Source organism: Athene noctua, chromosome 2 (assembly GCF_965140245.1).
Source record: "Athene noctua chromosome 2, bAthNoc1.hap1.1, whole genome shotgun sequence".
NCBI lineage: Eukaryota > Metazoa > Chordata > Aves > Strigiformes > Strigidae > Athene > Athene noctua.
Window position 1 is genome coordinate 91,878,928 of NC_134038.1, and position 52,167 is coordinate 91,931,094.

The window sequence follows — 52,167 nt, forward strand, 5'->3', positions numbered from 1 at the left end:
TCCTGAGATAATAGACACCTCCATGGCCTGGAAGATTATTCACCATCTTGTTCTCATTCTATTTGCTCCCATACACATTCATTTCCTGTCTGAAAAACTAGGATTTTGGTGAGACTGCGTTTGCTACAATAATATGATCTGTCACTGTAGTTACTACCATTGAAAGACTGTTAAAATCTTGGCATCTATCATGTCAAGAATACCATTCGTTGCTCTCCTCCATTTGATCTAAGCTGAACCCTGCTGACATAGTGCCCAGGACACAGAGTGGCAGTTAAAGATTTTGCTGGAAACAGTTTGTTTTAAAATTGCCAAGGAAATACATGCAATTTTAATACCTGTTTCTATCGAACTGGACCAAATCACCTGCCACACATCTGGCAATCTCTCAGCAATTTTCTTCATATCAAGACTGAATTAAAAGAGAGGAAATAACTACCTCAAGGGATGGCAGCTGCAGGTGTTGAGTGCCCTGTCTTTCTTTTGCAATTAATTTGGCAGGGATGGTGCTCAAAACTTTGCAGCATTAAGTCTCAAATATTTGTTGCACACCCTGCCTCTGGTGATCAGTAAAATCAATTTATATTTCATGCTTTTGGCTAAATGTTAAATTTGCCATTTAAAAACTGTTTAATTCATTAAATTGCCATAAAATTGATTGATAGTTAATTATTTGGTTTTTTCCTTGTAAACATCAAATTCCTTTTCTCTCTTAAATGATAGCTGGAAAGAGAACTCACGCATGAGAAGCTGTCTGAATGGACTGATTCCAGAAATATGACTGAAACTCTTGTGGATCTGTCCCTACCTAAATTCACAGTGAAGGAGAGATATGACCTCAGTAGTATTCTGAACAGCCTAGGAATGCGCAGGGCCTTCAACAGCAGTGCTGATTTCAGTGGAATGGCTGAGAATGGTGATCTGTTAATCTCCAAAGTTTTGCACCAGTCTTTTGTTGCAGTTGATGAGAAAGGCACTGAGGCAGCTGCTGCTACTGTAATTACATCAGTAACAAGTGGACCTCATGACCATGCTCTGAAATTTAAGGTTGACCATCCTTTCCACTTCTTCATCAGACACAACAAATCCAAAACCATCCTCTTTTTTGGCAGATTCTGCTCTCCCTCAGAATGAGTTATTACTTTCTCCCAGGCAGGACCCAAGGTTCACTGTTCAATGGAAATGTATTAAAAGTTCAACCTTAAGCCATGTAGCCATATGTACTGAAAATGTATGTCCTTTTTCTTCGCCCCTGCCCCCGCCAAGTAAGACAGCACCCAGAGACCACTCTGTGCCTCAAAGACCATCCCTCTGCTGCTCCTTTCCATTGTCCTAATGAGACAGTCCTCCACAGAAAATAGTGCAGAATTCTGCTCCCTTGTATCAAACCTGCTCTTCTGGCTTTGTTGTTTGAGAGTAGGGTGGAGCCATAAAAGCTCTCTACACATAGGCCATCATCCAGCCCCATGCCAAGTGCTAACTTCAAGGGAAATGCAGTTCATTCTTTTGAATCTTGCAGAGAGGAAAAAAATCCCTGAAAGAAAAAACCAAATAAACATGTAGAAATCTATATGGTCTCTTTTTCTTGCTGGGAAACCTGCATTTGCGTTACAATGCAGCTTCCTTATGTTCATTTCAAACGTAAAGACTGTTGAAAATTAACAAATTTAATACAAACCCAGAATAATCTCAAAATGCCCCTCACCTTGTCCTGTCTTACCATTTGTATACAGACACATTACATTCATTCTCTCCTGACCTTGTAGCTTCATGAAAAAATGAGGCGGTGAGGGAAAATGGCTCAGCCCTTAACATTTAATCACTGATGTCTAATCACTTTGCATTTTTTTCTCATTATGCTAAACTCTGTAGGTTACAGTTGATGAGAGTTCCAATCAGCAAGAATGCTAAGAAAACTATGAGCACCATGCTTCTTGCTACCTCTTACTGGTATGCAAACTAAACCCTCCAGAAATCAAATCTGCTTCCTCTTTTTAACATAACTATAGCTGTTTCCTGGCTAATATCTGCACAGTTCCCTTGCTACCTGTATCATTGATCAATGTATGATTTATGTGATGATTTATGATGAATTTTGTAACTTAGGAGTGCATCTCAGGCAAGATAGTCATGGTATCGACAGAAACACCAGTGAGATTTTGACTGATGCTTCATAAATTTACTGCAATCTGCATTTAATCCAATAAATTAATTTGAAGTTGTGTTTGTGTTATTCAAGACATTGACTTACCTGGCTCTCTTAGAGCATCATGTAAGGTGCACAGCTGGAGCACATTTCCATTCTTGCCATTCCGAATCAACCATCACATCATCACGATTGACAACGCTGACACAATTAAGTGTCTTATTTCCACTAGGCTCCAAACAGCTCCAAACCCACTGTCATTCAGTCTGTTATCCTAGGCATTTACTAAACATACCAAATCAAATTAAACTCTGTGATGAGCAAGTTTTTGCTCACAGAGTCAAAGCATTTGAACTTTTCTTTTTAAGCATTCAGTTTCCCATTTTTGACCACTGCTTATTGCACTGTCACCCCCACCCTGGGACTTATTTCAGAAGGCTTTTTTTTTTTTCTGTCACAACACACTATAAATAGAAAGTGTGACTAGAGCCTATAGCCCAGAAGAGCAGCTCCCAAACACCCCTTTTGCCCATGTGCAATAGTGAACAAGCAATGCTGCACTGGCAACATCAGTTCCCTTCATTGGCTTGGGAGGGCAGAACTTGTGCTTTCCTGTGGCCATGAGTAATAGCATAAAGTTTTTAGCCATTGTGGTTCTCAGTAACCTCATGTCAGAGAACATTATCTAAGGAATAATATTTGAATGCAGGAGGGAGGTACTGTAATTACAACTCACTCTACCTCCACAAAAGGTATTCTATTTGGAAATATATCTCCACCCAACTAAGTATACCTGCATCTTCTTCCCTGTACAAAGTGCTGCTTCTAAAACCAGTGCCCTCCCTTGCCTGTAACCCTCAGCTCAGGGTTCAGATATCTGTCACCCAGAACCTATGCTGGTGAGCCTAGTTGTGTGATATTGACTCAGCTTTACTGAGAAGTTTGTTGTTTAGGTGTGGAAAAGCACACAAGTGAAGGCCATGTAAAATAAGAAAAGTAAAAACACAAACAGAAGTTATTGTCAGGATGGAATAGTCAGCATAGCAAGGCTTCAGGAGGAGAAACACTTGCATGAGGAGGTACAAAATCTCAATTTTTAAAAAATGAAGAATTGGAAGACAACTAGCAACTTTGAGGTGAAGCTTCTTCTAGGGAGCAATGAAGGCCAGCCCTCCTCCACTTGAGTGAAGTCTGGCCAGCAACGACTCATCAGAGTGATAAACATGTTAATTCCTAGCCTTGTAGCATGTTAATCCTATCTCTCTGCTGTGTGTATTCAACAATAAGTAATTACTGGGAACTCCTAAATTGTGTATACCCAGTTTGAAGAGTCATTTCATGTAAGAGTAGAGGTTGCCCAAAGAGGTGGGAAGGGTTCCATGCCAAACCAAATAAAAGGTCTTCTCATGCTAATCTTTGTGCATCCCCTCACTCATACCACACTGCAGGGCTCTGCAAAGCGGTACCTCTGAAGCTCTCCGAGGAACTACAGCACAGTGTCTGCCAGCTGGTGAGAGTGCAAAGGGTCAAACAGGCTGGTTTTGGTACCAAGATACTCCCAGTCTCAGATTTGCTTGGGAGATGATGCCGAAGAGCACACCTTCCAGTGTAAGACTTGGGATGCAGGTGAAAAGGGTGAAAAAGAAGAAAAGGAACCCATCCAGGGGGAAACACTCTTTAGAGCTCAGCTACTGCAAGCAACATTCGAAGCTGCTTCATTTGTGTCTCCCTGTACTATTTTCATGGTAACCAGTGTCTGGCTCTCAAGTCAGGTTAACCCTTACAGAATCACAGAATCACTGAGGCTAGGAGTAACCACTTGAGGTCATCTGGTCCAACCCCCTGCACAAGCAGGGTCAGCTAGTGCGGGTTGCATGGGACTGTGTACAGCTGGGTTTTTGTATACCTGCTTCCACCAGCGGACACTACACAACCTCTCCAGGCCACTGATGACAGTGTTTGAACAACCTCATAGTAAAGAAGTGTTTTCTTGTGTTTGGATTGAATTTTATGTGTTAAATCTGTGTCCATTGCCTCTTGTTCTCTCAGTGGGCACTACTGAGAAGAGTCTGGTTCCTTCTTCTTCATTACATCCCATAAGGTATTTATGTACATAGATAATATTGCCCTGAGCTTTCTTTTCTCCAGCCTGTAAATCCCAACTCTCTCAGCCTCTCCTCATATGAAGGATGCTCCACCCCCTCAGTCATATTTGTGGCCCTGTTCAGAGGGAAGATATGGAAAACTGTGTCTTCCTTATACTGAAGAGCCCAGAACTGGACACAGCACTTCAGCTGTGGTCTCATCAGGGCTGAGCAGAGAGGGACCTCCCTCAACTGCTGGCAACACTCAACCTCATATAGTTCACAATGCTGTTGGTCTTCTTTGCTGCAAGAGTGAACTGCTGGCTCATGCTCAGCTTGTTGTCCACCAGGACCCCAAGGTCCTTCTCTGTAGAGTCAGACAGTCAGTCCCCAGTGTGTACTGATGCCTAGGGTTATTCCTCCACAGATGTAGAAATTCACATTTCCCCTTGTTGAACTTTACAAGACTCCTCTCCTCCCAACTCTCCACTGTGTCCAGGTCCTTCTGAATGGCAGCACAACACGCTGGCGTATCAGCCACTCCTGCCTGTCTTCTATTGCTTGCAATATTGTTGAGGGTGCACTCCGATGCAGCATCCTGTCCACTAATGAAGATTCTAAACAGTACTGGCCCCAGTTTTGACCACTGGGGTATATCACTAGTGACTTGACTCCAACTGGACTTTGTGCTACTGATCACTGTGGGAGAGCTGAGCACGCACACGACCAATGTGATCAAGCGATGCCCATTTATTACAACTAAGAAAGCCCTTTTATAATGTTGTCCCGCACACGTGAGTAACATGCAGTACAAGTCCTCAAGATTGGACAGTTAACTTAGCCCGCGCTTTAAACCTTCTTATGATTGGATAAAAAGTGCCACATCAGCCTTGCCAGGCTTCCCGCCTTGTGTAACTTCCTCTTCGGTCCCAACCCCTTCCGGGGGCTGTTTGTCTCATTGAGTTTCTCCCCCCTCATTCAGGGTCACATCCTTATCGCATTCTTGCTCGGCTGAGGCTTTTATCAGTCTTGTTCTCACACAGGATTGCTCACATGTCCATTCTCTCGCAGAAAGCCCTCTAGAATCCCAACAAATCACAACCCTCTGGGCCTGGCTGGGTTCACTTTTTAAACTCGTACTTTGTCAGCTTTTCTATAAGGATGTTATGGGAGACAGTATCAAAAGTTGTACTAAAGTCAAGGTAAACAACATTCACTGTTCTCCCCTCATCCATCAAGCTAGTTAACTCACTGTAGAAGGCTATCAGGTTGGTAAAGCATGATTTCCCCTTTCATAAATCCATGCTGACTGCTCTTGATCAACTTCTTGTCTCTCATGTGTTTGGAAATGGTTCCCATGAGGATTTTCTCCATCATCTCCCCAGGGACTGAGGTCGGGCTTTTGAAGCCAGTTCTGACATTTGCCCTCTTCCAGTCTTCAGAGACTTTTGCCAGTCACCAAGGCCTTTCAAAGACAATTGAGAAGAGACTTGCAATGATATCAGCCAGCTTCCTCAGCACATATGGGTATAAGTCATCAGGCCCCATGGACTCCTGTATATTCTATTTCTTTAAATGCTCCTGAACCTGGTCTTCCTCTGCCAAGAGTAAGCCTTCCTCTTCCCAGAATTTTTGCTCTGGTCTCAGGTATTCCTAAAGGGTGGTCTTACCAGTAAATACTGAGATACAGAAGGCACTGAGTATCTTGACCTTTTCCATGTTCTGTCACCATTTCCCTTGCACTATTCAGAAGCAGACCCATGTTTTCCCTAGTCTTTTTACCTTGTGCTTGCCATCTCTTCTCCTGCTGCCCTTCACATCCCTTGCCAGGTTCAATACCAGGTTGACCCTGACTTTCTTAACCACACTCCTTCTGGGTCAGCTCCCCTGCTTCCACATCTTATACACCTCCTTTTTATGTCCAAGTTCAGTTAGGAACTCCTTGTCCATCCATGCAGGCCTCCTGTCACATTTGCTGGACTTACTCACTACTTGTCAGAATGGACTATTCATGAGCTTGAAGGCAGTGATTATTGAATATCAAACAGTTCTCCTGGACTCCTCTTCTCTCCAGGACCATATCCCATGGGATTCTTCCAAGCAGAACTCTGAAGATCTCCTGAAATTGAGCTGTAGTCCTGCCTTTCACCCTGCTCCTTCCTCTTAGGATCCTGATCTCCATCATCTCATGGTCACTGCAGCCAAGGCTTCTTCCGACTTTCACATTCATGATCAGTTGTTCCTTGTTTCTCAGTATCAGGTCCAGCAGAGCATCATTCCTTGTTGGCTCCTCAATCACTTGTGCCAGGAAGTAGTCATCAATGTACTCTAGAGATCCCCTAGTTTGCTTGAGCCCTAATGTATTGTTCTTACAGCAGATATCAAGGTGATCCCCCATAAGGACCAGACTTCTTTCAGCTGCTTGAAGAAGGCCTCATCTACTTCCTAATCAGGAAGTCTATAGCAAATACCTACTACAACAGCATCTCTGTTGGCCTGCCCACTATCTTGATCCATAAGCTCTCAACTGACTCCTGACCTATGCCAAGGCAGAGCCCTGTTACTTCCAGCTGCTCTCTCACACAAAGGGCAACTCCTTCTTGCCTTCCCAGCCTGTCTTTCCTGAAAAGCCTGTATCCCTCCACTGCAGCACTCCAGTCCTGTGACCTATTCCACCATATCTCTATGATCCCCGTGTGGTAACAGCCCTGTAACCCCACACAGACTTCTAACTGCTCCTCTTTGTTGCCCATGCTGCTTGCATTAGTGTAATAGCATTTCAGAGAGGCACCCAAGTGTGCTGATTCCCCTGTACAGGGTTGAGAGGTTTTCCCTTAAGGCTCTTCTGTAGGCACTTCATTCTTTACATGCTTATGTTGGAAGTGGCTCCACTGTGGCTGTTTTGTTGATTGCTACGTCCCTCCTGTTCCCATCACCCCAGGCCCTTGGCATGCCTACCATATTCAAAACCTCCTTTTTTTGTGGAGGAATCACTCTCTTCCCCCATCCATTTCTAGTTTAAAGCTCTGCTTAGCAGGTAGGCCAGCCTGTTGACAATGATACTTCTCCATGTTCAGTCAGGTGGATCCCTTCTCTGTCAAGCAGCTGGTGACCCTCAGAGAGATCCCATGGCCATAGAAACTGAATACCTGCTGCCAACAACAGCAGTGCAATGAATTGTTAACCCACAGAATCTGTCAAGTCCTCCTCAGGCCCGTGCACCTCACCAGCAGGATTGAGGAGATCACCACCTAGACCCCCATGCCCTTGACCACTTCCCCCAGAGCTCTGCAGTCACACTTTGTACTTCCTAGATCACCCCTGGAAATATCTTCTGTGCCCACATGGAAGACCAGCAGGGGGAGGGACAGATAAGCCTCAGTAGTCTCTCTACAGCACCCCAAATGTGTGCTCCTAGCAAGCAACAAATCTACATGGATAACAAATCAGGTCAACAGATGTGGGCCCCATCCCCTGCAGTTACTTCCACTCCTCACACATGAGATCTGGAAGGTGCATCTGCCAGTGCTGAAAGTTAAGAAAAAAATTAAGTCTTTTAGTTTCCATGGTTTCACAATTATTTCCCCCTGTTAGGCTGGGATGCCACACTTCGATATAGCAAGGGACTCAGTCCTGGGAATTTGAATTTCCAGTGCAGCATGCTTGCTTGCTGTTGTTCCAGAAGGCCTTGGGGCTCCTGGAGGTGACAGGCTGGCCAGCAACAGCCCTGGATGGGGGAAGAGGAGACAGATCTGGGGTGGAGAAGTTTCTACACCATGAACAGGTCATGGTGTTCCAATGCTCCCCTCAGCAAGGGTTCTCCCAAGCACTGTCCTTTCTCTCCTGTCTGCCACAAAGTGTGGCCTGATGCTTTTGAAAGACAGTTACATTTTATTCTTCCATACTGGGGAAAATGCTATTTAATCATCTTTCTAAAATACTGTAAAGTAGTCAACCAATAGGTGCTACATGACTGCATTTCCAAATAATTGCTTTCAAGAAGCCTTGAGTTTGTTCCGTATCATCAAAATTTGTAACTTCAGGTCCACAAACTCCTCCTTGAAAGGTCCCAGGACTTTGAAAACTATAGAAAGAAGTATCTACAGGAACCTGCTGAGATAAGCCTTGATACATACACGTTGTGAGCATGGATTGCTTGTCACTTAGTGATTTCATGCCTGTCAAAACACAGTAGATTAACACGTTTTCAGTTTATCCTACAATGAAAGATGGGGCTTTTTTTCTACCAGTGCAGATCTCAGCTTCATAAAATAATCCCTGGCACCTCTGTGGTAGACTGACCTCATGACAAGCAGAAATGGCAGACACAGCACACAATAATAAAGACAAGAAAGTTTACAGTGCTGGTGTAGTATTAGTATTCAAGACAAGGACATGTAAAAACCCCCTGCTTTAGAATGGAAATGCAAATGCATTTATATTTTTAAAGGTTTTCTTTTGTCATCAGTGACAGGCACAAGAAAAATACCTTTTAAAAAATGATCCCTTTTAAAGGTTTTTTATAGTCCAATCCTTTAGAGTTCTATTGCAACAGATGTGATACTTGGTCTCATGTTTTTCCTGGGGGACACGGCTGAATGGGATTCTGGGCAGAGTAAAAATCTGGGCTTAACCTAACACTGATTGTAAATTGCACTGCTTTTTACTCAACGTAACTGAAAGAGAACTGGTCTGCAAGAAATGCCCAAATGGCCCACTTAGAGTGGACCACTTACAGAGTACAGCTATGGGAGTCTGACAATCAAACGGAAAAATACAACCTCGCATCCATGCTGAACAAGATGAGGATTTAAGATGGTTTCAAAAAAGGTCAAAATTACTTCATGATTACGCCAGAGGAAAATGACTGGTTTTATCAAAAGACTTTTTATGACCATTTGTCAGAGGTCAATCCACTTGAGGTCAACAGGTCAGGCACTGTGATGCTGTGAAACCCTTGTTTCTACCACCCTGGTTGCAGCAATTCACTATTTCCTCTCACTATTTCCATCCAGCTCAGCAAAAGCAAGAGCACCTCTTCTTTGGCCAATTTGCTCCCCTTTGAAACTCCACTCTCCCTTACTAAACAGGATCTTGCAGCAGCTGGAATATACCACAAAGAGTGTCCACACAGTTTGAGTACCATTTCTTAATTTTCCTGTATCTTTGGCTAATCTTTGTAGCTTGTAGTACCCCTAACTGTTGTTTAGGGTTTTGTCTTCTCTTGTTCATTTAGCTAAAAAATAGACAACAGCAGTTTCAGATACATGGCAGAAACATTTCTTAAGCACGTAACTAAACATAATAGTGCCTAATACACTTCTGAAGCGAGAAAATAAGATGGATATTCCAGGTACAAAACCTGCATGCACTTAAAAACAAAACGTGTGAAAAAAAGAGAGGCACATATAACTCTTGAATCTTGTATGGCATATGTACCAGTCAGACTTGCAGTGAATGTAAGCACAAAAAATGTAATTCTAGTTCAAAATATGGACTTGTACTCTTTATACTGATTCTTTTTCTGTATAGGTTGACTGCATGTTGGTAACTGGTTTACTCTGCACATGTCACGCTAGCAGGCAGAGGCCATTCCTAACTAACCATAAATGTAGCAGACAAGACATATAATGATTGCAAAAGAAATTTAACAATGCAGTTTAATTTAAGTCACACAGGTAAGAGAAAACCAGCAGAACTGCTAATTACACTGGTTTAAAGTAAAACGTTTGTGTACAGGTAACTCTTTTGTATTACACCTTTGCTGATGTCCATTTTTATACATTCTGCTGTTTTGGCTCTCTACTCAAATACAAAAACACAGTTTCAGTAAAATAAATCATTACAAGCAGAGCTTCCAAGGTGTTTTTCAGCTTTTGGTGGATGATCCAAACTCCCTCAATCCATCACAGAGGAATAATAAGTTCAGCACAGTGTAGGGCCTGTAAGTATCTAAAGCACCCTCACCTCCTCAGCTAGGAGCAGCAGTCTTTTAGAACAATATCCATCAGTTCAAATGAGTCCAATGTTCGCTCTTATTTTAGGTGAATGTGTAAATACCTTCTGAGCTTTGTGATCTGATTTCTGAAACAGAAGAGCAAAAATGTAAAATATCACAAAATAAGGGCTTTATGTGACCTGAGAGACACAAGTATCCAAATCCTCCCCTCTCAAATTTAATCACAGGATGAGTGAGACTAACAGCCTATTTCAGTATTCCCTTTTAGCCATATCTTTGAGATTAATTTCTATTCATTTCCCCAGTTTGTAGAGTAAAAAGAAAAGGAAGCTGTGAAATTATTTCAACATGTCTCTTGCCAGCCCAGGGTGGCTGAATTATTTTCACATTTTTGCAGGCCAGATGCCAAGGTTGTGGAGGACACACTGGCCTTCACATTTCAGGACACACACCCAATAACAGTGGCCTTGAATTGAGGAGGTATGTCTCTCTAAGTTCTGAAAGCAGGTGATAGAGAGGAGAAGTAGGAATAAATGAGGGAACACGCACATTAATACAAGAAGAGGATGTAGAGAAGAAAAGGGAGGCGCAAACATTTCTACATTTCCAAAACTGTTCATTGCCTCACAGACTACCACAGAATCTGACTGAAGACAGATCTTAACCCTTCTCTCCCTCAGGATTTCAGGTAGTGTAAATATTCATCTGAAAATAACTAGCTTTATTTCATAAGTCTTAAAAATGCACATTAAATTCTTTGGAACTGAGTGGTTTAATGATGGCATAAAAGTAACCCAGGGGAAAGGAGTGCTCATTCTTTTTGTAAAAAGTGTAGCCCTTAGGAAAACCCTGTGTCAAGGCACAGTGGTCAGAATGCAAGCCCAGGTTGGGCAAAACCTACACAGTCTGGGAGGGCAGAAAGTTTCCTCCCCTGTAGGAAGGGTGCTTTAATCACCATGTACCAGTCAATTTAGGATCAGAGGGCTGAGAACAGGCTGCAGGAGAGAATGCACTCCTACTGATCCTGGAATTGAACATACAAACCAGCATGACTCTGTGGCAAGTGTTTTGAATTCTCAGCATGAGGTGTATTGGTTCAAGCCTCTGCTTTATAAATATCAAATAACTACTGGATCAGGCATCATTTCCTTCCCAGATGACTGACATGGTGGTAGACCAGTGAACCACACACATGTTCTCTCTCTCAAGCCTGAGAAATGACTGATTGCTGAATGCAGATTCAGTTCAGGTACTCTCTGGGAATAGGAGATGGAGATGTTGGTTTGAAATTCTTCAGGCAAAAATGTTCAGCTCAGCCCTGTTCCCTAGATACGGTCTCAGAGTATCAGCATCTCCAGGCACAGCAGTAAAATATACCTGATTTGTAGTTTCTAAAAATGCTTAGGTATGAGCTAGGCTGAAGGGCATCCAACTCTGAAGCACTCCTGAGAAGACTTTGAAGCAGTTGTGGAGCCCTGGAAAGCTTTGAAATCAAAACTCAAGAATCCCAGTGGCTCTGGGCATCTCTAACACTGCATGGCATCTGGCTTAAAGGATTGGAGCTTTTGATTTAAGCATGTAAATTACAGGTGAAGGTAGACTTAAATGTCCACTTGCTGTCGTTGATCTAGTGCTTAACCTGTCACTTCATGCCATCTTACACTGACTTTAGTACATGTTTTAGTAGTCCTTATACTGCTGAAGACAATGTAAATTTCTGAATTTATCCTAATACTTGTCAACGGTATTAGACTGATCTAAAATATGCTAATAGGAAGCACAGGTTTGTTCTGGATCCACATATGGAAAATCAATTTAATCCTGGGGTTCTTTTTTGTGTTTGCTTTGATTTTGTTTTGTAAAAGCATAGAAGAAGCAGCATGAATTCACCATTATTTTTCAGCAGGAAATAATAGCACAGGAAGTTTAAAGAAATAGGAAAAAGCTTAAAGCAGCACAATGAGAAATTATTCTGTTTCACCCCCTCAGAACTGAAGAATAATTCTATGAGACATAAATAAATGAGTTTTTGAAATAAGTTTGGTCTGTGAAAATATTTCCAGCTAAAATCATGCTGATCTATTGAAGAATAAAAAAAAACTGAGGACATTGAGGAGTGATGGAGAAGGGAGAAATAATGCAAGTCTTAAAAACAGATCTACTAGCTGACTGTATTTGGTCTCTGCAGTATTTTACTCATTACAGGGACACCCTCACACCGTATCTGCGAGGCTGCAGGCAATCTGCCACTAGCAGCCTTGTATTTTTTAAAAGAAGTGAAGAAGTAGTCATCACCTCTCTCTGACACTCATTTATCTCAGGCTGTATCAATGGAGTCTCTCTCAGTGTCAACCAACAGCTTTACTCTGGACCTTTACAAAAAGCTGAATGAAACTTCCAAGGGCCAAAACATTTTCTTTTCTCCTTGGAGTATTGCAACTGCTCTCGCCATGGTCTACCTGGGTGCAAAAGGTGACACTGCGATCCAGCTGGCTGAGGTAAGCTCTGAAATTAGCAGTATATCACTTTACAGATGGTTCCCACATAAATTGCATTATTCTTCTGTCTATGGAGAACACTCATGCTGCCGGCAGTCCTGCAGGTCCCTGTTCTTCCACTTTATTTCCAAGATCTCCCCGCTCTGCATTACCTCTAGATTTAGCTTACACTTACAGTTCCCAGAGCATTGCAAGTGGTCTGCCAGAGGAAAGTTATTGACATTAGAGAGTACTGCTGGTCTTTCTCAGAACTCCACCTTCCATTTTAATTGCACTTTGAACAGAATAAGTCACCTGATACAATGCTCAAATAGCAACGAAGAGACAACTTTATTAATAAAATTCATAGGGAGCTAACATATGCTAGAAAAAGGAAACCCCAGCTGGTTCTGGAATCAGTATATCTGCCTTCTCATACTGCATACCATAGTTAGTAAGCTCTCCTGAATGCTTGTTTGGCTGCACAGGAGCAGCACAAATACCTTTGCTTGTGACACAATTAGCCCATAAATAAGCTAATCTTCTCATGAACAACAGAGACACACTAGCACTGAAAATGTGATTTCACTTATGCCCACTTTTGCAGAACTTTGCAATCTTTGGACTCTTTGAGGTTATATGCATCTACTTAAAACACATCAAATGTAGTTTAACATTTCTGTCCCAGCAGTAAGACTCAGAAGTGCACTATGCTCTTTGTTGTGTTTGGTCATGATCTGAAAATAAATTCCATGCAGCTAAACATAAACTGACCATTTATCTAAATAAATTCATGTTTGAACTATAATACTGATCTATTATTAAGCAGTAAATGTGTTTATATAGTAATGGTACGGTTATAGAGACTAAATTGAGAGTAAGGTCCTCAATAACTTTAATAGACTCTCATTGAGCATGACTGGTGAATTACTGTAGAAAACTAACGTACTTTCCTAACCTTTGGACATATTTATCTTCAAAAAACAAGCCACTTTTATGAACATTTATCATCATCACAGGTTCTTCATTTTAACCAGACTGCAGGAGAAGAAGATTCATCTGAGATAACAAGGCCTTCTCTGGGGAGACCAAAGAAAAGAAAGATGGTATTTATTTCAAGAAAAGACTCAGAGAAAAAAAATCTCCAAGAAAGGGATAGTTCATCACAACTACTGCTTTAGTCTTCTAACATTTGCTTGTTCTCAATCTGTATCTACTGTCTCACTTCAGTAAAAACTACCTATAGAAAGAGAAAAATCAAACAAGCAGATGTTACCATAAAACTCATGAACTCAGGCCTTCAAAAGCAGAACTTAGACATTAGCAGCATTTTTATTAGCCCTAATACTGTGCTACTTGGTTTTAGCTGGTCTATGGCAATATCAACAAATCAGTTGTCCTAATGTGCTTAGGACAATTCTATCTCTTATCAGCTTCAGGGTTTTTTTTTTCTGTAGTGAAAAACAACTACTGCATTCCCACCTGACTCCCAGTCTTACCCAATAAACTGCCTTCCATCATTCTCATGCATGGGCACATCAGTCAAACAAAATTCTCCTTTAAGCTAGTATGTGCTGATTCACTCTTGTTGATCAGCTCCTCAGAGACTTGCCACCAGGAGGAACTGCCCAGATCTTTTTCATCAAATGAACTCCCTAAGCAGTGAAAAGCTTGTAAACTCAAACAAGCCATGTTTATTTAGCACAGAAGCTAAAAGAAAACTCAAAGAAACTAGACTAGACAAACTGGAAATAAAAGCAGCAAGGAGGTTATATCATTCTCTCCCTAGATCGTGGGGGATGAATCTTTACATCCACATTCATTTTAGCAACTCACTGACTTTCCAAGTCGTAGCAAAAATCTGCCTAATCTGGTCCTTCAGACATTTCCCTCCATTCAGTCTGTTTCCAACTCCTTGTAAAATCCAATGTATCCTATCCTGAGTCCCCCAGCTACCAAATTGTTTCCCATGTGTCTTCCCTAGCAGCCAAATGTCTCAGCATGAGTGAGAATAGACCAGAACAAGGAATGCCACCTGCCTAGCCCTAGGACAACTCACCATGAGTCAGTAGCACAGACTCTCAGTGTCTCACATGCAGGGCATGGTATATGCCATGGAGGAGGAGACTGCACCCAAGCAACTGGAGGGGAGCAGCTGATAGGTAGCAGCTGACAGGTAACAGCTTATTCCTCCATTAGTGAAGAAACAGCTGGCAAAGAACCTCACACTCCCTAAAACCATCAACACCTACCAGGACAAACTCCCTCCAAAATCCAAACAGCGACAACAAAATTCATATGAAAACAGAGAAAATCGCATCAGTTGGTAAGTCCATGCCCTGGTATTAGTGTCTGTAAGAACAGTGCACCTCCTCAAAAGCCACAAGGCTGCCTTGATGGACCCTTGTGACACTGAAAATTAGTCCTGGCCATGACTGAAATGAAGAAATTCAACTTCCTGGGTGCACCTTCAGCTGATGTCCTCAAAGGCCTACACAAGCACTGCAGAAACAGATTGTTGCCCTACAGACAAAAAACAATTTGTTCAGTTATACATAGTGTTGCAAACATGCAACATACACAGAAAAGAGCTCCATCTCCTGAAATTCCTTTTAATTAAAACAGCCTGGGCATTTTAAATAATCACAGCAGGTGCAACACTTCAGAGAGAAAACAAATATTGCATATTAATTTGTGTCTCTTTCTAAGGATCCTGGGCACAAGCAAGCTGAAAACATCCACTCTGGCTTCAAAACACTCCTGTCTGCTATTAACAAACCCAGCAGCACCTACTTGCTGAAGAGTGCCAACCGGCTGTATGAGGAAAAGACCTACCCATTACTGCCTGTGAGTTGATGTAGTAATGTTTTGCCAGAATTTGCTCTGGTCACCAAGCAATCCGTAGCTCAGGGACTTCCTGAACCAGAGGGCATGTCTACTTAATAGACCCTGATGAGCCATTATTTCATGAATTTGCAGACTTGACTTTGGAGTCCATCACAACCCTCAGCAGCAGGAGTTCCACAGCTGAACTAATCACTGTGGATTCACTTGCCCGTGTTTCTTGAGCCTGATAATTGTTGGCATCATTATTGTTTGTTTTTTTTTTTTTCCTCTAAAGGACACTTCTCCATATCTCTGGTCATCCTCATCCCCTGTCTCTGTATCTTCTATACTCTAGCACTTCTGAGACTGGAGATGCCAGAGCTGCATAGAGAACTCAATGGGCACACCAGAGCTTTATACAGTGGCATTCTCATATTCTCTCTTTTGTTCCTTACTCCTTTCTTTGTAACTCTTAAAACTGTATTTGCCTTTTTGGATGCTATTGGGCAGATTTTCTTCATGCAGCTGTCCATCACAGCTTCGACACTTCATTCCTGAACAGTAATAGTCACTCTTTGTAGTGTACTCTTCACTGGATTGTTTATAAATATTTAAAAATACATATTTTAGTGTAAATATTTAGACCTATATTTTATAGAATAAATATTTTAGCACAGATCCCACATATCCCTGTGGTAGTCCAGTAGTAATAACCCCCTACTGCAAACATTATTTCCTCCTACTCTTGGTTTCCAGTTGTTTAAGCAAACAAGATCTATCTGTGTAGCCCCATGGATGCTCAGCCTTTGGTGAGAAGTCTTATGATATGCCTTTTGATAATCCAAATAGACTGTAATGGCTCAACCTTCTTACTCACGTGCTTCCTAACACCTTCAAAAAATTCCAGCAGATTTGTGATTTAGGATTTCCTATTACAAAATGCTGTTGACACTCCTCCAATTCATCATGTTTACCTATACACCCCATATGGACTCATGAGTTTGTAATTACCTGTATCTTTGAAATCTTTTTTAAAAGCTGATGTTGTATTAATCATCTTACAATTTCTTGGAAGGTCGTTTTAAATGAGATTACTGTTCTTTGGAGTTTTGATCTCCTGAGTAATTAGTAATTTGTACTTCTGAATGCTTATTGTTCATTTTCTTCATAATCCCATGTACCTATGCTTTACAGAGAATCTAGAAAATTTTCTGCTGGGAATCTCCATGAACTGTTTCACTGCAGACAAGATTGCAAATGTTAATTCTGCTTTTCTGCCATGACTTTATTCTACCAGAACATTCCCTTTATACCTGATCCTCTATTGTCCTCACAAACTCTTAGCAGGTTCCTCACCTCTGAAACAAACTAAAAGCCTTGTTTCAACTTTATATGAGACAATTTCCTTTTGTACTGAACTCTATATCCTACAGCAGGAAAAAGGTTTTTAAAATTATATAAAATGTAATTTTAAGAAAATTTTAAACATTGTGAAGAATATTTGCTCCATGCGATATTTAAAAATTACAAATTTGTACTTTGGATTTCAAACAAAAATTTGAAGTATCAGTTTCCTTGAGACTGAAGTTTGATCCTTACTTAATATTTAGCACAGAATGTATCAGGTCTTATTTTAAAGGTTACCCCATTTCACACAAATTATATTTTCTTCAGTTATGTATTACCAGACTGTATAATCTCTTGAAGCAATTATTTCTAACATTTTATAACTCACAGTTAACTAAATAAGCATACATTTTACAATTCTATCTTTCAGAAATTCTTAAAGCTCATTACGAGCTATTACAATGCAAAGCCACAAGCTGTAAACTTTAAAACAGCTGCAGAACAAGCCAGAGCACTGATCAATTTGTGGGTTGAAAATGAAACTGAGAGTAAGTACCACCGTGATGGCTTTTTTCTTGTCCCACTTTCAAATTATTTGTATTTCCACATTTATTGCTCTTGCAGCCAAGGATCCATAAAAAGTGGAAACTCAGGGGAGTTGATGAGCAAAGTGCAGTTAAACAGCTTGAAGAATGCCTCTCTCCAAACCTAACTGCTGCTCTTTACAAGGTCTTTCCCTTCATTTTTCATGCTGTAGCCTCTTCTGAATTATTGCTGTTCAGATACTGAGTGGCTCCACTCTTATTAGCGAGGGTTTTACTTTGGCATTCTTCAGGTACTTGCAAGCAGCTCCACAGAACACGCAAGTTACTCCACTTTACTCGCTTTCCAATGCCATTTACCAGCAAAATGGCAATATTTAAAAAAAAAAAATTATACTTCAAAAGCCATTTTTACCATATGTACACCATGAAAAATGTACAGTAAGAAAACCTCCCAAATGCAAACACTTTTGTTATACAGGTAGGCACAGAGAAGGCACAATTAAAATTGAAGAGTTACACAGTCACACCGGAATAATAGTCCTATCTGTCTGATTTTGAAGGGAAAATACAGGATCTGCTGCCTGCAGGATGTCTCAATTCCCGCACTGTGTTGGTCTTAGTAAATGCCATTTATTTCAAAGGAAACTGGGAAAAGAAGTTTCTGGAGAAAAATACTTCTGAGATGCCCTTCAGACTGAGCGAGGTAAATTCCTTGTCTATATGCCTATTGTCATATGTTAATATGTCTATTACTGAACAGCTAGAAACCTCTAAATATTTCACCTGCATTCCATATGCCACTGCACAGGGTATAAAATCAGTGGTATAAACTCAGTGAGGACAGCAATTGTGAAAGTAAGTCAGTATTATCTTATTTACGCATATCCATGAGAATAGGATTTTCACTTTAATAGTTCTTTGATATCAAAACACTTGAACATCATGTTCTTAACAGCACATAGCTTAAGGACAAGAGGAAATTGCCCTAAGTACCAAGGTCCCATTTTCAAAAGGGACGGAGTTGCTTTTGAGAGCAGTACTTACACACTACGTCTCTTTTCTGCTTTTAAGACACAGTCTATACTCTGAGTTCAAGGAAACTGAACTGGTTGTTCTTTCCTCACGCACCCTGGGTGTTGCATAAAACCTCAGAGGGAATTTTCACGGGGATTTGTTATTTTAGCTGAGTGTGTGAGGATGATGTGTTTAGTATACACTGAGGGCATGTTACTGAGCTAACAGTATTTAAACGATCACGCACTGACGATTCACAGTAGCTGACTGCATGCATATTTTTGGACTGTGTCAAAGGCAAACAAAACTATTTGCCAATGGAAGCATGTATCTTGTTTGCACTTGTAATCTATACGTCAAACGCCTTTTGTATGCCAGGCAATGTGAAGCAATTGTGTCGATGATGTGACTGTGTATCCCAAACCTACTACGCTACATGGGCGGTTTTAGGATCTGTCATGGTACATAGTTGTGGTGGGTTGACCCTGGCTGGGCACCAGGTGTCGACCAAGCGTCTCTGTCACTCCCCCTTCTCAACAGGACAGGGGGAGAAAAACAGGGCAAAAAGCTCATCAGTCAAGATAAGGACAGGGAGATCATTTAGCAATTACCATCATGGGCAAAACAGACTCAAACTTAGGAAATTAATTTATTGCCAATTAATCAGAGTAGATTAATGAAAAATAAGACCAAATATACACCTTCCTCCCACCCCTCCCCAGTCTCAACTTCACTCCCAGCTCTTCCACTTATTCCCCAAAGCAGTGTAGGTGGATGGGGAATGGGAGTTGCAGTCAGTTCATCACACGTTGTCTCTGACACTCCTTCCTCCTCACGCTCTTCCCCTGCTCCAGTGTGGGGTCCCACCCATGGGATATAGTCCTTCATGTCCACTGAGGGTCCTTCCCAGGTGCTGCAGTTCTTCAAGAACTGCTCCATTGTGGGTCCCTTCCACGGGGTGCAGTCCTTCAGGAACAGACTGCTCCAGCGTGGGTCCCCCATGGGGTCACAGGTCCTGCCAGAAAACCTGCTCCAGTGTGGGCTCCTCTCCATGGGTCACAGGTGCTGCCAGGAGCCTGCTGCAGTGTGGGCTCACCATGGGTTGCAGCTTCCTTCAGGGAACATCCACATGTTCCAGCATGGTGTCCTCCACAGGCTGCAGGGTGGGTATCTAGCGCATCATGGCCTTCACCAGAGGCTACAGGGGAATCTCTGCTCCAGTGCCTAGAGCACCTCCTCTGTTTCCCTCCTCACTGACCTTGGTGCCTGCGGAGTTGTTTCTCTCACACTTTCTCACTCCTCTCTCCCAGCTGCTGTTGCACAGAGGTTTTTACCCCTTATTAAATGTGTTATCACAGAGATGCTACTAACATCATTGGCCAGCTGTCTTGGAGCCGGCTGGAACTGGCTCCGCCTGACATGGAGGCAGCTTCTGATATCTCCTCATACAAATCATCCCTGCAGTCCCCCTGCTACCAAAATCCTGCCATGTGAACCCAACACATTGGTGCACAGAGAGGGTTTAATTCACAGGGTACCTGACAGAAAAGTCTGCAAATAGAGAAACTTTTGCACTGAAATAAAACAATGCAAAAGGAGAGAGTGGATATAGTAGTAAAAGCTCTGTGAGCTTAATACAGCATAGGAGTTCAGAAAGCTATGGGGTAATCCAATTCCATTTGGTAATCTGGTCCTCTATAGTTTGGGGAAGAGGAAAAGCCAGCACAGGTCACAGAAAATATGGTTCAGAGGCAAAGTGAGACAATCAGTATTTCTTGGAAGGATAAAATAGGCAAAGGAGCTGATGGCATCCAGGGGAAGAAAGTCAACATTTTTTCCTCTCAATCAAGGCCCTTCCTCCAGAAATGTAACCTGTGGGAGGAAACATGAAATACTTACAGTAGTTACTTGATTATCAACGTTAATGCCTTTATTTTAAAATGAGAAATGTATTACATATGATTCAGTCAGCAGGTGGATAGCGTATGTGTCTATGCTGATTTTTTTGTAAAGAGCCCAATGACTTTAAAAAGGGGGTGTATGTGACACTGTCCAAAGAAAAGGGTACTGAGTATCCAAATGCATCTGAGTTTTGTACTTGTTTACAAATTTTTTCTTTCAGCTCAATGAAGCAAGTAAACTTTTCAATCCATATTAAGGAATGAAGTAACACCGTTTCTTATGTCTGAATTTTTTCACAGACCAAAACTAAACCAGTACAGATGATGTTTCTGAGAGATGTATTTTTGATATTCCATGAAACAACCATGAAATTCAAAATCATCGAGCTGCCATATGTGGAAAATGAACTCAGTATGTTTGTACTCTTACCAGATGACATCAGTGGTAACACTAATGGTCTGGAGCAGGTAAAACTGACCTACCGTTGCATCCTGTACACTATGAGACAGTAACAGATGAAAAGAATGAGGACAAATGAACTTCAAAATCATGGTAGAATAGGTTCTGACATGTGCATACTCTGTTTCAAAAATTGTAACACCATGGTTTCTCAGTTTAGGATTCAGGGCATCTGATAACATTGCAAACACGCGATTTTACTTAGGGATACATCTAAAAACAATGTTCACACAACTGTCTTAGCCTATTTTTATCCTCTTTTCTATTGCCAGAATAGCACAAGAAAAGCAAGGTCCAAGAAGATAACCTAGAGTTATCTTCTCCTGAGGGCTGTATTAATTCATTTTTATATCATTTGCAGTCCAGATTTGCACGTGATACTTTGTGGTGAGGTTTCTCAAACTAAGTGCTGATTATCCCGATCCAGAAGGTATCAACAGCCACCCAGGACCATGCCAGGATCAGTTTCAGATCCTAAACAGATCAGGGAAAACATTTTTTATTTGTACCATGCATCCCATTTATGTACCACTACTAAGAGAAAAGTTATCCATATACACACATAGTAAGCGCCTATTAATATCATAATGAGTCACACATTGCAAAAAAGCAATATTCTTCACACCACCAAAAAAAAATTAACTACTCTGTGGATTCAGGCCTATATCTCACCACCTTGAAGAAAATAAATAGGGGTGTAAGTCACTCGGCACTTTGCAGGATCACGCCCATGAATATGGCGCACATTCCAGCTGTACCCACTGCTGGTAGCTGGGCTTTGTTTTACATGTTCTTGATGAGCCTTAAAACACTGCTGTGTGTGCATGTCTTGTTTCTGTGCCTCACATTCCAACTATTTTATCCCTCAACTCATTGCAGGTGGAAAGAGAGCTGACCTATGAAAAATTGGCTGAATGGACCAAATCGGCCAATATGATGAAAGCTGAAGTGGATCTGTACCTGCCCAAGTTGAAGCTGGAAGAGAATTATGACCTTAAATCCACTTTGAGCAGCATGGGGATAAAAAATGCTTTTGACCCAGTTCAGGCTGATTTCACAGGGATGTCTGTGAAGAAGGATCTTTACATCTCAAAAGTTGTTCACAAAGCTTTTGTGGAGGTCAATGAAGAAGGCACTGAGGCAGCAGCTGCTACAGCTGTCCTGGTGCTGAGATCAAAAGCACCAACAATGACTTTTAAAGCTGACCACCCCTTTCTCTTCTTCATCAGACACAACAAATCACAAACCATCCTCTTCTTTGGCAGACTGTGCTCACCCTAGCCAGTTATTCCTTGCCCTGCAGAGCAGGAGAGGCTTGCCAGCACAGAGGCAAACACCAAAATCTGAAGCTCCTGCTGCACCCTTTCTCCATCAGACCAAACACCCCAGGGCCTGAGGCACAGTTCCTCCTGTGCCTCCCTCCTACTCTGAAGGGACAACTACGGCAGTGTTAAGGGAAGTGCACTCTGCCTTTGCATCCACAGAGCAATCCTGGTCGTCATTCAGACCAGGCCATCAAGGGTAGCTCTGTCCTAACCACTATGAGCTATGGCATATCTAGCCCTTCCCCTCACAGCAGTGTGTCTAGAAGTATGCTAACACAACCCCTCTCCTCACCCTCGTGACTAGAGCCCCTGATCCAGATGTGGTTTTAGCACTTATTCGCAGCCTGCAGTTGGACCCAGCTCCTATTTAGCCCTTGATTAGGTCCTTGCATTACAGATGGGAGGCAGACCCTCCTTACCCCAGGCCCTAGCCATGCCTTTGCCGTCCTTCCGCATCCCAGCTGTAAATTTTCATCAGCTCCCACTTTAACCTCAAATTAGCTTCACATGCCACTCCACAGATTCCCTTAAATAAAATAAATAAATATACCTCTATAAGGGCTATTTGCCTCACGCAGACCCTCACGTATGTGAGGAAGGGTCAAGCCTGCATGGTCTCTGGCTCCAGCAACAGATCACTCTGGTTCAGAACAACCCCTGCTTCAAGAGTAATTAATAATAATAATCTCTCGTGGACTAGGGGTGTTTTCTGTCAGCTCTACCACGAGAGGGAGGCAGAGGCGGAAAATCACAGGCTGTGGCGAGGCGAGATATCAAGCGGGGAGGCGCTTTGAGCGTTTTCCTCGGCGCTAGGCAGCAACCATTCTGTCGGCGGGGACTCCGCTGTCTGCCCGTTCGCGGCGCGGGCGCGGCTGAGGGGGGCCGAGCTCCCGCCCTTCCTCTCCCGGCCGTGCTTCCGGGCAAGGGCCAGGGCCTGGGGACCAGCGCGGCGCCCGGCCGGGTGAGTGCCACGGCTCCGCCGTCCTGGACGTGGTTTTTGGTTTTGTTATTTTTTGTCTGCGGGAAGCTTGCTCCTGTGTTGTTTTTTTTTTTTTTTTTCTTTCTTTTTTTTTTTTTCTCTTAAGAAGTAGAGGCTGCACGGCATTGCTGGTGGTTTTTTTTTTTTTTCGTGACGTGGTTTCTGCTGCTTCTCAGCTGGAGTCGCAGCGGTGTGTAGCGGAACGCTTTTTATGTGTGGGAGTGACGGGGGCACCACGGAAATGTTGAGTTTTAACGCCTCTTACGGTGCGAAGTCCAGTGCCGGGGCAGTGGAACGTCATTTCGCCCTGGGAAGTGCCAGACCCTTTGGCTTCCTGTGCCTGAGCGGGGTGGGGCAGCGTCGGCGGTGGGCGGTGGCGGGGCAGTGTCAATCACACCCCCCCCCCATGTCCCACCGTCTGCCCCTCCGGAGAGGCGCCATATGAAGAGCCGTTAACTGGAGCTGTCAGTGATCTTACCCTGCGGATGTTAAGATCACTCCTAACTCTCCAAATCCTAAATGAAGCCCTTTTTGCCTCAAGAAAACTTGCTTTGGTTCAGAGGGTGAGAACAGGGATGTCCGTGCCGCAGGCGCGGCTCTCTCTGTGGAGGTAGACACCGCCTGACGCTCATCGCCCTGAGTCGCGCCCCCCGCCGACTCTGTTTGAAACAGTAGGTTTGGGACTCCGCCGAGGCACCTGACAGGAGTGGAGGCACCCGCATGTACCGGGCGCTAATCCCTATTGTAATCTTGGTGGGGTGTATCTCCTGGGCTGCAGGAGAGCTGCACCCTGCTCTGGCCAGGTTCCCCTATGGCAAAAACTGTAGTTGGGAGAGACACTGCAGCGTGGATCAGCTGTTAAATCTAGATACAGCCTTTCTGTTCACAAAGACTGCCCTAAAGTATAGGTGTCTACTGCTGAGGATGAAGGCTTCAAATTCATGGTGGTAGGCACACACGGGGTCGGGGCATCCAGAAAGCTCCACAGGAGTGCCTCACTTCTGGCCCGCAGAGCCCACGGGGAGACCAGGGCGAGGAATGAGCTGCTGTCAGCAAACCCCCTGATCACTGAGGATTTTGAAGCAAATAGTTTACAGTTGACTGACAAATACGTGCTTGTATAATGTGTTTTTTTGTTCCTTAAAGTGCAGTTATTGTGTATCGTCTCCAAAACCGCTCTGATGAGAAGGGTATCTTATCGGTAGTTACGTTGTTATTCCTGAGCTGCAGAGAAAGGATAGATAACTATTGGTGTAACTCCTAGCCTCGTGTCTCACCTGTTGAAATATTACTTACAGTTTGGTTAAATGAACTGATTTTCAGATAGACAAATAGTGTGAGTTGTGTCCTTTTGTGTGCAAATTATTGCCTATCACGGAAGCCCTACAAAAATTTTCTAGATAATAACTACTTGCTGCTGTCACTATTCTTGTACATTTTGACATCCAGGTCAGAAAACCTTATTGCTAGCAATCTGCAGATATTAGGACAGCAGGAAAATTCTGGTCTTTACTGTAAGCAACATGAACTGAAAATGCTGAGTGTCTTCTACTTATCTGGTAAAGTACATGTTGTTAAATTACTCATTTCAGATGGAATTGGAGGATTGTTTCCATCTAAGCTTGCTTTATTATTTTTTTAGTTATGGGAGAGAAGAAACAGGAGAAAAGTTGCTACTGTTTATAGCAAAGCCACTAACGAGAAATTTTCTTAGGTGGAAGATTGTGCATGCAGAAACTCGTTCTTTCTGCCTATTTATTTGAGATAATGAATCAGTAGTATGAATTAGGTGTTGGCTTTATATTTTGTAGCAACATATCAACACTAGGCACTGCCTTGAGGGAGGAACAAAACACATAAACTTTTACCACCATCTGATCACTTAGGATGTCTGATGATACTTATCTGTAGTTAGCTCAGCATTCTAGTATTTATCGCTTCTTTTTATAAGCGAGTGGTCTAATCTCAGGTTAGTTAAGTACCTACCCAGCTGATGTATTTAGTCTATGACAAGGCATCAAGTTGCACATGTTGAGGTGTGCATGTACCTTAAAGCTATCTATAAGCAGATTTTTTTTATTGTGTGTGTTTCCGTGTTGCAGGCAGTAAAATGGAACTGAAATGGACTTTGATTTTTCTTTGTACTACAGAAGGAAATTACAGTAATCTGTCATGCTGACCAGATAACTTTTTTTTTTCTTTTCTTTTTTAATCTTGTAGGTCAAATCAGTCTGCTGACTTCTACCAGACTGGCTGCTAGGTTTAAAACACAGCGTACACACGTATAAGTAAGCTGAAGGTAATACTGAAGATATACAAATTTAAAGAAGGTAAGAGTTTATGATTCTACAATTCTGATGCCTAATGTTTTCCTCAGTTTTTCTTAGAAGGGCAAATAATTGTCTTTGTGAAGTCAAAAGAGAATTGTTTTAAAGTTCTGAACAAAATACTGTTGTATCTGATCATGTCAAAAGTAGTAATACTTACCCAGTGAAAAGTCTAGTGACACCAGTGGAAACTGCTGTCTCTGTTACAGCTATGGGACTGAGATACAAAAGCAAAGAATAAATCCATAAAGTAACTCAACTGTCTAGTATGGGATTTAAGGTACTTGTTCCACCAAATCAGTTTATCTGTGAGTTGATAATCTTCCAAACTAATTATGACCTTTGTTGCATAGTTTGTACTGGGAAATGTAACAGACAGAAATAACTTTTCAGTTTGTATTCAAATAAATTTGAGCCATTCTTGTTCTGTTTTATTTCCCAGGCTCTGAACCATGGACAGCCTTTGTGCATCAAGTACCACTTTTGCACTTGATCTCTTAAGAAAGCTGTGTGAGAACAAAAGCAGGCAGAATCTGTTCTTTTCTCCTTTTAGTATTTCATCTGCTTTGTCTATGATTTTACTGGGTTCAAAAGGTAACACTGAAGCCCAAATAGCAAAGGTATGTCTAAATAAAACTTAGTGTATTGAATTTGATGGAATTGTATGAACAACAAACCTATATATTGTAGTCTGTGACCTGCACTTATGCTAAACTATATTGTCATTCTGGTCTCAGAGAGCAGAGGTCTTCCTTTAATATGTATGTAAGCAGTACCTGGTTTTGTTTTTATATGAGGAGCTTCCTTTTGTATGAAATTGAGAGGTTCCTAGTTTTGTTGTGTGGGGTTTTTGGTTTTTTGAGATCGTGATCTTTCTTCAATATGTCATTAAGAGATACCTGCAATTTTTTTGTAAGTTTGGTGAATCTCTGGCTACATAAAATATTTTCTTCTACTATCTTCTTTGGGCTTAATGTCAGACTATACATGTTTTGAAAATGTAGCCAGGCACATTAAAAAAAAAAAAAAGAAAAATCCACCCTGCTTGCATGTCAGAATGGTAGCTGCACCTTGACTTAACATTTTTAAACTTGCTTAGATGGCAAATATCGCTTGGCATATTTTTTACATGTGCAGTTGACAGTATTAAATGAATGATCAGTCATTTTTGTTTGCCTCTTTTGTGAAGTGGAAGAGGAGTATAAACACACTTCGTTGTTGTTTAAATCTAGAAAAGTTTATCCAAAATTATATTATGTTACTGCCGTACTCTGAGATATTTAAAAACTGTCTGGATATAGTCCTGGGCTACTGGCTGCAGATTGCCCTGCCTGAGAATGGGGGTTGTACCAGATGACCTCCAGAAGTTCCTTCCAACCGCAGCCATTCTGTGATCCTTTGATGCTTGGCTTCAGTGAAGGAAACTAAATACTGGCAACTTTTCTACTCCCTGATTTATTACTTGTACAGCATCTGTCTGGGTGTGTCATATGTGACTTGCATGACAAACTCCAGATGGGAAGTGTAATGAAAAATCTTTTGGCTTCAAGTCACAGATTTTAAACCTAAGAGTAATTATAAAAAAAATAAAGTGCTGAAGCAACTGTGTTTAAAGGAGGCATGGACTCCACTGAGGATGTTTGTCTTTCTACAGGTGCTTTCTCTGAACAAAGCTGAGGATGCTCACAATGGGTATCAGTCACTTCTCTCTGAAATTAATGCTCCAGACACCAAATATATACTGAGAACTGCTAACCGACTTTATGGAGAAAAGACATTTGAGTTTCTCTCAGTAAGTAACCATTAAATTTGTGGCATTTTTTAGTGTAATGTACTTGCCACCTATTTCCTTTGGAGTTCAAAGGCAGGCTTTGGGTTTTACTTTCGAAATTTTCTAGGCTGAGACCTACCAATACAATAGATCATGCCAGAGCCTGGTATCTGAACTTGGTGGAGAGAGAAACTGCTTTAGCTAACCTGTGATCTGAATGAACAACTGGTGTAAAGCACTATAAAATCCATCAGACTCTAAATCTTCAGAGTTCCATGATCCATTTATATTTTTGGTTGACATCTCTCTTCTGCATCATGTGTAGAGGTGATAAAAAAGAACTGTTATTGCTCTTCAGCATGGGCAGTATTTTGTAGGTTTTCTGTTATGTAAGTCATCCAAAGATTGTACTGAGAGGAGTACATGACTTTTTAAGATTTTCCTTATCAGATCTAAATAAGGATAATGGGTATTGTTACACATGTTCCTGTAAGTGCTTCCCTAGAAGCAAGAAGATGTAAGGCTCTATTATTTTTTCTTTCCCCCTGGAGTGATTTACAGTGATTCTTTTTATAAAGAATGCTAGTATTTCATTTATCTAGTAGATAAAAGTTACATGGACTGTACTCTAAAACTTTTCATCTGTGTAATAAAGATCTAACTACATGAAATCAGAGAGAAGGTATGTTTTTTCCTCTCAAAAAAAAATTGGTTTACCCTTTAAACTAAAAGTTTTTCTATTAGTCTGGGAAGTTTAACAATGAAATTTATGTAGAGAGAAGCTTACAAAATCATATATTCTCTCAGGGAAGCGAAAAAAAACCACCCCAAAGCTAGCCACATAATTTCTTGATTAAGTTATGGAGAACTTTGTAGCATAGTAAACAAGCCATTTGACTTGATAACATCCAGTGGACAATTCTTAGTTCAAATAGGTGGTATAAGACCTAATAGGAATGTATGAGACAAAACTAATGGCTCTATATGAAGCTGAGGAAGGAAAGTAGGCAGTCTTTCTTGGTGTATTTAAGAATCATCTGTGGCTGAATGTGAGTAAAATATATTGCTGAAAAGCTGTTCTCACTGTCTATGTTAGTCTTTTATAGAGTCAAGTCAGAAATTTTACCATGCTGGACTAGAACAGACTGACTTCATGCATGCTTGGGAGGATTCCAGAAAACAAATAAATGCCTGGGTAGAGGAAAGGACTGAAGGTGAGTGTTTTGCAAAATGCCCTGTTGTATGTAATGGCTGCCAGGGCTTGGGTAAACAGCTGTTTCAAGATATAATATTGTGAATTAAAAAACCCAAACATTGAGCTCTTGCTCTGGTACATAATTTTCCTATCTATTGTGTATTAATTACAGAGTAAATACTATATTAGGATATAATTAGATAAATGGCAAACTGTTAAAAAATGTGTTTTTTTCTATGTATCATAAAGGTAAAATTCAGAACTTGTTGACGGAGGGGATTGTCAGTTCACTGACCAGACTTGTGCTGGTGAATGCCATTTATTTCAAAGGCAACTGGGAAAAGCAGTTCAACAAAGAGAGGACAGCAGAAAAGCCATTTCAGATTAACAAGGTATTATGTGCTAAAATGCTGACAATACACTGTTACTCAAGTACTCTGAAATGAATACATTTAACAGAATCATTCAAGCAAGGTTATCTTGGGCAAGCTGTATGAAATTCCTTATACACCCTCCTTTTAATATAAACACTCTCTGTTTTGTTTCTCTTGTTTCACATAACTACTAGAAACTTTAACAATTAAGTATTTCTTTTGTTCTGTCTCTTTTTTTCTTTTACCCTTCTTGTTTGTTTGACAGGTAGCCCTCTACATCGTTACAGAATTTAGAGCTGAAGAAAACAGTTGAGTGAAGCTGTCAGGCTATTTGAGAGTTGTGAACAATTGTTAGTGAACTTGATTATTTCAGCATAAAACTGGTGTAAGAAAATAAATTTTCCTTTAGGTTGTAGGCAGAAAAGAGCACTTACACATGTGCAGAAGTTTCTGAATGTAAATCTTCAGTCAGTGTGCTTTTTTTCTGCATTTCTACCACTGAACTGATCTAAAATAAATGGGGGGGGGGGGGGGGGGGGGGGAATCGCCTTTGAAGACCTCCATGTTATACTTGCTTGCTTTTAGAAGTAGATCAGTGCTATTGAAGAAGACTCAGCTGCTATCATTAGCAGGCCATGGCTGCCCCTCAGGATCACCTCAAACTCTGTGTATTCCTCCAGATGTTATTAACAAGAACTTGTAACATGACTTCCTTAACCTGCTTAACTACCTGCATAAAGCAAACATGCAAAACTGAAGCTGTCATGCCTGACTTCAAACTGTCCCTCCCCCGTGGTGATCTATATCTAAGAATGCTTGAAACTGCTATTACACTTTTTACACAGGAACTGTTACCACTTATGCCATAGTACCTACTACAGCACTTCAGAAACAGCTGAACTGACTTGATTCCTAACACCTTGCCCTCTCACTGTTGAAACCTGTTGAAAAAGCTCACAGAGTATCCGGGTACACTGTTTCATTTTCTTTTCCTCGACCAGTGCAAATCTAGGGCCAGGTTTTAAAATGCAACACTAACAGCATGTGGGGCTGCTGAATAATCTGCTTTTTTACTTGTGATAGAATATTGTGTAGTGCTACCACACATGGAAGGTTTGGCATCAGTTCCCTGCAGAGATGTCACACAAAGCTCAAGCTTACAGATTTGCTCTTTCCTTTCTGTCCTGAGGAGAAGCAAATTCAGTGATGTTTCTGTACTGGATACTGTGCCATGGTGAGCTCATGACCCAAATCTTAATGTTTCTGGAACATTCTCAGAGCCCAGTCTAGCTCTGAGATTACCTTTTCCTTTGTAAATATAGAGTATATATATTTTTAAAATACTGAGAGTTTTTGGGATCCAGATAACTACTGGAGAAAGCTGTAAGATGTAAGGTTAGGGCATGTTGCCTTGGCTCACCCAAGGAACTCACTTTTAGATATGCAAACAACTGCAAATCTCTTTTCTTGTAAAACTAAATGGCTTAAGTTTGTATTTGCATGATTGCAGCTCATGCTGTAGAAGTGTGTGAGTAGGCTCAAATGAGCAATTGGAAATCCCACATGTAAGATATAACCTAGTTAGTGTACAATCTGTCCAGTAACAAAGAGTTACTTTAACATCCCAGGAGCCTTTCCAGCATCCTGTGGCTATTTCTGTGACTCTTGCATTTCGTATGACTCACTGGATGATTTTTCACATGCCCTGTGGCCTTTTCTTTGCTTATCCATCCTCTTCATGTGTCACTGCTGTTGCAAAATAATTCCTGCTGTAGCCTCTGTGGGCGTTGCTTCGATGGGCTGTAAAAACAAAAACCTACTTGCATGGTTATGTCATGAGAGTGAGGGAGAAAGCAGTGGAACTCTTAACTGAAAAGAAGGAAAATAATGACGTCAACATTAGTAGCTGATGTTCCATGTGAAAAGGGAAGGAGATAGAGGAGAATGCATTTGAGAAGAAAAATCTTTTCCTTCCTTCCTTTCCATGCGACTTTTAAGAATTCAAAATAATGTTCTTGCTTTCTTGGCATTTTTAGTATCATATTAAAATATTTTCAATCCTCTTTGTTATGGCACTTGCAGCCACGTGGACTAAAAGTGAAAATACCTACACTGAAATTACTTTGTATTCATTTAAAGCAAGGAACACAAGCCCTGCTTTTTTACCAGCTCTGTTCAATGCTTGTTACTAGTTCTTAAGTGAGCAAATATGTGTCTTTGCCTTAAAGGACACTTCACAGACATTAAAAATTAAATCTCGGGGGTCCTTCTTAACTCTTGCTTTACAAAAGACAGTGGTAGAGCTGTACTCTGTGGTGTATTTAGTTCTCTTTAGTCAAATTCTAAAAAGCCCTGAGTAACTGGATGCCTGCTTTGTATTTCAAGACCAGCATACTACCTCAGTACTATTGATATCTCTTTATTTTTAGAAAGAGACCAAACCTGTGCAGATGATGTTCAAGAAGGATAGATTTAACATGACCTATATTGGGGACTTCCAGACCAAAATCCTTGAGCTCCCTTATGTTGGTAATGAACTCAGCATGATCATCCTGCTCCCTGATGCAATCCAGGATGGATCCACTGGCTTGGAGAGTGTAAGTTGTTGAGCTAAAAGCAAAGACAGTCTGTATCCTTCCAGGGAAGAAGGTTTGATATTGCCTATAGACCTGCAGTTCAGTTCCACACCTATTATGTCACTGGTGCTCAGCACCAGCTGAAATGTCCCCCACCTCCCTGCCCCCACAGTGACTGGCAGGCCTTTTGTCACTACTGGTCAAGCTGTGTGGTGCCCTCTTAGCCAGAGGCTCTGGAAGACGACCCAGCCCTCCTCAGGAGCAGAGGTTAGCTGTGGTTATGGCGAAGGCCTAGTGTGGTGAGCACTATATGTGGCGAGGGGGGATTTGGGGGAGCTCTTGGTAAGCTTGTTCCATAGATCTGTTCTGAACAGCTGGCAGATTGTCTCTGACCTACCACCTGGAAACGGGCTCATGGGAAAGTGTAGGATCTCTCCTGTTGTGGAGATGTGATACAAGTTTTGGCTATTGCATGCTTTGGACAAGGTATTTATTAATATGGTTTTCTGACACTGACTGCAAAGGGTGTTGCGAGCTGACTTTTTTATCAGCCTGTTAACCTGAAGGAGGACCCTTTGGTTTAAGAGGCAGAAGAACTGGGTTCAGTTTCTTTATGACCTTGTCATCAATTCAGCAGTGTCCTTGCTTCCTGGATATGAAAATGTAAAAAAAAAAATCAGTCTTAACATGCTTTATAAAAGTAAACTTTACATAGAAGGGACCGATCCTTGTTGTATCTACCAAAAAGCATATGGGGTTGATTTTATCTGGGGCCATAGTGTCTAGTGAGAAGTATCATGGGAAAAAGATGCATGTTATGCACTATGTAAACAAACACAGTAATCACTACTTTTGTCTGTGTAAAACTGACTCATTTTAATTATGTAACTTTTGGGTTTTTCTTTAGCTGGAAAGGGAGCTTACGTATGAGAAGCTGATAGATTGGATCAATCCTGAAATGATGGACTGTACAGAGGTGAGGGTGTCTTTACCCAGGTTTAAACTGGAAGAAGATTATGATCTGAAACCCCTTCTGAGAAGCATGGGGATGCCTGATGCGTTTGATTTAGGGAAGGCAGATTTCTCGGGAATCTCAGCCGGCACCGAGCTGGTGCTCTCAGAAGTGGTTCACAAGTCCTTTGTGGAAGTCAACGAAGAAGGCACTGAAGCAGCAGCAGCCACAGCAGGAGTGATGATGTTGCGCTGTGCACAAATCATTCCAGAATTCACTGCAGATCATCCCTTCCTCTTCTTCATCCGGCACAACAAAACTTCCAGCATTTTGTTCTGTGGCAGATTTTGCTCTCCCTAGAAAGGGGATGTCTTGGCAAAAGAGCCACCATTACACAGTAACTTTGTTTCCTTAGAACAGGGCTCCTCTTTTTGCACTAACTGTCTCTTTCAACTGTGCCTGAATCCAATTCTGTGGCCTGCGTCTCAGGCTTGGATAGAGTAACAGCTGCTTAGACATACACAGCAACTGCCATTTAAAACAACTCTTGCCCTGTGCATCTGAGTGTAGAGGTCTTACTTCTTGCTGACACAAGAAACATCCCACTTGCTCAGTGAATATTTCCTCTGTCCTTGCGCTCCCATTACAGTTTCGCTGTTTGTGGCCACCAGGCAGTGAGTCAGGTACCGACATCTCATAGGAAAGGAAGAATTTTGTTTCTGAGGATATTGGAGTACATCTTTAGCTCCCCTCCCCCTTTTTCCACCCATCCTCAGTTCCTTTTTCTTTTTTTCCCCAGACTTACCTGTTTAATGTTTTGATACATTCCCTAGAGATTAAAGGAGTCTTTGTCAGCCTGTTCCGAGTCTTGTGAAACATCCTGACAAGGCAGGATTTTTTGGATAATACCTGGACAAGCACTTAGGCAAGAATGGGAATAAAAGTATGTCTTTGCAGCAGATGTCCTTACAGGTTATTTGTGGGGTGAGAATTGATTGCTGTTTTAAAACCCAGGTGTCCTGTGGTGAATTACCCATCACCTAGTTCTAGTCCTTCAACAAAGAATGTAAGGAAAAACCATATGGTGCCTGTGTAATATTTAAATGACAAAGCTTTAACTTTTTGCTATTGTTTATATATTTTTCCTGTTCATAGTTTCTTAAAAAATTTAACTGAATAATACCAAAGATGTAGCTGAAACAGCTTTCTAATACAGTATTTGCTGTTTGTTTCTGAAATAATAAAGTAACTGTAAATGCTGTAGGACTCTGTTTCTCTTTTTCAAGCGTAAATTATGCATTTTCTTTAACCTATAGTATGAGGAAAACAATTATTTCTTGATAGATTACAACGAACTTCTATGCAGCTAGCTGGGAATTTGTTGTTAAAGAGGGAATTTTTTTGGAATACTGCGTACTCGTGTGACTGCAGTTTGGGGTTGGCCTTGCTTGGGTTTGTGGCAAAGAGCCTTTACAGCAGCGGGGTACAGGGCCAAGCGCTGGTGTCTGGGCAGGACCGGGGTGCTCCCTCCTGGCCTTGTGGGCGACCCCTCCCCGGGGTCAGTGGTCGCTGTCCGGCTGGAGCTCGATGCCCCTGCGCCTTCCCCGGCACGCAGTACCAGCTGTCTCGGGTGAAGAGAATAAAGGCACATCGGGAGGAACACCCCCCTCTCCGTTTAGCCACCAGGATGCAGGTCGCGCACTCCCGTTGGAGGCCCGGTGCTCCGCGCCCCAAGGGGCAGTACGGGGCGGGGGGGCGGTCCTGGGGGCCCGGCCGAGGGAGAAAAACCGGCGGGTTAAACCGAAGGGAACCCTCTGTGATGTCACCTGCTTTACGTTAAAAAACTAACGATAACCGTGACCTAAAACCTGAGCGTAAATCGAGCAGCACAATGGGAGGGAGACAGAGACCTGCGGCCCTGCTGCGGGCTTCCCCCACCCCACCGCCGGCTCGTCCCGCCCCGCCCCGCCCCGCCCCGCACCCGCGGGGGCTCAGCGGGAGCCGCCGCTCCGCGCCGGCCCGGGCAGGTAGGCAGAGAAGTGGCCCTTGGCTGCGCTGGGGCTCCGCGGGGCTGGAGGGGATCGGGGCAGCCTCCGCCCTTGCCCCCCCCCCCCCCCCCCCCCCCCCCATGTTTTTTATGGGAATGGGGAGATAACGGGACGAAAAGCAGCAATTTTTCCTCCCCTCTGCCCGTTCTCCCCGCACCGCTCCGCGGCAGCGGGGGTTTGCGCGGGGCGGCGGGCGGTTCCCGGGCAGCCTTGGGGCGGGGGCTGGTTTCGGTGAGACGCTTGCACAGTGCGGTGGTGTAAGCAAATGAAAGTAAAAGTTCGCTTTTGGGCTTCTGTTTGGATTTTTTGGTTGTTTTGGGGGGCTGTTGTTGTGTTTGTTTGGGTTGGGGTTTTTTTGTTTGTTTGGTTGGGTTTTTTTTGTTGTTGTTTTTTTACCATCGAGCTAGATAAAAGAGCACTGCAAAGATGCAGGGCGTTTATCTGTCCGGCTGTGGAAGCAGACAGTATTATTTTGCAATTCCTGTAGAAAGACTGTGCTGGAAACGCCCGAGTTCAGGCGCAGGCTGCTCCGTGTAGCTGGGTCTGGCCGGTGCTTGTAGCAGTGGCACTGGGCTGCGGCCCTGGTCGCTGGGGGCAGCTGCACCCCTGCCTGCGTCTCAGATTAAACTTGAGGAGAGGAGCTAGAGACAGCTAAACCCAAAAGGCCTGCTGCAAGCAAGCAAAGAGAAGCAGGAACCTGAGCTGGGCGAGCAGGAAGGTTTTACAGGATCGAGCGGTACTGCCACTAGCCTTTGGGGAGGTTTTTGTCCCTGACCCAGCCCTCACACCTTTCACCCCACTCCAAGGGCCTCCTAGGAAGCATCTCGCCAAAACGAGCCACGGCTCTGGCTGTGTAGTGTCAGCTCTGAAGCTCTGTCTGCTCTCTGCTTCACTGCTGCCCTTGATAGCTGGGACGTCACCTTCAGCTAAAAAAAAACCCGGGTGCTCTGCCCGTCCGTTTAGGGCCGCTCGGCCCAGCTGGGACTCAGGCGCGTTTGCCCCTGGGCGCAGCGTGCTGGTAGCTCGCTTGTTCTCAGCAGAGCAGGCTGGTGAAGGGAGCGGTGCTTCACACTGCTTGAAGGTAAGCGTGCGTCTAAGCCTTTGACAGGATCGACACCTTTTTGTGGCACGGTTTGCGCCGTGAAGACGGGCAGCTTGCTGAAAGGTGCCTAAATCTCCCGAGGAGTTACTGTGACTGTCCTCTGTGTGGGATCAGGGTGGAAGAGCGGGGGGAAATCTGCATGACTGAGCAATATCTGGGGTGTGCTGGGTCTGTGAACTGAAGGACTTTGACTTGCAATCCTGCCAGCACTTCCAATTTCAAGTTAGAAGGCAAGGAATTTTTTAAAATAATGTCTTTAAAGTTAATGTGATAGGGAAAGTCGGGATATGCAATTTATGCGGAAAAAAGTTATGCTTTGTCAATGTGACTGATTTTTTTTGAGGAGGAAGATGATGCACGGACAATTAAAACCTTGCTGTTTCTGTACCCGGATGCAACCACATCAATCCAGTCTTTATTCTCTGAGTCACATAAAGTTATCTTAGGTTTCTGAAGAGTGTTTCCCAGAGTCCTTACTGAGTGTTTTATTTTTCAGCTATAACCATGGAGAACCTGCATAATGCCAACAGCAGATTTGCACTTGATCTGCTCAGAAGGTTTAATGAGACCAATCCAACAGGGAATGTTTTCTTTTCTCCTGTCAGTGTCTCTGCTGCTCTGGCCATGGTCCTTTTAGGGGCCAAAGGTAATACAGAGGCACAGGTGCTGAAGGTTAGTAAAAAAAAAAAATCGCTTTATATTTTATTTACATATAAAATTGTTGTGGTTTAGAGCAGGGAAAATGAAAAGAGTGTATTATTTTTATGCGCCCAGAAGATTTGTCATGCACACTGGGTCTTCCTTGGGCTCCTTTCTGCAGTTACCTTCTGCCTCCTCTGATCCAGAGTCCTCTTTCCATATTTGCTGTGGCCCTTATTTCTCATTTAATTTCACTTGTTAATTCTTGAAGTAGGAAACTGATTTCATTAGTTAGTAAGTCTCCATTTAAATTGACTGGAGTTTCCAGCAGCAAGGCCTTTTTAGTTTTCATGAGACATTTTGACAAATAAATATTGCTTTGTAATACAAGGTCACCAGTGGTATGCTTATTGCTAATAATACTGCGTATTTTGTAAGAAACACAATAGTCCTGTGTAGTTTTATATTTAAAGTGTAACAGCTATGATGATGCTACCAAAGTATCAGTATCTTAGTAACAGCTAGGCACTTGGGTATCTCAGAGGAGCTGAGCTCACATGCTTATTCTTGCCATAGCCTTCGGTTAGGTAGGATAGTTTAAGAAATGTCATTATAAATTGCAGAAATGGTGTACATAGGAGTGTGCCAGTTTCCCCTGAAGCCTCCTGCATGAAAAGCACTCAGTTACAATTTTTTTTGCCCTTTGTTAGGCCAACACCTGCTAGTGCAAAAGGGCGTATGACACTTCTCATTGCAGTCATCATCATGTGTTTGCCTATGAATAATTTCACCTTTGTATTTTGGACTTTAGGAGGAACTGTTTTATACTGTGGAGTGGTGCTCTGCTTACTGAATCAGACAATAACATTATTTTCTCACTACTTGTACAAACAGACTTTGAATGTGTTTCATGTAATCAAACTGACAGCCCCGCCTAGGATAAACCTACTGATAGCAAGACTCATGCAAAAAGAACTTGGGGGAATAAAAATAGTGTGTTTCCACACAGTCACCTTCAGTAACACATGTTCTTGTACCATAATGCTTTACTTGTCAAACATAGCTAATTAAGGACGCAGTGATTGGTAACTGTCAAGGGCTGTTTGCAAGCATATCGAAATCTCTTTCTGTGATCATAATCTTATTGCAAGTTGCCTCCATAATGTTTTTGCTCAGCTATTCGTGTGTACAACACAACTTCCATTAATGTGGGCAGCAAGGTCTGAACAAAACACCAGTGAGAAAAAATGAGGGCTTTCATTTGAATCCAGTGAGTGTTTCACAGCAGTCTTCTCTTCCCTACTAGGAGATAAATAGTTTAAGTCTGAATCCCTGCTTTGGTTTAGCCTTCCTGTCAGTGAGGTCTGGCAGCTTCTGCTCTGTCATATCTGTAAGCTTTGGCCAGCCAGCTTGCCTCTGGGTAAGGAAGTACTGGTAAAGAGAAACTGCAGTAATGCATTTGATTTTTAAGATGATGCAGTTTTATATATATATATATATATAAGCAATTATATGTTCATAAAACTATAAAAGATAATTGTTCTAAGTTTTCTGACCCGTGCTAGTTTTGATTTTATGTTCTGAAAAGCAAAACCCCATGTTCCCTTGGGCCAAAGCGGAAGCAAGAAAGCTAAAATGTCTCTGTGGCATCGTCTCTCTTTTCAGTTCCCCACCTGGGAATGAGTCCTCGTGACCAGTGGTCCATGGAGGGGAGGTGTGCAGACCTCACAGGGACAGGACTCAGGGTTATGATCAACAGCTTCAGCGGTGACTATGTATAAACGAGGAGCTTAATACAAGTGGCTGACACAGGCAGTGTAGCACCAACAGACAGTTTCATTCATTCTTTGAGGTTTACAGAGGTCTCTAAGCAGCTTCCAGCCTCTTCTCTTTCTTTAACCTGCCTACCTGCTGGATCAGACTCACCCTATAGATATACTGTATGTTCTTTTAAGGCAGTATTAGCAGCAGCTAGTTCAATTCTTTTGTTTCAGACACTTCATTTTGACGAAGTTGAAGATACTCATGCAAGATTTCAGGCTCTGACTATGGATATAAACAGAAGCAATGCTCCCTATCTCTTACGGCTCGCTAATCGGCTTTTTGGAGAGAAGTCTTACAGCTTTTTGCCGGTATGCAGGTGCAGATCATGATGGTGTGGTGGAACCTGGTGGGAAAATGCAGCTATTTGAGTATTTATGACACAGAAATATTTTTAGGCATGTTTGTAAATGTTACTGGACAGCTGACAAGTGTTGTGTACATGCAAATACATTTCTGTATCTGTAGGCATCTGTGCATCTCACCTAAAGGATGGTACACAGCAAATCCTTTTCATTGCTTGTTCAGTTCTGCTACTCTTGCGCTCAAGAGAAAAATCATTTGTCTAGGTTCTTAGTTTACAGTAGCTATCATAACATCCCACTCTGTTGCAACCAGCTTTTTAGGATGCAACCAGCTCTGCGTCTGTCGCAATCAACTTTTTAGGATGCAACTAGCTCTGTGTCTGTTGCAATCAGCTTTTTAGGATTTTCATTGGTCTAGTGCCACATTACTTAAATATTTTTGAAAACACTGTATTTATTTGGGAGGGGATGCCCAACATGTCTAAACAACATACCTCTTCACCAGTGAATTATACCTTTCTGGGTACCTAGGTTGCTATTTTTGTCCTCTTCAGCTTTTTTGGAGAGTTTTGTTTTATCCTAGCTGTGCTTGAGCCTGTTTCAGGAGAATGACAGGTAAATATTGCAACACTTGCAGTAAGCACTCAATCACCTGTTTATGTGGCACATGTAAAATGAGGCTTACTCTGAGAGGGGAAAAAAACCCAGAAACCCCCTCAGGCAGTTCACTGTTAGAGCCCCACCTCAAAGTAGGTGAATAAACTGTTTGACATGCACCTTATCAACATCATAAAGAGATGGTTTTTTTATCTGCAATGAAAGTTATGCTTATCGTTCCAAAATCTAGGATTTCCTGACTAATACTCAGAAATTATATGGAGCTGATTTGGCTACAGTTGATTTTCTTCAGGCTTATGATGAAGCCAGGAAAGGAATTAACCAGTGGGTAGAGGAGAAAACTGAAGGTAAACTACTTTGGTTAATAAAGTAACTGGTAATATTTCATACTTTGGGAGCAGGAACAGGCTTTATTTTCTGCCACCTTTAGAACAGTTTAATTTTGCCCTGCAATATGCAATTGATGCATTGACAGAACCAGAAAATGCCTAAGCAAGACACTTAAACAGTTCCATAACTTCAGAGACATTTCCATTTTTTGTGTTCAGGCCAATGAGTGCAGGAGAGATGCCTAAACATAAATTTATACTCATGAGTTGAGAGAATTTGTTTCAGACTATCCTGGTCCATATTGTATATATATTTCCAGATCCAGTAATCCAAAATGTCGGTGTTTTCTAGTTCTCGTATGATGAGTCATACACGACAGTTTAAACTAAAAATACTACATTTTCAGCAAGTTACTGTATATCAAAAGTTATAGTAGTGTGTACTATTAGAAAGTATGATGAAGTACTGAAACACACTGTATTATAGGAATGGACCAGAGTTTTAGATGTGTTAATATTTCTGTGGCGTCAGTTTCTCTATGTATGTTTTATGTGCCATCAACTTATGACAAGGTTTTGTTGTGACTTTTTTTTTCCTGCCCCCTCTGAAGGTAAAATCCCTAATCTGCTGCCTGAAGGATCAGTTGATAACATGACCAGGCTCGTACTGGTGAATGCTATTTATTTCAAAGGGAACTGGGCAGAGAAATTTAAAGAAGCCAACACCACCGACGTGCTGTTTCGGTTAAATAAGGTGATACAGATATATCTTGGTAGTATATATCTAATGAAAAGGTCAAGTAATACAGGTGCTAAAGTAAAGCTTTGCTTACAGATAAAATAATAAACAAATATGAAGTCTTGCATTAATGTTTTCAGTTCACCCAAAGGGCTTTCTATCAATTTTAGTGTTTTTCTGTATTCAGCATCAGAGACAATTCTCACATATAGATTAGGACACACACACCCCCTACCTGTGCCTAGCAGAGTTTCTATCTGCTGGAAGTTTCAGCTGCTGTGAACTGTGCCTCTTTGCTAGGTAAACAGTATTAAGATGATTGCATATTTTGGTTAAGACCCATTTTCTTATTCTATATTCTGCTTATGTTAACAGCTTTACAAGATACTGTATAATCTGCTTTATCTTGAACAGAATTGATCTTTGTTGACATTTAACGTTGTCATTTTTGGGGCTAGAACAATATAAAGGTACAGCAACTTGAAGAAATTGTTTCAGTTTCTGTGTAGACTCTAATATAGAAGCCAAAGGAGAATCAAATATAATACAAACCCATTATGTCTACAGAAGAAACTGACAGGCAGTCAGAAGACTGAAGAAATCAGTTTATAATCATCTGATATAATGGAGGAAGAGTTTTTGCAAGAATACAATTTTTAACGCATTTGTTTCTTATCAGTTCTTTAAATTAGTATTTTCTGAACTGTTATTTTTGGTACCTTTTATCCATCCAGAATGAAAGAAGGACAGTGAAAATGATGTATCAGAAAAACAAATTTCCTTTTGGGTACATCCGTGAAGTGAAGATCCGTGTTTTAGAGCTGCCTTATGAAGGAAGAGAACTTAGTATGATCATCCTGTTACCTGATGACATTGAAGATGACTCCACTGGACTGCAGAAGGTGACTTATCTAAGCTAATGCAGTTATTTAATGCATAAGTTCAGCCATTCAAAATGAAAGCCTTAATGAACCTGCGTTCTCAGAGCCCCATATCTATCAAGCGTATTTTTAGACAATGCTCTACTAGCACTGCAATAAAGAATACATGGACATGCTGCAACAGGAAGAGAAGTTGTGTTCTGGTTTTGTAGCTTGTGTGCATGTGTCCTTTTGCTTGCTGAACTGAATAGTGAGGGAGAGTGTGAAAACAAAGTTAACTATGAGAATTAACTTGTCTTGCTTTTTTTTTTTTTAATGACAGAACTTTTCTTTCATTACCTTTGAAAGTCTTTATTTATTTAGTCTTAAAGTAGTGGGACTGTTTTCCATTAAATGGACAGGAACACATCAGTTTCTTTGAGCTCTCTGATGACTATTCTTCTTACTTGTTTTTAATTATGTAATTCCACTTAGGTACGTTAAACAGTAAGAATGACTGGGTTGACTTGCTATCAGTGCATGCTTCTCCCTTCTGTACAGTACAGCAAGAAGCAAATGCCTCCATTACTTTGTAAAGTAAAAAATGCACTGACTACACTTAATAGCATTTGTTTGCTCTATGTGAAGCCATCAAAGATACGGGCATGGTCATTTTGTATAATTGCTTTATAGTTGTTTAGCTCTATAAAGCCTTGTAAATGTTACTAGAAATGAAGTATTTCTACATTGGTGATATGTAATGATCGCTGTCTTTTTAATTCTAGCTGGAAAAGCAGCTTACCTTAGAGAAGCTCCGGGAATGGACACGTCCAGAGCATCTATATTCTGCTGATGTTCATGTGCGTTTGCCAAAGTTTAAGCTAGAAGAAAGCTATGACCTTAAATCAGATTTAGCTGCTATGGGCTTGTTGGATGTATTTGACAGTGGCAAGGCTGACTTATCAGGAATGTCAGGGGCACGTGACCTTTTTCTCTCTAAAATTGTCCACAAGGCTTTTGTAGAAGTGAATGAGGAAGGCACGGAAGCTGCAGCTGCCACTGCTGGCATTGCTATGCTCTGCATGGCTATAGAAGAGGATTTCAATGCTGACCATCCTTTCCTTTTCTTTATTCGCCACAACCCAACGCAAAGCATACTTTTCCTTGGCAGATATACTTCTCCATAAAAGAGAACTTAGCATTTGCAGACCACTTCCTGCTGTAGTCAGTGAAAGCTTTGCTCCCGAATGAGTTGGATTTTTGTGTAGAAAGTTAGAGCTTCTGTCTTGAGTTCCTAGTAACTTTGACTCATATTCTGTCTTTCCCGTTAAAATAATTCCAGAGAAACTGAGGAGTAATTTATTTTTCTTTCTTGAGATTGACATTATGTTTAATAAGTAGGAAAATCTTAACTGTAGGCAGAAGAAATCTTTTGAAATTGGACTAGAAATACTCCTGGAAGAAACTTGTGTCTTAAAAGCACAGGATCACCCTGTATGCATCCTCACATGGGCTTGTCTATGTTACAGCCCCCTGCTGTAATAACATAATAAACCAGTCATTTCTTACGCATGTATATTACGATGTTCTTGCAAACCTATTCCTCCCTCTAAAGTCTTGCTTTTCAATGATACCTTAATAAAATACTTGTAGGCACCAAAAGGCATGCTCCTGAACAGCTGAGCTTACTCAGTTCTGTCATGAAATAGAAGGTCAGATAACATTTGTTTAGAGACGTCTATTAATAGAGAAAAGTTTAAGCTATTTAAACAAAAGTAACTCCTTCCAGTCTTTAATCAGAAAACTTGCAATACAGCTTTTGAACAAGGAGAAGAAGAAATAATGAGTAACAATTTTAGGTGACATGTCTACAGAAGATTTTTAAAATTTATAATCTGGTGCCATTTTAGTTACTGAAAATGTGAAAATGTGTCCGGGCTTAGAGGTTTTAGGTGCTTGAAGCTAATGGGTGCCTTTCTGCAAATTCAGAAGCCTTCAGTATAACATTAGATTCTGGTCAGAACCTATGGTATCCCCCAGAAATACTTCAGCTTCCCAGAGGATGACTCTGTATAATCTGCAGTAAAAATCTGATGTGTCTCTTTATGTACAAGTATTCAATTTTACTGAGCTGACTTCCACTACCTCTTCAAATATAAACCTTTTGTACTGTACAGCAGCCATAAGGGAGCCACTGCAATTACATACCATTAGTGTTCTTTGTTTATTTCTGGAGGTGATTTGCTTGTGTCATGTGCATCTTGGGTACTGTAGTGTTCACCTGTACAACCTTAGTTTTCAGTGGGGCACAACAAATTCTGTAATTGCAAACTGTATATTAATTTTGTCTTTAGGCAACAAATAAAAGTTTTTTTTTCTTAAACTTGTGTCCAAAATTAAAATTTCTGCACACAATTTAATGTATTAGAGTAGAAAAATACCTGTTTACCTGAAGACTAGCTCCAAAGAAAATCACTAGTGCAGCAGGTGCAATCAGCTGTTTGAAGTCCTTGGCCTGTTCAGGTAGGTGAAAATACTGTAAAACAAATTACTCAGTAGAAGAGCGGATTGCATGAACCACCAGTTTCCCCTGTAAGTGTAATGACCCCAGCTGTGAGCACCTACAGGGAACAGAGAGAGAGAGAGTAAAGATTTACATAAAGTGACACAAGCACTTGGTCTGCATATTAGTAAACACGTTTCCCTGTGCCAGCAATACTTCAGTTGCAAAGGCTCTGGTAAATTTGTAAAGGAGAACATGTATTGCAGAGTGCACATGTGAATGTAACCCTTTCCTTGATGAATGCTCTGAAAACCCAATGATTTGCAAATGAGAAAAATAGGAGCAGGAAACCCATATAAAAATTTGGAACTGTGTAACATTGCGCTAGTTCTGGGTTTCTGAGCCTATGTCTTCAGCCTTTTAGCAAATAAAGCTGCTGTCAAGGACGGGTTTTGTCTAAGGCTCAAAAACTCCATTGTAATTACATCCTTATCTTTATATGCTTAACCTCAGTCAATGCATGCAAGATATATGATGTCTGAAGGCTTTTAGGGCTGTTATTACCAGGAGATCATAAGAAAGATAAAACCTTGCATAATAGTACAAATCAGCATAGCTTTAAGAGGACACTCATGTATTTGTTACTTTAGTCTCAGTATTCAGTAACTGAACTATTCTATTGAGACAAATTTAGCTTTTTACAGATAGGATGCACAAAATAAAAACTTAGCAGTAAGAGTCTCAATAAAGTCAGCTTCACATTCAAACATTTTTAAAAAAACAGCAAGCTTACTGGCAAATATTCCCCTCTCATAATGCATATCCGACAATAAGATGATAGTGAGTGTTGTTCCTTAGTACTCTTTTTTTTTTTCCTGTGCTCCTGTCAGAACAAGTGACTGACAAGGTCTGACTGACAGGGAAAACTGGGATGCTAATGGTATTCACATTTCTAAAAAATAAAATGCTGCTTCAACTAGGTCATGTGAAGAACTTCATTTTTAGAACTACTGAGTGAACACAGGTCTTTCTGAGTTCAAAGCATGATAATTTTCAGCATGAGATGCTTTAACTAAGGAAAAAAAAAATTTAATGACTTAAAGATATAACATACAAGATGAGAGAATGTTACATCAGAAGTCTCAATATAAAATCAGGAGCCTAGCCTTAGTCTTAGCTAAGTAGCAGTCATAAATCCACACCCACAAGATACAAAAAATACTTTCCAAACATAAAATCAGTTGTTTGTATTAACCCAGGGGATTGCAACATTAAAAAGTCAGACTGACCCCAGTTAAATTTCCTAGGAGGGGACTTGAGCATGAACTTCCCTGTTCAAAACCAATTTGCAACCAGCTGCTGGTTTGAGAAGACAATCTTCCAGTGGAAGAGAGGATTACAACAGATGGAGTTTACTCTCCATTTTGGCCTCTCCTAAGCAGACCAAGCTTTATAACAATCCAAAACTCAGAGCAGTATTTGCTCATTGTGATGTGATGAGTAAACCAGACTTTGTACAACTGCTTACATAGTCTCTTTAAAATAGCCCTTTGATTTCAGTAATTAAAAAAAAAAAACAAAAAAAAACCACACCACCATCCAGCATCACCATTTGGTTGCTTTCTATCTACCTGACTCATACACTTTAAGTTGCTCTTCCTAGAAAGTAAATATCATAGTGTGGATAAGGAGGACAGTTATCTCTGGTTTTTAAGTCACCTTATCCTAGAGATAAATTTACATAGATGAGTTAAGTCACAGCATGTTTAGTAGTACTTTCACTGTTAAATGTTTTTATGTGTTTATATATGACCAAAATCCTGGTAAATTACATAAACCTGATCAAGTCCCCAGATGTCTTAGACAGATACTTGGCTTGATTTTTTAATATGGTTTCATTAGACAGGAATACGACCAGTGCAATTCACTTGAACCTATTGAGATAAAAGATGCAACTGAATTCAGAAACTGGCTTTTGCCTGTGGGTTTTGTCTTTTTTTTTTTTTTTTTTTACTGTAGTGAACATGTCTAGCTCTGTCATGTCAGCTTATGGTACCAACTAAATACATACTCTTATCCATATTCATTAAGGGCCCTATGCAATCCCTGACTACTTAATAACAATGAAAGGCAAAAACCACAGCCAAAATCCTGGAGAGCACAACCTGTTTGGAAACATGCTGAACATGTGCAGAGGTTTCTGGCAATTCAGATGATGAATTTACGACATCAGCCAGAAAATGTATCTTCAGGTTAAATAAAACTTCAACAAACCAGCTTGTATAATCACTTTTAAGTCATATCATGGAAAATGATTGACAGTCATTTTGGCTAAGAACTTTTCTCCCAATACAAGAGCAAATACTCATAGAAAAAGGAAAAAAATGCAGCCCAGAGGCTAACTGAGGGTTTAAACTATTTGTACGTGAAAAACAGTACAAACAACAAAAAAAAGAAATAATGATTTCACATAAATATTTAGTATAAAAGCCTGGACAACTCTTTACCAGCTATATCATCCATTTTTTTTAATCTGCGAGAGTGAAGCTAGCTTAATAATGGAAACAATATTCAGCAGATAATTTTCTAAAAACTGCAATAGAATTCTTTGGAGGCATTATTTAATAGATGCTTCTGGTCTTGCTATCTTTGACATTGGTATGTTACTATTGGAAGAAACAACATATATCAGTACAAGTTGTTTCTCACATTCCCCAGCATGGGCTACAGTGTGGCCTTCTGCACCGTTTGTGTTACTTCTTAGTGGGACAATTTATATAAGAGAAAAAGAGATTGTGATATGGCAGATTTTGATGGTGCTCCTGATAGTGGAAGCAACTGTCACCTGACAGGATCATAAATCTCATCCCCAATTTTTTCGTGACATTGCAATATTTGGTATTACCTTAGAAGTCTACACTCTGAAGTTAAATAAATACACCAGTGTGTCAGCATGTGATTCTTAAGAAGAGACCATTCTTGCCCTTAAGTGACCTTCAAAAGGTAAGCCCCATGTACTCAAAAGCCAGAAAACAAAGGAATATACTTCAATCTGTTTTAATTTCATTCTTTCATCTTGTGCTTTTGAAGCAATTTCACTAGATTGGCTTCTGCTTGTTGAAAGCAGCATTGCCAATCCTAAGTAGGCACTTTACACATTATCCTGAGAGGAAATGGAAATGTTTGCCTTCAGTCTGCTTCAGAGGGACTGGAAATAGTGTGGAGTGAAATGTCTGTTTGTGAGCGTGTCTGGTCCTGGTGGACTTTTTAATGGTGCATAGAGTTCTTCAATCAGTGGAGATGATGTAGAGATTACCTTTAGAGGGAATAGAAGAGATGTGCATCAGCGGGAGAGAGAAGCAGGGAGCACCTACTCAATTTCCAGTATCTTGCCGAACACCATAGGGAGGAAGGGAAAAGGTAAATAATACTTCGCTCAGAAAGAGGCCACAAGGCATGATGGCTTTTGAACTGCAACTTCTTGTTGGCAACATTTTAGTAGCCTGTACATCAGACTGCAACGTCTGATGGAGCTGTCCTGAGGGGCACAATCCCTCTTCATGCAGGACTGACAGAAAAACCCAACGGGGAATGAAGAATGAAAAAGCACCTCTGAACATTTTGCCAAGCTGTGCTGCCCTCTGAAGGCGAGCACATGCTGCTTAGGTTTACTCAAGCACTGGAAAAGATACCCTGACTTACCCTACTCTGAAAATGGGGCACCGGAGGAGAAAACTGATAGTTTCCAAGGAAAGGGAGGAGTAGGGGAAGGAGAAGGCATCCTATCCAGCATATGCAGTAAACTCAGTCACAAGGAAAAATATTAGTCTGCATCCAGCTCATATAACAGGTGAGTTATTGGCTTAAATGTTGGCAATATCCCCTGGCCTAGGACACTTGCAAGCTCATTTGTCCTGTGTATTAGCCACCCTGTGAGCACTTAGTGAAATCCCTTTAGCACTTTGGCTGTCATCCTGCAATGTGGCAGAAAACCTGCAGAGCCTCAGCCATCCTCTGTGACCTTCTGGTGATGGGAGAGACCAGGCACCAGGGTCCACTGGGGAGTTACAGAATCACAAATCATCTAGGTTGGAAAATACCTTGTAGATCCTCCAGTCCAACCATTAACTTAACATTGACAGTTCCCAACTACACCATATCCCTCAGTGCTAGGTCAACTCGTTCATCTGCACAATGAATAAAACTGACCTAGGTTCCTAGCCAGAATATTTTTGCCACTGGGAAATTATTAATGAAGTCTCCATAGTATTGTCAGCAGGTTCTACTTACTATTTTTTAATTTTCTTTTGGTGGAGAAGAATAGGAAACAGTACAAAGAACCATGGGAAACTCACCATATACGTGGAAAAAACAATTGTGACCAATGAAAGAGCATCTTGATCAAACCTCCTTCCCCTCTTCCACAACAAATTCACAACATACAGTTTATGGAAACCCAGGACTCTGTCTCACTCCATGCTACACCTACACAGCTCCCTTCTTGCAGGCTGAGCTCGTCTCAGCAGTAGGCATAAGGATCAGGGAGGGAGGACTCACCACCACTAGTGGTTCTGCTCTAGTCCTGAAAGAGCTGCTTTGTGGAAACCAATCCCAAAGCTCCCATCCTAATTCTGTGGTTTCGGCCTCATGGCTGGTACTGATCACAGCAGTCGACTGCTTGGATTATTCTGAACCAGTGTTTCAGGGGTGCCTCCTCACTCCATTACTCCTCCATGTAGATTCAGCTACATTTATGCAATCAGGAGTCCTCTATCCCTAGTTTCACCTCAACCCTTCACACAGCACTGAAAAGCTCCCAGGTGAGCATCAGACAAGATCCTTGGCTCAAATCTACAGGATATGAGAACTTTCCCTAACCTGGACTTGTACAGAAACAAAGTCCATTAACTTTTCAGGGGGACCCTATCATGACCACATCTTGCCTTATTTCTCCATATGCCTTTCAGAGGACTAGCAGGATAAAAGTACTAATCTAATCAATTACTGCATTAATGCAAGCAACAAGAAAATTCCAACCAAACAACAAAACCAAGTGAATTATGGGCTAAAAAGTAAAGCATGCAAATTTACATAAATGAAGCTTGTTGAAACACTTGGTTGTCTTTAGAAAGACGCTTTGCTCTAAGCTTTCAAAAACTAGTATCAGTTTCTGGGCCTCATTAGATGCCACGGAGAGAAACCATGCCTGCTGCCAGTTCTACAACTCACTGTTCAGACAAGAGAAGGCAGATGTTGACCAAAACCTTTGGCAATGTATGTCCAACCCCAGAAGAAAATAGCTATGGCATATTTTACAGCTGAATTATCTTGGTAGTTTCAATTTCTTGCAATATATAAAGTCTAATATTACCAAGAGTCTGAAATGTCTCACTAGTAATTCTAAACCTATCTTCACACTTTGCTGCTATTCTTCATCACTAAATCCCCTGCCTAGCATACTGCATAAGCATGTACCAGGAACGTCCTCTGAGTCAAATAGCAACACTTTATATCCTCCAAATACTAGCCCAGCAAAGCAAAATACATCCATGGCTTTGTTACTGTCTTCAGTGTTTGTTAGTAAGTAAATCTTGAGTTAAACTGGTCTTGAAAAACTAATTATAGCCCACTAATGGTTTATAACTAACCAATATATCCTCTGTTCTAGGCAAGGACTTCTCATATGCATGCCACAGAATGTAAATGGTAGTATTTAAGCCCTCACAGATATGGAAAGCCTTACTTCTTGTATTAGTACATGTATGACTCTGGGCAGTCACTTCACATTTAATCTTAGAGCTCTGTGACTAATTATCTTCTGGCTATCATACACTGCATCATGAAAGGTTGTGGAAAACTTTTACAAAGTGTGAGAAATTCCTCAAGTACAATTTTTGGTGTCATATATTTTATGATCCTAGTACTACCCTGAAGGTTCTCATCTGCTCTTATTTTCAAAATTCAGTTCATATTTATTATGGGAAACACACTGTATTTTTTAAGTATTTTGTCATATTATCATTTCAGTCACCAGTTGTTTTTTACCAGATAAAACACAATGCCTCTGCTTGACAGCTGAGAGACGTAACAGTTTACATGTTATGGTTTACAGTTAGAGTATTTTCTCTGCAATATGAGGAATAAGGAATGATCCTTTGTGCATACTTAATAAAACAATCTTCAGCAATTTCTATTGTTGCATAACTTATCTGCAAAATTACAGGAAAGACAATGCCTACATCTCCATTCCCACACACCCATTTAAGTCATACATTATCTATTAGTACAGAATACTTAATTTATTATCTTCATGATATATCTGACCTAAACATTGTTCTCCTGCAGTTTTTATAGAATTTGCAATTTGGTCCATGAGCAGGCATAGCCTTGTCATTGTTGGAGGAGTATGGAGAATAAATCCTTTACCCTTTTTCCTTAACATCACAGCACATTTAGAAATAATATTTATGTATCTCATATATATATATATGTATCATGATACAAAATACATATATATACATTGTGTATATATACACATATATACATATTACATATATACACACACATCTATATGTAAACATATCTATACATTTTAGATCGAGGTGTGAGTCACTACATGAGAAAAAGACCCAAGCTCTGCACAGGGCTATGGGTCTTTGTCTCCCTTCAAATAACAGGAGGACTGCCAAATCAGAGAAAACTTGCAGTATAGCTGTATGGATAATGCACATGTGCTTAGAGGCTGATGGTGGGAGAACGGAACACAAAGTATTTACGAAGGGAGAACCCACAGCCTGTTCAGACGATGGCAAAAAAATCTGTATTTACTTGAACCACAGTTCATTTTAATTACAGAGAATGAATATCACCCCTAGACCATCTCCCACTGAAAACCCAAGGTATTTGTTTCACAGACTATACAGCATTGTTGCAGCTTCCTGTCACCTCCAGCTCGTGCTTTTATTGATGCAGAAAATTTTTAGGCCACGTTTAAGAGGACAAACAGTTACAGTCAGTAACTACTTTTAAAGTATTTTGTCTTACCTTCAGGCTTCTCTCCATACAAGGTAATTTTAATTTTCATTTCAGTCACAAGCTCAGCAATGCCTATTTTCTTCCTCTGCACTTTCCTTGCAGTACAGAGGCAGGACCATCATGGGAGCACTAAGAACACAGGAGAGACTGTCTCTCTGCAATTTTGCAGTGGCCTGCAAGCAACTCAGAGGAGATACTGCAGAGAAAATAATAATCTCTGCACAGCTGGACTGGCTGTACCCTCTACACCCACAGACCTTTTTGGTTGCTAGAGTCTCTATCAGCTAAACGCCACCAAGACTTTGCTGAGTGCAGCCCACCCCAGAGGATTTTCATCAGGTCCACCTTGAATACACCAAGTTTCTTCAGAAAAGGGGGCACTAGAGAGGCACATGGGGTAAAACACACCATTATCGTTCTGCAAAACTTCTGTGCAACTTTTGCTGTAACATCTGGGACGCAATTTGTTGTAACAAGAGAAATCTGATCAAGATTTAAATAACTAAAAGAAGAGCTGTAAACACAAAGCATAGACATTGAGTAAAGATTTCTGTCAACTGCAGGCAAGAAACTACAGTCTGGCATTTTCCTTGGGTAAAACTTTATACTGAATTAGATTTGAGCATTAGTAGGTACTAGCGAAGTTAAAGTCTGGTGAGGTTGTCCTATACTTTTTGCTAACAGAACAAAACAAGAATGGAAAGATACTTCAGGCTGCATTAACGCAACACCTCTAACTGCCAGTTGCAGCAAAGGGAAGCACACCAACCACCTCTCATACACCTGTAAGACAGAAAAACATATTTAAGTTTACCAATCCATTAATTTGATTTGCTTTGCAGGCTGGGGTCAGCTTGCAAATTACAGACCATTTAAAGAAATATTTACAACTATGTTTAAAGAATTAAAATGAACACTGGTTGATGGCACAAGTAATTTTGCTAAGAGTATTTTGGATTAATATAGTCCATGTTTCCACCTCTGTTTCCATTTTTCAACATATCTTGAAACGGCAGACACAAACCCAGAGAACTACCCCCTAACTTCCTAAACCATCCTGCTGTGAAGAATAGGAGCACTTATGTGAGGAAGAACACATAGAAACGTTTAAAGAATGACTCAGACCCTCTTAACAGTATGCAGTCATGCAATCAGTTTAGTTTCTGAAACATTTCAGTTACACCACAATCCTTGGCTTAAATTCCATGCTTTCATCATGCAGAAGAACTTAATATGAAGACTACCCAAGCTGGGAGCCTCACAACAAAATTAATCTTCAATACAAATACCCTTTTGTCAAGAGGACAGTAATCAAAAAGTTTTGCAGGTTGTATATTGAAAGCCTTCGATCAAGGCCAAAGTCCAGCAATCTATCCTGAAACAGAAGAGTAATCAGCTGTCCTGCTGCAGGGAAATTAAACTTGGCTTTCTGACTTGGAACTGCATCCTCAGACCACACACCTCCTGGTCCGCAAAAGTTGCTTTGTATGAACTCCAGATGCGCAGTTGTGGCAACCCCTCTGATCTGAGCTCCGCTCAGCACCAAATACGGCCGCTGTCAAGAAAAACCTGCTTGCAATTTGTGTATACCAGGCAGCTGACCAGCAGGTGGCTGGGTCGTATCACAGGTATAGCTAGAGAGAAGTGCAAAAAGCTCAGTAGGGCTCCAAACGCAGAACAGGTTCCCTTTGCCAAAGAAGGAAGTATTTATTTACAAATTGAATCAGGTAGCTGAATAGAAGTTTTTTTAAAACTAAGTGCGATACTGTAAATGTGGAATGAAGCACCAGTCATTGTTCAGCAAGTGTAACACATCTGAAAAAACAAATGATTCAATAGTACTACCAAAAAAAAAACCCCAAAACTGTGGTACATAGTCCTTTTTGAGGAGAGTTAGTAACCATCTGACA

At 41.3% G+C, this 52,167-nt stretch overlaps 4 protein-coding genes across 5 annotated transcripts in view; all 4 read left to right on the forward strand.

Annotated features, from left to right (window-relative positions):
* LOC141956967 (heterochromatin-associated protein MENT-like) overlaps positions 1 to 2,212 on the forward strand; it is an 8,397-nt gene extending 6,185 nt beyond the window's left edge. Inside the window, exon 8 of the mRNA XM_074897880.1 lies at positions 724 to 2,212. Coding sequence (XP_074753981.1) covers positions 724 to 1,134 — 411 coding nt within the window. The 3' untranslated portion in view covers positions 1,135 to 2,212. The remainder of the gene's footprint in view (positions 1 to 723) is intronic.
* An 8,400-nt stretch (positions 2,213 to 10,612) lies between these two features.
* LOC141957682 (heterochromatin-associated protein MENT-like) lies at positions 10,613 to 22,578 on the forward strand. Its single transcript, XM_074899586.1, has 8 exons — positions 10,613 to 10,669; positions 12,511 to 12,687; positions 13,686 to 13,772; positions 15,376 to 15,513; positions 17,270 to 17,387; positions 17,945 to 18,087; positions 20,600 to 20,767; positions 21,639 to 22,578. The coding sequence occupies exons 2-8, from the start codon at positions 12,520 to 12,522 to the stop codon at positions 22,038 to 22,040; spliced, it is 1,224 nt and encodes a 407-aa protein (XP_074755687.1). The 5' UTR covers positions 10,613 to 10,669; positions 12,511 to 12,519; the 3' UTR covers positions 22,041 to 22,578.
* Positions 22,579 to 22,900: 322 nt separating this feature from the next.
* Positions 22,901 to 33,517, forward strand: LOC141957683 (serpin B6-like). Its single transcript, XM_074899587.1, has 8 exons — positions 22,901 to 23,045; positions 25,284 to 25,393; positions 25,833 to 26,010; positions 27,045 to 27,182; positions 28,258 to 28,375; positions 28,606 to 28,748; positions 31,160 to 31,327; positions 32,214 to 33,517. Exons 3-8 carry the CDS (start codon positions 25,843 to 25,845, stop codon positions 32,616 to 32,618), a joined length of 1,140 nt encoding a protein of 379 aa, XP_074755688.1. The 5' UTR covers positions 22,901 to 23,045; positions 25,284 to 25,393; positions 25,833 to 25,842; the 3' UTR covers positions 32,619 to 33,517.
* A 731-nt stretch (positions 33,518 to 34,248) lies between these two features.
* Positions 34,249 to 43,096, forward strand: LOC141957684 (leukocyte elastase inhibitor-like). Of its 2 annotated transcripts, none has more exons than XM_074899588.1 (7): positions 34,249 to 34,285; positions 35,905 to 36,080; positions 38,042 to 38,179; positions 39,021 to 39,138; positions 39,732 to 39,874; positions 40,594 to 40,761; positions 41,505 to 43,096. In XM_074899588.1, exons 2-7 carry the CDS (start codon positions 35,913 to 35,915, stop codon positions 41,904 to 41,906), a joined length of 1,137 nt encoding a protein of 378 aa, XP_074755689.1. In that variant the 5' UTR covers positions 34,249 to 34,285; positions 35,905 to 35,912; the 3' UTR covers positions 41,907 to 43,096. The 2 variants fall into 2 exon arrangements, with proteins under 2 accessions (XP_074755689.1, XP_074755690.1); XM_074899589.1 differs by lacking the exon at positions 34,249 to 34,285 and adding an exon at positions 35,367 to 35,387.
* Positions 43,097 to 52,167: the final 9,071 nt, after the last annotated feature.

Excerpts from the sequence above, each read along its gene's own strand:
- LOC141957684 (XM_074899588.1), top strand. The coding sequence starts at position 35,913 with ATGGAGAACCTGCATAATGCCAACAGCAGATTTGCACTTGATCTGCTC. Across the intron at positions 36,081-38,041 it reads CAGAGGCACAGGTGCTGAAG|ACACTTCATTTTGACGAAGT; the intron begins GTTAGTAAAAAA and ends CTTTTGTTTCAG. Across the intron at positions 39,875-40,593 it reads TGCTGTTTCGGTTAAATAAG|AATGAAAGAAGGACAGTGAA; the intron begins GTGATACAGATA and ends TTATCCATCCAG.
- LOC141957683 (XM_074899587.1), top strand. The coding sequence starts at position 25,843 with ATGGACAGCCTTTGTGCATCAAGTACCACTTTTGCACTTGATCTCTTA. Across the intron at positions 28,376-28,605 it reads GGTAGAGGAAAGGACTGAAG|GTAAAATTCAGAACTTGTTG; the intron begins GTGAGTGTTTTG and ends TGTATCATAAAG. Across the intron at positions 28,749-31,159 it reads AGCCATTTCAGATTAACAAG|AAAGAGACCAAACCTGTGCA; the intron begins GTATTATGTGCT and ends CTTTATTTTTAG.
- LOC141957682 (XM_074899586.1), top strand. The coding sequence starts at position 12,520 with ATGGAGTCTCTCTCAGTGTCAACCAACAGCTTTACTCTGGACCTTTAC. Across the intron at positions 12,688-13,685 it reads CTGCGATCCAGCTGGCTGAG|GTTCTTCATTTTAACCAGAC; the intron begins GTAAGCTCTGAA and ends TCATCATCACAG. Across the intron at positions 20,768-21,638 it reads ACACTAATGGTCTGGAGCAG|GTGGAAAGAGAGCTGACCTA; the intron begins GTAAAACTGACC and ends AACTCATTGCAG.